Source organism: Galeopterus variegatus, unplaced genomic scaffold (assembly GCF_000696425.1).
Source record: "Galeopterus variegatus unplaced genomic scaffold, G_variegatus-3.0.2 Scaffold224, whole genome shotgun sequence".
Classification (NCBI taxonomy): Eukaryota; Metazoa; Chordata; class Mammalia; order Dermoptera; family Cynocephalidae; genus Galeopterus; species Galeopterus variegatus.
The window spans coordinates 140,424-204,868 of NW_007726335.1; the positions used below are offsets into that span (position 1 = coordinate 140,424).

Below are 64,445 nucleotides of genomic sequence, written 5' to 3' on the forward strand. Positions count from 1 at the left end.
TTGATGTGTAAATGGTGTGTTCTCTGGTCCTTCCCCAAGAACATAAATATCTGGATGATCTTCCAGCATACACAGTATATCCACTCCAGCATGCCCCCTTCCCAGAGCCTTTTATTTCCTTCCTCCACTCTCTGCCACAGCAACTCTGATGTTTCAGCCTCACTTAGTGTGAGCCTTCTCTCTTTTTCTGCTCTAGAATCCATCCTTAGTAGCAAGCTGGCACCATCCCCAGTCCTTGGCAGGGGGTTAAATCTTGCATCTCAGGGATGTGGTCCCAAGTCAAGAAACTCTTCCCTAGCCAATCAGCCTCACTGCTCCAGCCACTCCGGTGAATTTTTTTTTTCTGTCACTGATGCTCAGTACTCTCATGCTGTCCCCACCATGAGGTCTCTGCATATGCTGTTCCCTCTGCCTAGAATGCTCTTCCATCCGCACTTAACTCTTCAATTAACTCTTTCTCCAACCTCAGATCTAAGGCCACATGTCACTTCTGCGCAGACACATCGCATTTCCCTGAGCAACCCTCTAAGTCTGTGCCCTTCCTTTGCAGCACTTGTTGCAATTTTTCATCGTTTGAGGGGTTATCCAATCAATGTCTCTCTCTCCTGCCAGACTGTAAGCTCCATGAAGGCAGGACTGTTCACCATTGTATCCTGTGTGCCTAGCAAAGTGTCTGGTACATGATTTGTACTCAAAAAAGATTTGTTAAAGGAATAAATGAATCAATCAATCGATCAACCAACCAACCAACAACTGAATGAATGTTCTGGCCAAGAAGAAGCACAGCCAGAGCCAGACAGCAAGGCAGAAACTGTAGGGAGGAGGCTTCATGCAGCCTGGGTTTCTGAGCTGTCTGGGAGAAAGTGGCCTTTTGGGGCTTGTCTGCACAGAGGCTGGGAGGAGAGGCATTCATGCAGGGCCACCTGAAACCTAACAGTAGGAGACAGGGAGGTGACCAGCATGGTGAGTCAGAACTGGGCAGGTGTATGTGGGACCATGAAGAGAGCTGGGGGCTAAGCCCAGCACCAGGATTCAGCCCCTCCATTCCCAGGACCCCCAGGGAGATGCCAGACTACTGAGACCCCTCCTGCCCAGAAAAAGGTAGGCAGCTCCTCTCAGCCTCTCTCTTCTATATTATTTGTTTTTAATGTTTTTATTAAGAAGTATAACACATACTGATTATATATATACATACATTCATATAAACATACATGAAAAGTAAATTTGTTGATTAGAGTGTGGTGCTGATAACACCAAGGCCAAGGGTTCAGATCCCCCATACCTGCCAACCACCAAAAAAAAAAAAAAAAGGAAATTTGCTCACAAACAGCTGTGTAACCCCACCCAGGCCCACCCAGGTTAAGAAAGAGAACACTGTCAGCACCCCAGAAGCCTTTCTCATGCCCACCGCTCTATTCCCACACTAGAAACTTCCTCAGAGTTGACTATTATTTGACTTCTAATGTTACAGTTCAGTTTTGCCCGGTTTTGAACTTTATCTAATTAGAATCGTACAGTATTTTTTCTTGTGTGTCTGGTTTCTGTCACTCATCCAGTGTACCTGTAGCTTACAAATTTTCATTGCTGTATAGTACTCCATTGTCAACATACACCATAATTGATTTATATATTTTACCGTTGACAGACATTGGGTTGTTTTAGTTTTCGATATTACAAATAAACTTACCATGAACATTCTCGACCATGTTGCTTGGTGTTCATATGTTTACATTTCTGTTGGGTATATGTCTGGATTATAGCATATACGTATCTCCATCTTTAATACTTCATGTGAAAATATTTTCCAAAGTGCTTGTACCAATGCAACCACGAGCAGTGTATGGGAAATTCCGTTGCCCCAAATCCTTACCCACACTAATTATTTCCCGTCTTTTTAGTTTTAGCCATGCTGGTGGAAGTGTAGAGCCAGCTGCCTCATTGTGGTTTTATTTCGCATTTCCTTGATAACTAATGAGAGTGAACAATTTTTCATACTTATTGGCCTTTTGGTTATTATGCTTTGTAAAGTGCCTGTTCAAATCTTGTTCACATTTTCCTGTTGGACTGTCTATCATTTTCTTATTGGCTGATAGGAGTTTTTTTAAAAAACAGTTTTATTCAGATATAATTGATATACAAAAAACGTGCACACGTGTAACATATACAATTTAATGAGTTTGGACATACGCATATGCCGGTGATATCATTACCACAATCAAGATTATAAACTGTCTGTCACGGGCCGGCCCGGTGGCGCACTGCTACAGTGCGCCACTTGGGAGCATGGCGGCGCTCCCACCGAGGGTTCGGATCCCACATACAGACCGGTTCCCGCTCACTGGCTGAGCGAGGTGTGGGCGCAGCACCGAGGGTTGCGATCCCGTTGCCAGTCCCGGTCCGGTACGGGCGCGACACTGAGGGTTGCGGTCCGTTGCCGGACACGAAAAAAGACAAAAAGGAAAAAAAAATTAAAAATAAATAAACTGTCTGTCACCTCCAATGGTTTTCTTGGTGTCCCTTCCTCTCAGCCTGTATCCCACCTTCCCATTCTGATCTCAAAGGGCCCAACATCTCTGATCTCTAGAGCTCCTGCATACATCTCATGTTCAAATAATAACAGTCCAACAGTCACACGTGGCTAACAGGAGGTCTGGCCACTGCCAGGGCCCACCCCAAAGTCCTCTGGGGGTTTCTGAAGAAACTCTCCCATTTCCAGCCTGTCCAGCTCACGTGAATCAAGCCCTGCCTCCCAAGGAATCAAGAAGGTCCCCAGGGGTGCACCTCTGCTCACAGTGAGGATAACGGTAGACATGCCTGTGCAGAGCAGCCGAGCTCCAACCCTGAAGTCCTCCATTCCAGTGAACCCCAACCTCCACCTTCAGAGAGACAGAACACAACTGGTAGTTTTACATCAGTGCTCATGACGCTCACACTCTGCCTTCACAGTTTTGTTGGGTCCACTCCGAGCTGAGGCCTCCATCAGCTTGTTCCTCCATCTGCCTATCTTTCCCCCATCCATAATGAGCATAATGCAAGCTCACATTAACTGAGCACTTACTAAGTGCCAGTCTCTATTCTCACCATTTACATGTATTCATTTAAACATCGAACTCTCCCAACAACGTATATGGCAGTTACCATTACTATATGGATGTACAGAGAGGTTAGGTAACTTGCCCCGGGTCACACAGCTTCCAAGTAGTGGAGCTGGGACCAGTGACCAGGTTCCCCTCTGTCTGCACCCTGAACCGCAGCAGGGGCCCCTCTTGTCAGCTCAGGGCTTGCTGCTCTGCTTCTCTCAGAACATTGCTCTGCTTCCTTTTCTCTAAGACAGGCTTTTAACCCCTCCCTTTCTGCCCCAGCTGCTGATATTCAAGTACAGCAGTGGTACTACCTCTCATGGCCACCAGTTTTGTTTTCTTCCCTATTTGGGAGCACTCATTTTCCATTTTACCATTAATGATATAGTGCTTCTTTCCAGAGAGAATGTGGGAGGCAACATGCTTCAAAGATGTAACCAACACAGAGAACTGTCATGCCACAGAAAACACAGAGAACTAACATGCCACAGAAAACAGAGATTGTAAAAGGCTGATCTGAGTGGCAACAGATGCTGTGATTAAGCCTCAAGGCAGCCAGAGCGGAAGAAGAAATCTGACCCCTTAGTATCTGCAGGAAGCAGGCTGTTTGCTCTGTGGGGACAAAGTTTTCCCCTTATAATACATTCCAATACAAATGGCTCACATGGCCTTGATATAAGGAACTCTGAGTGATGCAATCAATTGGCTATGTCCTAAAAAAGCATTTTTGCACCAAAAGAAGAACATATTTCATGTGACTGTTGACCAATGCTGAGGACACAGCACCAACAACACTCAGGGACACCGAGTTCTCCAGAAGAGAGCCCAGCGTGGTCCAAGGACAGACTTTCCCAGGGCAAGATCGTCCAGTCAGAGCCAGAACGCAGAGTACCCAGAGACTGGCTACACAGCTCAGCCCTTCAAAGCCGTGCCCTAAACACCCTCCACCAGCTTTTGGGCCATTTTGCTGGCCAAGGAACCAGTTGTTCCTTGAGGGCAGGGCCAAGTCTCCACCTCTGTGACTCAGGCCTGTCTCAACCCCTCAACCGCTGAGATGATTGGAAAGGATGGGCAGATGGATGGTTGAGGCCTGTGGCAGATGCTTCTTTTGTCTGCTAGTATCTGTGCTGCTGTCCTGTAGGAGTAATGGAGCCCTAACTTGCTGCTGGGCACATGGCTGCCCATGGTGTTTCCCAGCACCTCTCCTAGTTGGGGGAGGTGTGTGACTGAGTCCTGTTGAATAAGATGTGAGCGGGAGGGATGAGGTTGGGGCCACACACTCTCCTTGCCTTGTCCCCTCTTTCTGGCTAGAACACAGAGGTGTGGTGGCCAGCCAGCTTGGGTCAAATTTGCCCACCATCCTCTGTATCCTCTGGAGCAACAAGATAGGAAAAGCCTGAAACCCTTACCTTGTGGAGCTGCTTGCTGTTCCCGTCCTGGAAGGCTCCTGCCAGCACGGTTATGTGAGAGAAAGCTAAGGCTCCATCTTGTATAAGCCACTGTTATTTTGAGTCTCTAATGCAAGAGGCTGGTCTGCAGACTGGCTAACATCCTGGTGAGCCCCAGGAACTACCAACGCAAGGCCATTGCCTCTCCTCCCAAAAGCCCCCTGCCCAGCACGCGGGCGTTGTGTGCAACTGCACAGTCTTCCCCTGGGGTTATTTCACCTCCCACAGTTCCAATAAGGGGAACAGCACCCCTGCAAAGGACTTAACACTATCCCTATTTTACAGATCAGGAAACTGAGGCTCAGAGACATGACTAAACCTGCCTAAGGACTCAGAGGCAGTAATCGGTGAAGGCTGCTCTGCAGTCTCTGCCCCCGGAGAGAAGCAAGTGTTGCTGCTGACCTGCTCAACCCAGCACAGACCAGCTGTTCGCAACCTTGACAAACCTGCCTGGAGTCTAAGCTCAGACCCCTAAGGTCTGCGTGACAGGCTGTGACAAGAACTCAGAGGGAAGCTCTTCTGCATTATAAGGGAGAACACCGGGAATGGGGAGGGGAAGAGGCTGGGAGGGAGGGGGAAGAGGACACGGGGGACACTGGCAAGTCCAGTGAGAATGAGGCAGGGTGCATTTCAGTAAGGTCTCCCCAAACACCACAAAACACTGCAAGTCGTTGGATTTCTTGTGGGCACAGGTGAAGACTCTGAGCCCTGTGATAGGGTTGACTCAGGGTCAGGGAGGCCACGGCGGCCACGTAGGGAACAGTCTGTGCCCAGCCCTGCCACCGTGATGTCAGTCAGAGGTCTCACAAAGTGCATGCTGAGCTTTGTGACTGTAATGAGGGCTTGTCCCCACCACAAGCCACTGAATGTTGGACTTGGCAGTGATCCCCCATAAGGGCCCTTGCGTGGACAGTTGCACCAAGCTGCTGCTATGTTTCAAACCACCTCCCACTTTGCAGCACACAACAGCAGCCACTTTACTATGTTTTCAGAATCTGTGGGGTTACAGGTTTGGGACAGGGAGCCTGGAGCCTCCACTGGGAGGACTCAGATGGCTGGGACTGGAATCGCCGCTCCAGCTTCTTCACTCACATATCTGGACGGGATGGCAGCTCAGCTGGGACTGTCAACTACAGCATCCATGGGGCCCTCTTCATGTGGCTTAGGCTTCTCAAAGCTTGACAGCTAGTTCAAGAGGGAGTGTCCAGGGAGGGACATCTGAAGAACAGCATTCCAAGAGACCCAGGCCAAAGCTGCCTGGTCTTTTATGACCTAACCTTATAAGTCACATGGCCTTGCTTCCAGTGCACTCTATTGGTGGCAGTGATCACAAGCCCACGCAGTTTCAAGGGGAGGGGACATAGACCTCACTTCCATGAGAGGGGTGTCAAAGAATTGGGGACATTGTTTTAAACTTCTACACCGCATAACACCATAAGTGACAGCCCCTTGAGGTATCTCCTCAGTTGGCTTCCATATGATTTCAGGGTGTCCTGATGTCAAAAAACACTTCCCTTCCCACATCTGATGCCTGAAACTCCCAGGGAGAGCTTTAGTCTTTGATCTTGAGGGGACTTTTATTCTAAAACAGCTCCCCCCAGCCCCCACCCCCACCGCCACCCTTGGGACTGGCATTATCAGCACAACCCCTCTCAGTGTCAATGGACTCACCAGACCATTCCAGAAAGCAGCTGTGGCTAAGCACTGGGACGTTGTGTTTGACTGAAAGTCCATCCTCACTGGATGCCTAGGAAGGGGGAGGGAGGAGAAGGGGAGTCTAAGGACCTGCAGGGCCACTTGGCCAATGTCACCAATTAGCCAGAGGCTTGTCCTTCCCAGCAGCTTCTGCTTCACCCCCTGCTTACACTTTCCCTGCCCCTCCTGCACTGGTTTCTGTAAAACAGGGCTCCATCCAGCCCTGTACCTCTGAGGGTTCTTCCCTACCTCCTAACCCTCAATCTACTGCAGGCCTCCCTAGTAGAGCCAGGGGCCCCAAAGATCTATTTTAGAAGCAGATTAAAAACTGTTTCATCCATTCGTCCCAGCTTTCACTGTGTGCCTACTGCACCAGCAGTGCAAAAAACAAACCGTTTTAGGTAAAGAAAGAGACCCGAGACAGGACATTGGGTGCTTATAAAATCACAGGTGGGACAGTAGGTGGCAGTTGGACAGTGGGACTGTTGAGTTCAAGGACACACCAATACATCACCATGCTGCCATCTGTGGATCTGTAGTCACTGCAGCCAACGCTGCCACCAGCACGGCTACCATTGGCACCCAGGACACTCATGACCAGACACCAGGACACAGAGTCCAGAGGCCATAACCACCTTTCCACAACCTGCTGATCAGCAGAAGCAATACAGGAAGACAGTCTCCACGCACCTCCACCTTCCAAAACCCTGCACAAGCACCTCTGTTTAGTGGAACCTAACACACTCAAGCTGCCAGGGAGTTTGAGAAGTGCAGTGTTTGGTGTCTGGTCTCCGCAGTACAGGGAGGCACGCAGAGGGTGGGGAGGGATGCTGAGAGCCAGCACACCGCACCCGGCACCCATGAACATGTCAGGAGTTTGCCAGCCCGGTCCTCTTCTCTCCGTGCGGGGTGGCAGAACTCTCTATTCTCTGGGAGCCATCAGAAGATTCGGCCTCCTGTCTCTCCAGCATGTGTCCTCTGGTTTACTTCTCCTGTTCTTGCTTTGCCACCTCTAGAGCCAGAGGTCACCCCCATAAACCTCTTGGCTACTCAGTAGGCTGACATCCTTTCTGCTGGACAGTGGAGTGACACAGGTTCCCTTTGCCATCGCATCCCTTAAATCTCCACAAGGACACCTTTGCCCTGTATGCAAATTTCTTCACCCGAAGTGTTTGAGCAATTTCAAAAGGGAATTACCTCTTCTGAGAGGAACCTGTTAAAACTGCAACTGACTTGAATTTTCCCTTGAGTCTCACAAAAGCAGGTACCTAAGGGCAAGGATAGGACTCCCCACACAGCTTCCCACTCCCAGCTGCCCTCCTGCCCCCAGGGTCCCAGCTACCCCCAGCAACTCCACCCCTCAGCAAACTGCCTGCTCCCAACGTCTTCCCTTCTTCATGTTCTCCTTCATGCCACACCTCAGGCCTGAGTCCCACAGCCTAAGCAGCACCCCAGACTTCAGCAGGGTAGAGGGTGGGGGAGGAAGATGCAACCCCTTGCTGCCACCCTCAGGAGCCCAGAGGGAGTGGGCTTAGAGGAAGTGGCCTGTAGTCCCCAGTTACCTGTCCTTCCATTTGGTGCCTCTTCAGGATATTGCCACTAGAGGGCACGACAGCCCCACCAGTTCCTTCTCGGGTGGCTCTAGCCTTGGTGACCATCAGAGCATCTTCCAGGGACGAAAAGTTCAGACTCATGAGACTGAGGAAACAGCATTTCCACATTTGCAAGGCGCGTGGCCTGCTCAGGAGGTCCATTATTCTTTCCAGACCCTTTACTTCTTCCTGGTCCACCAGGACCTGCTGGAATCAGCCCGAGAGAAGTCTCTGGATGGGATTACCTTTGATGCAGAGCTTCTCTGTGAAGAAAGGAGCAGTCTCTCCAACTCCCTTACCTCACTTCAGAGTGCCCTGGGAGCTTAGAGGAGGCTGTTCCAGCTGAGATGCATCCCCCGCCATTCCCACCCCACTGCATAGGTAAGGGGGGCACGGGAGGGGGAGGACACCATAAGGGGGAGTGTCCCGAAACTGGGCCTGGCGCTGAGGAGGAGACAAGGACCAGTGTGGCTGGAGCTCAGGGGGGTGCGGGGAAGCTCTTTGATCTGCTCCCAGGCATGACCTCCCCAGCCTTCCCCATTAAGTAGCTATGGGCAGAGACTGTCTCTCCCTGAGGCTGGGGGAGGGAAACAATGTGTGCCTCTGGGTTTTCACCCACTCTAAGATGGGGGGTTCTGCTGCCTTCTGGCCCACCACCAGGAGAAGTCTAGAGGGCTGCATAGCCTTCAAACACCTCCCCAGCAACCACTCTCCCTTTCTTAGTAACGGCCCTAATTTTACTTCCGATGTGCACGCCTCCCCATGCACGCCATGTGCTCTATTGGGAACTAACTGCTCCAAGGGTTCCAGGCCCATCCCCACACAGTCATGCAGTCAGGATGGGTCTGTCACCCCATCTGTGCCCAGGAGAATTTTGCTGTGGGCTTCTTGGAAAGTTGCTTCTTCGCGCTCCGAGAAGAGCCTCCCAAAGCCCTGTCCCTCCTTCCTGGGACCTGGACCAGGAAGCCATAGCCCTGGGAGCTGCTGTAGTTTAGCCACACGAGGGCACCAGTCTCAGGTGGATGCTGCACCATGTCTGCCTGGAGGAGACCACAGAACCCATAGATGTGAGCCACATCAACGTGGGGTCCACCCTTCCTCTGCACTGGCTAGTAAACCCAGTGTGAGGGCGGTGTTTCCCTGCAAATGAAAGCCTGTTGCTGTCCCTGGGTCACTTTTCAAGATGTGGTCCCCACCACCACCACCACCACCACCCGCCCCCCCACCCACCCCGGGGGCAGCCTACTGGACTAGGCCTGGGGAATGCAGACAAGGAAACAGATCTGGACCTCACCCAGAGACAGGCAGACAAATTATCACCAGGGTGCTAAGTGCTAGAGTATAGCCCTGCCAAGGGTACTGTGCTGTGATGCAGGCAGGTGTGCAGGCCAGGAGAAGGGTGCAGCAAAACCCCAAACGAGCAGTGTTTGAACTGAGCCTGGGTGATGCAGGTAAAAGGAGGGGTTCCAAGCTTCAGGACGAAGGGCGCCTAGGAGGACACATGTGGGGACAAGATGGGAGGTGCAGCTGGAGAGGTGAGGCAAGGCAGGAGTGTAAGCTAGGGTCACAAGACTGGATTTTACCCAGAGGGGAATGACAACCAGGAAGAGGTTTGGGGAAGTAAACATGATCACAGAGCACCACTGTCCAACAGAGTTCCCTGTAGTGAGAGAAATGTTATAGATCTGCCCTGTCCAGTATAGAAGTCACTAGCTGCATGTGGCTCCTGAGCACTTGAAATGTGTCTGGTAAGGCTGAGAAACTGATTTTCTCATTTTATTTAATTTTAATTAATTCAAATTTAAGCAGCCACAGGAAGCTCATAGGTACAATATCAGATGGTGCAGCTCTGGAGGAAAGACGGAAGAAAAAGATTGGAGAAGGACACCAGTCAGAAGGCTGCGGAAATGTCCAGGTAGGGCAGGACAAGGGCCTGAGGTCAAGGAAAGGAAACAGAGAGGAGTGTGGGTGCTGGGGACTGTCAGTAGCTAGACTGCACATAAGAGAGAAGGCGGAGAGTCTAGGAGGACCTCCAGGTGTCTCGCCTAGATGACTGGATACTTCATGTATCACCACTGGGAAAAGCACCGAGGACTAACTGGCTGGGGGAAGGTGATGCGTGCAATTTTGCTTTTTGTTTTTTGGTTTTTCTTTGTTTTTTGGCGGCTGGCCAGTACAATGGGTGCAATTTTGAATGTGTGGAAACAGATGCCTCAGGACATCCTGGTGGAGGAATCTGGTGGGTCATTCTGTGTGTGGCCCTGATACTCAAGAGGGAATTAAAGGTGGAGACAGAGATTTAGTAGTCATCAGAGGTCACAAGATGACACCCCATGGGCCAGCTTCAGGTCACAGATGGAAGTGTGGATTGGCTCACATCATTTTTTTCTAATGGAGACTACATCTTAAAATCGGTACAATTTGTATAAAAATCTGGATTTCCATCTCCTCTTGAGAAATCAGGAGATCTGACAACTTTGGGCCTGAATTTGCTCCTGCGACAGCCATCTGGAGTTGCTTGACAGCCTCCTCAAACAGACACCCAGCCAACAGAGCTCACCTGTGGACCCTCTGCCCCTGACCACCCCACAGTATACTGGGAGTTGTGGTAGATTGTTTCAAAAGAGATGCACAACAACCCACACACACACTCGCAGGCTCCTTTACAAGGTGACTTTGCCACTCCTCTCATCAAAAGGTGCCATCTATGTTCACCCTTGAACCTGGGATGGCCATATACTGCAGTGGAAATGACACCGAGTAACTTCCTGGGACCCAGCACTCTGTGAAGCAAATCGGGCTAGACTGTAGAATGAGAGGCCCAGAGGAGAGAAAGACACCGACCTTTACAGCCCCCAGCTGAGGTGCCAACCGTGGGAGTGCTGGCATCTTGGCTCCTCCAGCCCAGCGCCCCTCTCAGAGCCCTGCCCAGAATCACGCCTGCAGAGTCAGAAGCAAACCAACGGCGGTGATGGTTTCAAGCCATGTGTTTGGTGGTAGTTTGTCATGCAGTGATAGAAAACTGAAACACTAGTTAAAGACATGGGTTGGACAAGATCATCCAGGAGAAAGCTGGAGAGCAAGGACAAGGTGTGGCTGGGCTCGGGGTGAGGCAGGTCCTGCAAGCACAGGACTGGATTCTGCCTCTATCTGCAGTTTTGATATTTGTTCATCATAGGGTTTTTGTTTTTTTGTATTGTTTTGTTTTGTTTTTTTTGGTTTTGGTTTTGTTTTTTTGGCTTTACTTTTGATTTTGAAAAACATTACGTTAGAATATTTTTTATCTTGATCACTGAGTGTTTTGCATTCAAGGCAAGTGCTTCCTTGGCCTAACCCTAGTCCCAGCTCTGCAAGAAGGCCTAGAGAGGAGAAAGTGCAGAGCCCAAGAAGGGAGGAGCTGTCAAAGAAAGAGTGGGCAGTGTTCAATGCCAGTGGCCACTGCCTTTGGAGGCCAAGCCATACCATGACCAACACTCCAGGGGGTGACAAAGTCACAGACTATCTGGATGGCTAAGGAGAGGTCCCTCTGAGTGAACCTTAACTCAACAAGGAAAAGCTTTGTGAGAAATTTTCAAGTTAGATATTTCCAAAAGGGTTACTTGTTTTTAAATGATAAAACAGCTTCATAAAGAATCTGCTAATTTGGGTTGGTCTGTTAGCTAGTTGGTTAGGGCATGGTGTTATAACACCAAGGTCAAGGGTTCAGATCCCCATACTGGCCAGCCAGCAAAAAAAAAAAAAAAAAAAAAAAAGGAATCTGCTAATTTCCATTATGTTAGTCCAGCAACAGAGCCCACATGAAAACTTCCAGCCATGAGAACAGAGGCCATTGTTACGACTCAGAAATTAAAGTTCGGAATGTATAACATGATAAAACATGCTGAGGTAAGCTCCGATTAATTTAGTAAAACATTACCAATTTCTCAGCCAACACAGCCAACTTCCCTACAGAGCCGGTAAGTCAGGCCTTCAATCTCCCTCAGCTTGGCCCCCAGTCCTTGCTCAACCAACAGCCCAGGCCCCTGACCCCAGTCTCTGGGTCAGTTCATTTTAGGCAACAAGGTTGCTGGGCTTCCATAGAGACTGGCCAAACAAAAGAAAAAAAAATAGCTCTGCAAGGAATGGGTTTTCTTTGTGACAACCATGCTAAAGGAAAACCAGCCAAGATCTATTGCGTTCTGGAACCACAGAGTCCACAGTAACTGTGTGTAAAATAGTTGTGGCAAAAATGAAATGCTGGGACCATATTTGCATCCTGTATAAAATTCTTGAACATATTTGGCCATTGCTCCATGTAGAAGTTTGTTTCACATAGCTGTGGTTCCAAAATGTGTTTTTTTAAATCACTCTTAGGAAAAAAAGTTAATTTAAATTTAGTAATGTGGCATTACAATCCTTGGAAATAAAATTAACTTTATGCTGTTGTTCTGACAAGGTAAAGGAAATGCATTATAGGAAGTGGCATGATCTAATTTTTTTCTAAAATTGTTTTCTGTTCCAAAGGGAAGGTTTTAGAACAATGTTTCACAAAGCATGTTTGTTGGACTGGTGGTCCCATGAGAAGCTCCTTTTTTAAAAAGAAGAGAAGGAGGAGGAGGAGGGGAGAAAAGAATTCTTTGGTCAAATCTGCTTGGAAATCCTCTATCCCTCTCTTTTAGATTCATCATCAGATTGGCATAGTAATGCCTCTTCAAAGAACTAAAATAAAGAGGCCTGTTTAGGGCTGGCCGGTTAGCTCAGTTGGTTGAAGTGTGGTGCTGATAACACCAAGATCCAGGGTTCAGTCCCTGTACTGGCCAGCTGCCAAAAAAAAAGAAGCCGCCCATTTATTAGACCATGTAAACCTTTCTTCAAGTAACACCCACTAACGTCCCCTGGAGCTAGAAGACCTTGGAACCCACTTAAAGAAACACCACCTTAGGGCTGGCCCGTGACTCACTTGGGAGAGCGTGGCACTGACAACACCAAGTCAAGGGTTAGGATCCCCTTACTGGTCATCTTTGAAAAAAAAAAAAAGAAACACCACCTTAGCCACTGGGGGAAGGAGATGGGATGTAATTCCCTGATTTCTGCCAAATGGTTTTGAAATATTAATCACTCCTCTCAAATGACAAAGGATGAAATATTGCTTCTACTTCTAATTCACTTCCCCCACAATTCCTGTAACATTTGGTATGTGATAAAGACATTTAAACAAAAAGATATATTCAAAATTGGGAACAGACAGGGAGCAAACTGTTCCATTCCCTAGCCACCTGTGTGTTTTAAGTGGTATTCTGCTCCCGATGATTCCATAACCTCTGGAACACCCTCCCAGGTACTAGAGCATGCTGTTCAAATTTGCAACCAATTACACAGCTATGTCCCCTTCCACCCAGCTTGCACACTGGAAAAAATGTGCCGATCTCTCTTTGCAAATCCATCTAGAGTGGTGTCTAAAGAATCGACAGCATTGAAAACATTCTGCAGTAACTTATTTCCTCACAAAACTTCATTATTGCTAATTCTAAAAGATGAACCTGTAAGTCTACCAACTGTCCTCCTTAAACTTTGCTGTAACATTTCTCTAAATCTTCTGTTCACACCAGCAGCATATCATATGACCAATCCCAATGTGCCTCTGTTAAGTTCTAGCACATTTCTGGGAGTTAACACATTTTTTGCTTGAAAGCTAAGGGGCTCTGATGCATTTACAGTTATTCCCCTCCTCCCCATCCTCTGAACAAGGAAGAAATTTAAGAGATGTGGCCATTCATTCAAAAGTATTTTTCCTAACAGCCTTCTATATGCAGTAAACAAAATAGCAAAAACCCCTGTCCTAATGAAGCTGGCATTGGAGCATATGTTTCAGACAGAGAAGTTTCCAACTAATACAGTGGTTTTTATGATGAAAACCAGTCCAAGGCAGAGGCCAATCCATCTGTAGCTCAGTTGTTTTGCAAGGAATGGGTTCAAAGTCATGAAAATAGGAGGGTTCACATAGACTGTCAACTTCAGATGGGGAGCAGCTCCCATAGGGGTGAAGAGGTTTAGGTTGCCCAGGAGGAGAGACTCTGGTAGAGAAGGTGGAGCTGGTGTTGAAGTCCCCAGGAGCTCCCCCTGTGGAAACAGCAGAGGCCCAGGCTCAGGACGCACCATAGGTGGCCCCCTGAAGCCTGAGTGGCAGATTTGCATGAGGCAAGGTGACTGGGAGGGGGACACATTGGTGACAGTGAAGCAAGATGTTAGAGAAGCTTACATGGTAGAAAAAAGGGAGCAGGCTGGCTAAGTCAAGTTGCCCCCCGCAGCTTTGGAACCCTTCCTTGATCCTTCTCTAAAATGTATCTTGGGTGTCCAGTGAAGTTCAGTGTGTATTGGGCCAGGGGAGGACGGCAGCCAGTATTTAAGAAGCAGCTGCCCCCCTTGCTGGCCATCTGTAGACTCTTGGACGAAAGGATCCCCAGCCAACAGACACCAGCCTGAGAGCTCATGGGACCACCTGCTCATCTCTCCTTTCCCAGGACATGAAGAGAGATGACCCCATGCTGCCATCATTTCTTATTTACTCTCTGGTGTGGACAGAGCATGATCTTCAGTGGCTTCCTGAGAAAATGCAGGAGAGGTCATTTTTCTGGCTCTCCATGGAAGACCCACTTCCTCTTCAGACTCTCACTCATTCTCCCAGGGTGGGAGCCCCAGGGTCCCCACGTCCCAACCTTCCTGCCCTCTGTGTTCTCCTTGCTGCACCCCCTTGCTCAGCCCCAGCTCCCTGGGCCTCTTTGCTATTCCTTAGCCAGCCAGGTGTGCAGGGTCTCAGCACGCATTCCACTGCCCAGAGAGCATTCCCCCAACTCTCCACTGCCTGCTGTCACTCAGGTCTTTGCTTCAATGTCACCTTCTCAGTGACTCCTCCCCTGGTGACCTCACTTAAAACCGCAGCCTTGGGGCCGCCGGCCCGTGGCTCACTCGGGAGAGTGCAGTGCTGATAACGCCAAGGCCGTGGGTTCGGATCCCATATAGGGATGGCCGGTTTGCTCACTGGCTGAGCGTGGTGCTGACAACACCAAGTCAAGGGTTAAGATCCCCTTACCGGTCATCTTTTTAAAAAAAAAAAAAAAAAAAAACCGCAGCCTTCTCGCACACTCTCCAGAACTCTCCCTATTTTTTTTTTCCTTTTTGTCTTTTTTTCGTGTCCGGCAACGGATCGCAACCCTCAGTGTCGCGCCCGTACCGGACCGGGACCGGCAACGGGATCGCAACCCTCGGTGTTGCCCCCGCACCTCGCTCAGCCAGTGAGCGGCCGGTCTGTATGTGGGATCCGAACCCTCGGCGGGAGAGGCGCTGTGCTCCCAAGTGGTGCACTGTAGCAGTGCGCCACCGGGCCGGCCCGGAACCCTCCCTATCTTGCTTTTCTCCACAGGACTTGTTCCCATCTGTTATAGGTTGAATTGTGTCCCCCAAAAAAGATATGTCGAAGTTCTAGCCCCCAGTACTTCAGAATGTGACCTGATTTGGAAATAGGATCATTGCAAATGTAATTAGTTAAATGTAGGTGAGGTCATACTGGACTGGAATGGAGTGGGCCCCTAAATCTAAAACGGTGTTTATAAGAAGAAAGGAATCTGGAGACAAAGACACACGGTAAGGACAAGGTAGAGACTGGAGTCATGCAGCTGCAAGCCAAGGAACACCAGACATTGCCAGCTACCACCAGGATGCAGGAGGAGGCAAGGAAGGATTCTCCTACAGGTTTCAGAGCGAACATGGCCCTGTGACACCTAGATTTCAAACTCCCGGCCTCTAGAACTGTGAGAGAATAAGTTTCTGTTGTTCTAAGCCAGTTTGTGGTATTTGTTACAGTAGCCCTAAAACACTCATACACCATCTTATATACTCTGATTTTTTTCTGTATAGACCCGATCATCTGTCTCGCCTCGTGAGAACGCAAGCAGCACAGGGGCAGGGATGCCCATCTGTTTCGTTCCTTGCTGTTTCCTCAGTGCCTAGAGCAGCGTCTGGCTGGTAAGTGCTTTATAAATAGTGGTGGACTGAATTAATGAGTGAATGAATGAATGAAGCATAACATGCCTCCACGTCCACAGAGGACTCAATGTCCAGTTGCTGATTCCCCACTCCCTCCCCACTCCTGGGCAACTTGGTGAAGGACAGGTGACCCCTCCAGCGACACACTGCCCTCAGTGCTGCTCCAGTCACTTCTGCTCTGCTCAACCCCACCCCCTTGAACTTTGGCATCACCTGGAACCAGCCCACCTGGGCCAGGCGTTTGGGCCGTCTATCTTGGGTGCAGAAATCTCTCAGAGAAGCTAGAGGCAGTTATGATCCAGGAAATAAGAACAAATAGTAGTCAAAGAAAGAACCCAAGACCTGCGCCAGGAAGCGGCATCATTCACCCACAGGTCTGAGGGCAGAAGGCAGATGAGGGAGATCAGGAATAGTGGGGGGCTCAGAGCTGAAGAGGCGTCAAGGCCAGATGGCTCAGGACGGAGGCTGCCAAGACGTCACGTGGTGAGCTCTCATCTTGTTGGGTGAGGGCTGATGAGTGTGGGCGTGTGAGCCAGCCTCAAGGGGCAGGAGCAGGCCAGGGAGACGCCTCTCCATCATACCCTCCCAGCCTCTCTGTGGAGCTCAACCCTTCATTCCTTGAACTTATATTTATTGAGCACTGATAGAGTTTGGATGTGTTGTCCCCACCAAAACTCATGTGGAAATCTGATCCCCAATGTAGCAATGCTGGAAGCTGTTTCAGCCATGGGGGCAGATCCCTCATGAATGGATTAATGCTCTCCCTAGGTAGGGGGATTAATGAGTGAGATCTCACTCTATTAGTTCCGTAAGAGCTGGTTGTTTAAAAGACCCTGGCACCTCCTCTCTCTCTTGCTTCCTGTCGCCATGTGATCTGCTTGTATCCGCTGGCAGCCTGCCACTTTCTGCCATGAGTAGAAGCAGCCTGAGACCCATGCCAGACGCAACTGTCCCAGAATTGTGAGCCAAATAAACCTCTGTTCTTTATAAATTACCCTGCTTCAGGTATTCTGTTATAGCAACACAAAATGAACTAATACAAGCACCTACTATGTGCCAGGCACTATCAGTGAATGAACACAATCATAAGCCCTATTCTCGTGGAGCTTACATAGCATCTGAGAATAGACACTCAGTGTGTAACTAAACACATGAAGGGAGACCCACGGGGCAATCCCAGTGTACTATGGGAATGCCTGACGGGGACCCCAGTTAGCTGGCAGGGGACCGGGAAAGGCTTCTCTGAGGAGGGGACCTCTCAGACCTGAAGAAGCTGGAGCGGTCAGTCAGGCAATGAGCAGAGGGGGTGGGAACAGCATTTTCAAAAGCCCAGAGAGACACAGGAGAAGGAGCAGAGACCCGAGAGGGCCACAGCTCGGGGACCGCAGGAAGATTTCTGGACTCTAACCTACGAGCAGTGAAAAGCCATGATGGGGAAGTGGCTTGATGGGATATTCCTTTTTTTTTTTTTTTTTTAAAGATGACCGGTAAGGGGATCTTAACCCTTGACTTGGTGTTGTCAGCACCACGCTCACCCAGTGAGCAACCGGCCATCCCTATATGGGATCCGAACCCGGGGCCTAGGTGTTTTCAGCACCGCACTCTCCCGAGTGAGCCACGGGCCGGCCCATCTTTTTTAAAGACAACTCAGTTGACAGTGTGGAGAAGGGGTGGGCTGAGAAGTACCAGTGGACGTAAGCACCAGGTGAGAGGTGAGGGTGGTGGCCGGGGAGACGGAGCAAAGCTTTCTTAGAGACAGGGTGGACCACATTTGATGATGGGCTAGCTGTGGAGGGGAAGGCGAGAGGGGAATGGAGGACAGCTGCTGGGGAGGAGTGAGAAAGAACAGCAGGGATGGTCCCCTGGGGAAGAAGCTGTGCTTGGAAACAAATCCGCTGCTCGCTGTGCCCTGGCAGCCTTCCTCCCCGTGTCCCACACGGCTCTCCCTCCCACTCACTAAGCCCTGGTCATACTAGCCTTTTTTCGGTCCCTCAGATGCACCAAACTCATTCCCACTGTGGGACCTGTTCAACCGTCGTCCCTCTGGCAGGAACACTGGGGCCCAGCTCCTCCCTGGCTGGGTTCCCTCACGGGTCCAATTTCAGTTCAAATGTCATCACTTCAGAGAGGTTTTCCCTGACCACCTTCACTGAAGTCACCCCACAAGTGTCCATCCCACTGTCACGATCTGCAATTACCTCATGTATGGTCACAGGTCCATTGAATGCCCCTTCTTGCCAGGACGCACACTGGCTTGGGCAGGAGGGAGTGGGGGACAGGGACCTCCCTGTCTCGTGTGCAATATGTTCTCCAGTGCCTAGAACAGTGGCTACCCAGAGCAGCTGCTCAATACATCTTTGTGGAATTGGTGGATGAACTTATGTGGTGCATTCCAGAGCCAGGTGAGGCGGGGGCTGATGTCAGAGTTATGGGAATAGAGATGGCAATTTCAGCTCCAGGGAAAGGGGAGAGCACCTGGGGAAGACAGAGGCCTGAGCTGGCATGCAAGTGTTGGGAGAGGAAAGAGATGCTGACGCAGGATTTGGGGGGCGGGGACAGGCAAGAGGCCACCAAAACTCCTCAAGGGCAAAGAGCTGGGAGCTGGGCAGCCTGGAAGCAAACCCAGGCAGGTGCCCAGAACCCAGGTGCCCAAATGGTGACATGCACATCATCTCGTGTGAGTTTCACCAAGGGGCAGGGGGTGGCATCATTCTATTTTCCTAATGAGGGAAAGAATTAAGGTTACACAAAAAGTGGCAGACCCAGGGCTGGGTCCCAGACAGTACTGTTCTGGAGCCCATGACCTCAGTCTCTCCTGCCCACATCACCAGAGAGCAGAAGTGGCCAGGAGAGTGGCCGATATAAGAACTGGAAAGCAGCCTTTGGAGCAAGCACCCCAGGAGCTGGTGATTTGGCTGGTCAGCCTGCGATGGAGAGGACTTGGGGACACGGAGGAAGCAAGGGAGTGGGGACGGCCAGCAAGTGCGGGGAGCTCTTGTGAGAAGTCTGGCTGCCAAGAAGTTTGGCTGGAGGAGGCAGTGGGTGCAAAAGAGGGCTATTTTAAGGTGGAAGAAATCCAGGCCAGCAGAGGAGCAAGTAAAGATGGACACTCTGCAGCACAGATGTGGTGTGGGAGGGCATGTGGAGATGGAGGATGCAGCCCTCCTCTGCTGGCTTCTCTTTTCTGTGAGAAGTAGGAGATGAGGGCATCTGAGCAGAGCTCAGGAAGGTGGGAGGGTCAGGGTTTGAGAGAGTGGAGAAAGCTTGCAGTTATGCAGCAGTAGAAGAGAGAGCTGGCTGGAGCCACCACCGGGCAGTGGCAAGGGTCCAGGAGGGCTGGTGACCATGCTTAGTGCCACCTGTCTGCCCAGGGGTGTGATGTTCTTTAGGGGCACTCAGCAGCCCGGGTGCAAGTTCAAAGAACAGAGTTGTGGTCACCCAGGGCTGAGGTTTTACCAGGACAGTTCTCTGGAAGGGTAAAGTTAGGGCATGGGCGAGAGGCAACGGACCATGGAATCTAAACTAGAGGAGGAAAGAAGGGGGCAGGAAGGGTCAAAGAACCATAGTGAAAAATGTATGAATGAGCAGGTTGAAAGAATAGAAGGCATAATCCTAAGGCACAGCATCTTAAGTAGGTATCACTTAAGTGGAGTAGTTCTGAGCAGGGACAAGGTAGCCAGAGGAACCACAGGCATGGGGTGTGTGGCTGAAGCCCCAGTCCTCCTGGCAGGACGCACAGAAGTTGCTGCAGCTTGAAAGGGAAGCCCGGCAGCTGTGGAGCAGGATGAGGTTCCTTTTTCTGGTTTCTTTTATTTTTTATTGTTTTATTTTGCCTCAGTGAATCGTGCATTCACATAGTACAAAGGAGCATACTATAAAAAACAAATCCATTCTTCTCCCTGCAATGGGCTCACAGGCACAGAGGGAACCATAAAGCCACTTTCTTTTTCCAAGGCTGAGGGGTGGTGGTGGGGGTAGCTTAGGTGGGCTGAAGCCTTCCCCACTTCTTCCCTCCAAGCTCCCAGGCTGTAGGCTCCTTCCCAGCACACCAGAACTGCGGGGGGCATGGATGTTCCTGGCCAACCCCTCAGTTTCTGAAATCCTGTCTATCCCGACTCCCAAGATAGCTCACTCCCAGCTTCCCTCCTACCTCTCTGGGTGCTCCTCCTCTGTCTCCCTGCCAGTTCCTCTCCTGCCCCACCTTCATTTAAGTGGTGATCTACCAGGGCTGCAGCTTCTGTCTCCTGCCTTCTCCCCTCCACCTGATCCATTCCCACAGCTTCATCTTTTCATCTCTAGTGACATCATGGCCCAGAACTTTCTCTGTGCTGAGCCTCAGCCCTATATATTAATTGTCCACCTGACAGCTCCCTTTGGACATCCCTGACATGCCTCAAACTGAACGCACCAGCAGCCCCCTCTGCCTATGGTCCCCATCTGCAGCAGCCATGGATTGGTTTATGGCCACCTGGCATTGGCTCACCCCAGGACTAAACAGACCTCAATTTGGTGAACAGACATCTCTCTGCTTTGGGCCCTGTGGTTTGGGGTGTCCCCCCCTTTACCCCAAACCCAAGTAACAGCATGTGATTGAGGGCTAGAATATTCCATGCTTTCAGCATAGTACCACTTCAGGGTTAGCACAAAGTCAGAGGCCCAATCGCAGCAAATCTGGGGTTTGGCCTGAGTGCCCCAAGAGATGACCCCCTCTTTCTTGATAGGTTCGAACCTGAAAGGCAACTGAGACAACATCCTGTCTCATGTGGTGACCAAGAACTAAAAACATCAACACTTACTGTGCATTTACTCTGTACCGGCTGCCATGCTAAGCCCATATATGAGTTTCATTTCATCCTAACAAAAAACGACACAAGCCAGATCCTATTTTTTTTGTTCTGGTGGATGGCCAGTATAGTTAACTTCAGTTTTACAAGCCCAGCTCTTTCCTAGACTGTGAGCTCTTCGAGGGCAGGGGCCTCATCTCATTTATCTCCTCCTCCCCAGTTCCCAGAGCCTGCCTGGCACAGAGCAGTCACTCGATAAGTACTCATGGAAAAGATGAATAAATGAAGTGTTCCCAGGAACAAAACAGGGTAGGTGGTTCTGCACCTCCTCTCTTCTCTTCTCTCTTCTGGGGATGGTTGGGCTCAGGGAAAATAATAACATCACTTGACAATCAGAGTGCAGAAAGCCTTTTATCAATGGACAAGCATATTGCATATTCGATCCTCACAACAACATCATCTTCTTCATTTTATGGATGAAGAGACTGAGGATCAAGAAGGCTTACAATCTGGAATTTGGTGCACACACAAAATCCACTCTTATCTGAAAGCGCAGGGCTCGGGAGGACTCTAATCAGACTCCAACAGTGTCTGGTCGAATGAATCAGTGCTGTTCATTCACACTGGCCACAAGGGGCAGTCAAGTGCTGACATGAGAGTCACTTTCCACCCTTCCTCACATGCACCCTCAGAAAGATTTGGATGTGAGGGTGGGAGGGGGAATGGCCACCACTAGGGAGAAACCAGGGGGGAGGGGCCATGGCTGGGGTTGCTATTTCAGTATCTTCTAGAAACAGGTAAAACTGGAGTGGAGTGGGGAAACAAACCACTAATTCTAAGAGTCAAGGGCTAGAAACAAACTGTATACCCAAAACTCACATTACCAGCATATTTAATAACAAGTCATAGAAAGTGACAAGGCATTGCTGGATTGCTGGGGCATTCTAGGTTTCCAAATATGTGTCACCAACCCACAGCCCTCCACAGGGACAGGTCACTGGCCTGTCAGACCATTGTGCCCTGCACCAAATGGGACAGGGGCTGTGCTCATGTTCTCAGAGGCCCAGCAGGCAAAGGGCACAGCCAGCGTCTGCTGCACTGGGCATCCAGGGTGTGCGGCCACTTCAGTGCCCAGGACACACAGTGGTCGCCAAATGGGCTTATCCCCTCCTGGAGTGCAGACCTCCCAAGCCCACATCCTGGAGTACTTCAGGAGGTTGAGTGGAGCAGTTCAGAGGCAGCAACTGGGTGCAAGGATCCCAGGTGGAGGTCTCACCACAGTCCAGGTGTCTCCCAGTCTGTCATCTGCACCGTGAATGGGTCAAAGGTGGCAGGGGTTCCCAGTATGGCGGCTGGAAAGAGAGCTCTCTGGGAGGCAGATCATTCCATGCTCAGGAATCTGTAAGAGATAGCCAGCTCATCTTTGTTGGAAAGAAAGCTGCATTGTGTGGAGGCCGAAGAATAGATTGGATAAACCCCTGACAGCCTTTTCATCTCAGGGTAAAGCTTAGGGGCTGCAGAAAGGTTAAGGCAAGATCTCAACCCTTCAGTGGGCCCAGCCCCATGAACAGCACAGGTCAACAGGACTTGCTGGGAGTCCAGATGCCTGGCTTCTCTCTATGGCACCAGACCTGCACCCATCGCCCACTGCTCACTTCCAGCTGGAGCCTATGAGAGGGGGTGACAGCAGCACACACTTCCCAATTTTCCAAATTCTTTTCCTCCCCATTCAGCCTGACAGCCTTGACCAGGGTCAGAGTTCCATAGCAAATGTCTCAGTATCTTCCACCAGGAACATCGAGGTCCCCAGCACACCCCACACCCAGCTCTCCAAGCACTGAGCAGAAGGGACAGCAAAGGCAGAAAGTTGCATGAAGAAAGCCTTCCCCTACTTCTCTATTCCCCCCACCCAGCCCAACCGGTCCTGGCTGTGAGCAGACATGGTAACACTGGAGACACAGCCCTTCACTCCATAGAGTCACTCTACACCCTAATACAACCTGGACTTGAACCCAGGTGAAAGGCCAAACCAAAGGTCATCACCCTTCAGCTCCAGTCTCTCTGCTCTGACCACTTAGATGTTTTCCCATAGATGTTTATTCCAGCTGACCCTCCAAGCCCATCTCCACCCTTCAGGTTCAGACCAGGAGGGCTGAGACCAGCTGGCTGGGGAGCTTCTTCCTGGTATCTGGAAGACTGTTTCCAGCAATAGGAAGGAATCTAATAAGGCCGCTAGGAAAGTAAGGACAGGAGGGAGACAGTGACACAGGGGGTTGGGATTTGAGTCCCTGACCCAAACTGTGAACTGCATGCCAAATGTGGGGAGAGAGGCCAAATTTTGCATCAGCACCTCAACGAGTGGCAGGAAAGCAGGGGAGGGCACGGGGCAGACCAAGTGGGAGAATGGGCCCTGGCTTGGAGTCAGCAGCCCCAGGGCCCAGCTCCAGCTCTGTCATCCACCTGAGCATGTCACTTCTCTCTGAGCTTCCCCATTTGTAGAATGACCCTCTATCGCAGTTGGGGAAGGAAAGGAGAGCACAGGTTCAAGAGGGCTGGGAGAACCTAGATACAATAAACAGAGGGAGTTCCCCACCCCTTCCCCCAGGACACAACAAGGTAGGTGGGGAATATCCCCTGTGCCCAACCAGCCGCCCTTATGCCAGGAACACTAACACACACAGACACCCTCACTGCCCTGGACAGCTCTCTCTCCAAGGGGGTGGGGCGGTGTCCCTGAGGTGAGAAGTCACAGCTCAGCAAGGCCAGTGTAGCATGGCTGCCCAGGCTTAGTGCCAAATCCTGGGCTGCTCGGCAGGGATCACACATCGTCAGCTTCACAGCTGCTTAGCTGCACCTGCCCACACCCTCCCCTGCCCCTTCTCAGCCCCGACTCCCCCCATGCACCCAGCTGGACTACTTCTCAGAGAAAAACTGAGACCCTGCCCACGACCTGCCCAAGCAGGGGTGGAGCACCAGCAAGCAGGGAGGAGCAAGAGAGGTCAGAGGCACCTCCAAGACACCCCCACCCACAGAAATCCCCCATGAGCTCCTGGGTATAAAGCTGAAGAGAGGGAAGGAACAGTGAAGTCTTCTCCCCACCCAGCTCCTGTGGCTCTGCCCCAGGTGGCCTCGGCCTGGAATTACCTTGTCCTTGGGGCCACCCAGGCCCTTCTCTCCAGATGGTTCCTGTCCTTGGAAAGACAGAGGCAGGAGACTCAGAGCCCCCACAGCTGGGACTCCTCAGCTACACTTCCTGGAGCAACATGCTCCTGAGGCCCCTCAGCTGCTGGAAACCTTGCCATCACACCCTCCCTCCCAGCACACACACACACAAAGCCCCTTGCTCTGAGCTACATCAGCGCCTCCCCTCACCCGCCAACCTGCACAGGGGCATGGAGGGGGCTTTGGCACATCTCCCCATTCCCCAGGGTCCTCAGGGCCCTGGCTCTACCCTCAGACACATCCTCCCACTCCCTGACTGAGGGGGGGGGGGTACAGCGAGGAATCCTACTCGAACCCCCTTCCAGGGAAAAGTCTTCAGGAAGCAGTGAAGGGGAGGAAGCTGAGCCAGAAGCTGGGTTGTCTGCGTTTTTGTGGCGTGTCTCTCCGCAGCCTTCCAGCAGAATGGGCAGTGCTGGGGCGCCGCTGAGGTGGGCCTTAGTACCCGGTGGGGCTGGGGCAGAGGCAGAACGTGGGGAGAGGTGTGGGTGCCCGGGAAGGGCCCCAAAGCATTGCGGCCCTCCAGATGCCCTCCTCTTTGATCGGCCAGCTTCCCCTCTCCCAAAGTTACACTGACCTTCTCTTCCTAGAAAAAGGACGTAAGGTGGGAACACTTAAGATGGGAGAGGGCCACTCCTACAGGAGAGGCAATCGGGGAGTGAGGGAGGGACAGCCTCCTCCCTCTGATCCCGGCACACCTGGGACTTGGGGCTGCAGCCGCACCCCCTGTGGACTTACAGAGCCGGGAACCAGAGTCGCTGGTTCTCCAGTCGCCCTGGCTGTGCCCAGAGAGGCGCCCTCAGTAAGGTCACCACCGTCCGCCCCGCACCCCCAGACCCGCTGCGCTCCCGGCCCTCACCTGTGCGCGGCGTACCCGCCTCGGGGGAAGACACCGGGACTGCAGCGGCCGTCGGACGCGCGCTTGGGCGGCGGGAGTCCGAAGTCACCTGGAGGCCGCGACCCCCAAGCGCAACCAGGCACCTAGGAGTCGTCGTCGCCTCCGCTGGCGCCGCCGGGCTCGGCATCGCGGGACGCGCGCCACTCGCGGGCCAGCAGCGCTGTCAGACCCTGGGCGCGGAGGAGGAGGCCGCCGCCCAGGAACAGGACCCCGCAGAGTACCAGCAGCGACAACACGCCCAGCACCGCTGCCTGCACCGCGCGCTGACCCTCAAGGGGCTCCGCAGGCGCCCCTGACTGGTTGCAGCAGGAGCTCAGCCAGGCGGCCCAAGCCGCGGCACCCGCCTGCGAGCCGTTCATGCTCCGGCGCCGGCTACCCAGATGCGCCCAGGACGGCCAGATGTGCGGTAGCTGCGGCTGGAGGGCGGGAAGGCGACTGCGCCGCGGGGGATGGATCCAGGGGGCGGATCCCAGGCGCCCTACGCCCCCACGCCTTGCACAGGGCGCTCAGACCCTTCTTAAAACAAATGGCTCCCCAAGTGTGGACTACGGCCCCTTCTGGACAGGCCCGGTTAAATTCTTCTCGTTCCCAAGGCCCACACATCCACCCATGCGAACCCCGACCCATGTGAATCCGGCCAGCCGAGCACAGGCGCCCAGTCCGGAAGACTCTCGCTGTCCCTTGGCAAAGAAGGCCAAGAAGTAGCACCTAGTTAGCCCTGAAAAGATCCTCAGACTCCCTCTCAAGTGCTGGCTGGGATGCCCCCCTCTGAGCAGGACACAGAACAAACAAGGGCGATACCCATTCTTGGGCTTTTTGCCCCTGGACTACACTGCTAGATGGCCTTAAGTGGCTGCTAGGAAAGGAGGCAAATGGCAACCTTAGGATCTGAGTGATTCATACCCTTCCTCTTCATTCACTTTGGGAGCCTCCTGGGCTGATAAGCAAGCCAGTGCCTCCTTCAGACTCCACAGCAGGGAGAGGTGGAGGGTAGAGCAGGCACTGGGATTTCAAGGCCTAATCCTTTTCTCAGGTCCCATAGGCCAAGGAGAATCATATCTACAGACCAATGGGAGAGCATAGATTTGAGCCACCAGGCTCCTGTCCTAACCATGATTAAATCAGTCCCTTTCCTCAGGGAAATCACAATGCTAAAAGGGATGGAGATGTTACTATCCTCTTCACCAAGGGCAGCCCACTGCCAGCTGGGTGTCCCACAGCCAAGCCAGGGTGGGAGAATGGAGCAGTCTGGCTACAGATAAGTAGAAAGTCTGGGAAGGCTAAGATGGAAGCCAAACCCTCCTGCCAAGTCTCCTGAAAAATCCTGTGGCAAGCCTTGAGTCCTCTATTTAAAAATAAAATCACTGCTAGCCAAAACCTGTACCAGTCAACCCCTCTGAAGGGATCAGATTAGCTGATGGCTGGCTGGGAGGAAAAGAGGAAGTCTCCTCAGACTGCAGCAGGCCAGGTGGGGTCACATGTTATCAAGGACTTGCTGAGAATGGGCCTTGCCCATCTACAAACCCTTCTGAGTCCTCCAACTCTCAGAGATCAAGAGGAGAACATAATAAAACCTCAGTCATGAAATATCGTTTGGCCAAGGGGGCTTGGAATGGGGGAAAAAGTACAAACACTTCCTGGCCATCTTGGCTACTCACCTTGCGCCAGGACCATGGGCAACCTCCCACCCCCACCCCCATTTCTCCCTTGATACCCCTCCCGACATACAATTCATTTAATCTGGTTAGAACTGCCCCAGAGTGGCCGGCCCGGTGGCGCACTGGATAGTGCGCCCGCTTGGGAAGCGCGGCAGCGCTCCCGTCCGAGGGTTCGGATCCCACGTACAGACCGGCTCCCGCTCACTGGCTGAGCGAGGCGCGGGAGCAACGCCGAGGCTTGCGATCCCGTCGCCGGTCCCCGGTCCGGTACGGGGGCAACACTGAGGGTTGCGATCTGTTGCCGGACACGGAAAAAAGACAAAAAAAAAAAAAAAGAACTGCCCCAGAGGAAGCCAAAAAGCACTATAAAATATGGAACAAATCAATAAAAACATAGCACAGTCTGAGCGAGGCGCGGGAGCAACGCCGAGGCTTGCGATCCCGTCGCCGGTCCCCGGTCCGGTACGGGGGCAACACTGAGGGTTGCGATCTGTTGCCGGACACGGAAAAAAGACAAAAAAAAAAAAAAAAAAAAAAAAAAAAAAAAAGAACTGCCCCAGAGGTAGCCAAAAAGCACTATAAAATATGGAACAAATCAATAAAAACATAGCACAGTGAAGATTTGAGTATGCATGTATGGAAGTGAGTATGAGTTACCAAAGCAATGTCCTAACAACCAGCAAGGACAAGCCCAACCTGGAAAAAGTGTCACCAGATATCACAGTCTCAAGCTGGCCAATCTCTCTGCAGAGACACTCCATATCAAGTGACCTTTCTGGTACACATGGGGACCTGTGTGCGCTACATGAAGACAGAGAAGATATCCTTTGGGGCCACTATGAAGCAAGACCAGATAACATAAAGGCTAGGGATGCCACAGCTTCCTTGGGAAGGGAGGAGAAATAGCTCAATCAAATCAAAAAACAGACCCTTACCCCATGCCCTCATTCATGGGGCTGGCCATGGTCACACCTGGATGGTTAACATCTGCTGTGTGAATATCCAACAGTGCAAAACCTGTCAGTTTTAATCTATCTTTAATCCCACCCACCCACTCTCCCATTTTGGAATAATGCTCTCAACACACACCTGTGTCCTCACAGGCATGCCAGAAAGTGTTAACATTTCAGGGCAGAACACAGCCAAGGGAGAGACAGCTCAGCCCAAACTCACATTCTCAACTTTATTCACCATCCCAGTGGTGGCTCTTCTGTACAATGGAGAAGAAGGACCCCAGCAGGGGTGTGGAGACAGTATATGCAGGACTTGACTGTCAGCAAGGGTTAAGGGGATGATCAGAGATTGGCAACCACAAAACAAGGAAGCCAGGGGCTGCCCCTTCTAAAGACTTGCCAAGGACCCAGGGCAGGTCCCAGATCCCCAACTGTATAATAGTACAATCCCCAGAAGCCAAGGTCTGGGAGCCATCAAGGAGCTCCCAAGTTTCCAGCAAGGCCTAGAGGGCAAGAGTGTCTTTGATAAGCCTGCGCATGGTGGTGGTGACAGAGGTACCCAGGGCATCAGTGATCTGGAATGAGATCTTGTAGAGGTAAGGCTGCACGTCCCGCAAGCCTGTGTCAAACACATTGTCCACCTCTGACTGTGTGGGCATCTTGGGCAGATACTCATGTCGGTTCATCACCTCCACGATGTTGATGATCTTCTCACAGAGTTTCTCACCCACCTTCTCCCGGCAGATCTGCCGCTCCTGCTCCGTGGCCAGGGCTACCACATGCACCTTAACCGTCCACACTTCCCATGGGATGCACTCATCTGAGAAAGGCCAGCGAGACTTTTTCTTCTGGTAGAACTCCAAGGACATCTGCCCCAGCCCATCGCCACCAGAGTTACGCAATGCATCCTGGGGAGGAAGGGGTAACAGGTGAGCAAGCCAAGGCCTCTGAAGAGTTCCCACCCCTGAGGACTCGTTTCCTATGCACCAGGGTATTATGTTCTCCTAGCTCTAATTAGTCCTTCAGGGATGGCAGGGAGAGAACCAGAAAGGGTAAAGAATTTGTGCGAAGTCACCAACTGCCAGCCTGAAACTAAGCAGTTAGGGAAAACCAACAGAATCTGTCTCCAAGGTCAAGTCCTTCAACTTTGATAAGAATGGATGTTACAAGGAATAACTCCTGGCCGGTGGGCACTTACTCTGTGCCAGGAACTTTACACACACAATCCCAATGGCTCCTCTCTACAACCCCATGAGGTAGGTACATTACCTCCATTTCTCTGAGGCAAAATGAGGCTGAGAGGAAAGGTAATCTGCCAAAGTCACATGCCTGTGAACGGCTGCACCAGGGTTTGAATCCAGACTGCCTGATTTCAACATCCTTACTTTTCACCTTTGTGTTAAGGGCCTTCTCCTTCCACAACCCCACACCTTTGGCCGCATCCTCCAAAATGTTCTCCAAGATCCTTTCTCACCAACATCTCCTTCTTCCAGGTAAACCCCTATTTGCCTCCTCCACTGCCAATTAAACACAGCTCCTCTACTTCATTTTATGACATCCCAAATTCATAGTCTCTTTTTAAAAAGGAAGAGGTGACTGTAAAGCCTAGTGATCCTTATTAATAAAGAAGGAAACCAAGGTACAGAATGGGGCAAAGGAAGTTGAAGGACAGATCAGTCCTGGCTGCTTCTCCCTCTTCTCTGAGAAACAAATGGGGCCATCTAGTCCAATAATTCGGCCTATCCCACCCCATGGGTGTGGGTGGCCCCATACTCCTCCTGCTAGGACAGCAAGGATCCTGAAGCACCTTTCCATCTGAGTTAGTGGCAATCCAGAGGGTAAGGGTGCCTCCCTCAAACCTGGAACCATCGGGGAATAGTATCATGGACAAACCACGGTCATGTGACCTTGAATGACAGCGATAATTGCTAACAATTCTGTGACGTTTACTGTGCCAGGCCCTGTTCCAAACACTAGACACATCTGACTTTTAATCCTTGCAGTACATACACCCTATGAGGTAGTTATGATTATCACTCCAATTTCACATACAGGGAAACTGAAGCCCAGCACAGTAGAGTCACTTGCCCAACATCACATGCTTGTTGGGTGGCAGAGCCTGGATCCAGAGTCCATGGAAGCATTCTGCTCTACATGCCTTTCATGGATATCTAGAAGACAGAGGGCTGCCTACCACTGCCTCTCTTGAAGGGTGACTGGGAAACCTCTTATGAACTTGCCCCTTCTGGGCTTGGAGGGATGGTGGGGAGTGGCTTTCTGAATGCTCTGGCCTGGGAGAGGGTCCTACCTGACACTACGCATCCCTCTGCAATGAGCACATAATGCCCAGTACAGTGGAGGAGCTCTGCAAACATTTGTGGAACAGAAGTCAGACACACGGCCCTCCTGTTCTGACCCCAGAGCTGACGCCTTAAAAGAAATAAATTCCCTTTGTTACTTTAAACTTTAAAAATACCCACGCATTTAATAGTGAAACACTATGATTCTGAATGAAGACCAAATTAAAAACTATACCACCCGGGGCCGGCCCGTGGCTCACTCGGTAGAGTGCGGTGCTGATAACACCAAGGCCACGGGTTCGGATCCCATATAGGGATGGCCGGTTTGCTCACTGGGTGAGCGTGGTGCTGACAACACCAAGCCAAGGGTTGAGATCCCCTTACCGGTCATCTTTTAAAAAAAAAAAAAAAAAAAAAAAAAAAACTATACCACCCTTCCAACCTCCTGAGGTGACCAACATGAGCAGTCTGGTGTATTCCTTCCATCCCTTTCTCCATGCCCGCACAGGAATACACAAACGCACGCCACCCTGTCCAAAGGGACACTCCACCTTGGATGGCAGCCGCCCGAGCCCACAATCCTCCCTCTGAGGGCGTTTCGTATGGGAAAGCAAACTGATAAAAGGGAAAGTGAAAGCAGAAGCAGAGAGAAGGAGAGCTGTGGAGCCAGAGGAAAGGTCAAGACCACAAGAGCAATGATCTCTCAAGGAGACCTGTCCACCACTGCTGTGAGAGCTCCCTGCCTTCCCCAGCCCCCACTGCCACACAGACACACAGCTTGTTCCTTAGAACCTGAAAAAACCCAATTCACACACGCAGGGAGGGTAAGCTGGTCCAAGAGCAAGCTGGGGTGGAGGGATATCCAAGGTCCACCTGCCATCCGCTGTGCCACACCCCTACCTTGAATTCCCCGACAACCTTGCGCAAGGCACGGTCCAGCTCCTCAGAGGAGACGCGCACGTAGGTGAAATCGATGAAGTCACAGTCAACATCCTGGGTGCCCACGGTGCCGATGGAGTAGGTGCCCTCCTTCTTGTAGTGGAATTTGCCTGTGCTGCGGTGCAGGAGCACCGTGTGCAGCACGGCCAGCATGGCCTCCTCCACCTGTCGCCCCTCCACCGACACTTCCAGCACCTCCGAGCGACAGTTCATCCTGTAGCCAGTGGCCCACACCAGGGTGGGGAGTAAATATAAAAACGTGGAGCTTCACACCACCCTGTAAGAGGAGCCCAGGACAGAATGCTCACACCTCCTGAATGATCTGCATGATACCTGTTCACTTCCTTCTAGGTTCAGCTCAGTCCCTGCTTCCACTGGCCCTTCTCTGCGTTTTGGCAGCACATAGCATCAAAGAATCATAAACTCAGACCAGAAAGGGGGAGAACTTCAAAGATACCAGTGCAAACAACCAGCCAAGGCTCGGATTCCATTCATGGCACTCAGTGCAGTATACAGCAAATGCTCACTGGACAGCACCTGTCAGGCACTGGCCTTTCAAAGACTAGCATAGCCCTGCACTTAGGAAGCTGAGGGATGAAAGGGAGACAGGCAGGAAACATTACCACAATGGTGAGAGTACAATGTGGGAGTGAGAAGTAAAAAAAGAATGCAGTCTGATTTCTTGGAACCTTGGATGACCAGATTAAGGCATCTGGACTCTGTCCTGAGGGCAGTGAAGAGTCACTGCATCACTGTGCCAAGATCAAGTCTGTGCATCAGATAGTTAACACTGGCTGAAGGGCAATGAATGTCTCTTAACTATTTGGGGGTCACAACTGCTTTGAGAAGTCAATGAAAACTATGAAGGCTGGGCTTTAAAACCTGACTGACACACGCACATACACGTCAAATCTCATGTGTTTCCAGGGCCATCCAGACTCCAGGGAAAAAACTTGCAGATTTAAGGCAAAAAGGCTGGGCAGGAAGGCCAGTTAGAGGCCACTACAGTAGTGGCAGTTACCAAGTAGAGCAATCAGGTGTGGGGGAGTAAAGGGAAGAGTACGGGGTTTTCATGTCTAACACTCCTGGGTTTGAATCCCAGCTCTCCTCCATCTTGCTCTATGACCCCAAGCAAATCACTCAACTTCTCTGAACCTCAGTTTTTCTTATCTGTAAATTGGGATTGTATCGAGGATTAATTAAGGTAACACATGTAAAACACAGTACAATAGTGGTTAAGAACAATGACCTTGAAGAGGCTGCTGGCAGCAAGAGCAGCTCCAAGAAAAAGAAAAAGCTCCAAAAAGCATCCCAGGAAGCTTAGAATGGACATTGCCTGGAGGGAGGGCATACTCCATGGTGACATTTCCCAACCTATATCCTACACCCCAATAAAAACAAATTCACGGGGGCTGGCCTGTGGCTCACTCAGGAGAGTGCAGTGCTGATAACACTAAGGCCATGGGTTCGGATCCCATATAGGGATGGCCAGTTAGCTCAATGGGTGAGTGTGGTGCTGACAACACCAAGTCAAGGGTTAAGATCCCCTTACCGGTCATCTTTTTAAAATAATAATAATAATAATAATAATAACAAATTCACAAAAGTTGACTGGAATATAGGGATGGCCAGGGGCTGGCCTGTGGCTCACTCAGGAGAGTGCAGTGCTGATAACACTAAGGCCATGGGTTCGGATCCCATATAGGGATGGCCAGTTAGCTCAATGGGTGAGTGTGGTGCTGACAACACCAAGTCAAGGGTTAAGATCCCCTTACCGGTCATCTTTTTAAAATAATAATAATAATAATAATAATAACAAATTCACAAAAGTTGACTGGAAAAAACAAAACAAACAAAAAAAAAAAAACAATGACTTGAAAGCCAGACAGTCTGGACTGGAATCCCAGCTCTGCCACTTGCTCCCTGTGTGATCTTGGGCAACGTGCTTAGCACCTATGTGCCTCAGTTTCCCCATATACATATAAAGGAGATAGTAATAGCTACCTTGAAAAGGATGTCTGGAGGACTGAATGAGTTAGCATCTATAAAACACTTAAAACAGAACCTGGCAAGTAGTAAACATTCACTAAGTATTAGCTGCTATAACTCATTACTATATTGTTATTGCCAGGAGATGAGGCAAGTGTTCCTCCCAAAGCAGTGGTGGGAGTGGGAAGGAGAGAACAGACTTGAGAACCCAGCCTTAGTAAGTAACCAAATATGAGCTCAGAGGGAAAGGGAACAGTCACATTTCTTAGCTGAGAGTGTTCAGCTTGCAAACTCCCCTGACAGGGAACTCACTATCTCTCACAACAGATCATTCCATCTTTAAAAAGTTCTATTTAGTTATTCTTTCTACTGACAGAATCTATCTCTTAGTGTTCCAAATCACTGGTTTTAGTTTTGATAGCCAAAGCCACACAGAAAGTCTCACTTCTTTTCCACAGTGAGCTTTTCAGATACTTAGAGGCAGCTCTTCAATCACCCCATTACCCCCTCTATAGGTTATAGGTCCCCGATCCCCATAAACATGCCTGTTGGACATCACATCTTACTTCCCCAGGGTCCTAGCAGCTCTCCAGTAAGTGTTACTTCAGTTTGTCTCTGCCCGTCTTAAACAGTGCTGCTCAGCATTTGGACACAAGGCAGCAGCCTGTGGAGTGCTCAGAGAGCGAGCTGACTCTGCCTCTCAGCTGGCAAACGGCTTGGGTCTACCTGTACTATCAGGTACTATCAGGTTTTATTCTTGTCTCTCCCACTAGGCAGACAGTTCTTTGAAGGCAAGAACTATATCACTATTCATCACTATAAATTCAGTTCCTAATACTTAGTACAAGTTAACTGCTGAATTCACTCTGACTCAGTAATTCCAGGTCCTTCCAGGGGTTGCTGTATTAGTTTCTCCTACACTCTTGGATAAAGGATGAGGACTCTCGCGCTCATTTCTGCCGTCTAGTTTAACTCCATCCAGCAGTTTCCCATCGACAGACTCTCACCTCTGGTCTAGCCCCCTTTCTTCCACACTTCCCTCTCCTTTGTCCCCCACAACCTCTCATACAGGCCGTACAATATCCTCACTTTTGGCCCAGGGCCCGGCTCTTCCCTCATTTTTGGTGCTCTTCTAGTATCCACTGCTACAGGAAGTCAACCTAGAGCTGCCCAACTCCAGCCTCCTTGCCATAGCGCCATATTTAATCTGTGATAAGCTTGTTGTCCCCCCACATTCCTACGGGGAGTTCCCCAGAGCAGGGAGTTCCAGAGCAAGGCCAGGGAGGTCTCGTCCCTCAAGTCTCAAGGGACAGAGGCTGACAGACTCTCAGTGTCAGGCTAGAGCCCAGGGCACCCCCATTCCCACCTTACGAGTACAGGCTAGAGCGCGGGTTACTGAAGCTCGGATCTCCACCTCCTTCTCACGTCCAGATACGACCTCCGCAGCTTCGCTCCAACCTCCGCGCGGGCGCTGAGCCGCAATAGACGGACTAAAAGCAAAAGCAGAGAGCTATTCGGCTCCGCATCGAGACACCCGGGCTGGACGCAGCAAGGACTTCCCGCCCGGGTCCCGTTTCTCCCACCGCCACTACCCGCGAACCTCCACAGTCCAGGGAACGAGGGAGGAGCTCACTCTTCGGATGTCTCGGGCGGCGCCCCGCGCCGAGCCCAGCCGGCCTCCGGAGTTCGAGGCGCGCCCTCACTCCCGCCGGCCCGGGGAGCGCCCGCGCTTGCACAAGAGAAGGGGACCGACGTTTAGAGCGGCCCCCCACCTCCCCGAATCCCCGTCCGGGACCCGCCGACCGCGGGGCTGCCCTCACGGCGCGCACAAGACCACCGCGGCAGAGGGCGGCGCCGGGACCGGGCCGGAAGAGCATACCGCCGGCCTGGCGTGCCGGGAGGGGCCTACCTTTCCCTACGGCCTCTGCAGGAGGGGCGCGCCCAGCTCGGCTTAGCTAGGGCATGAGTGCAGCTGCCCAGATCATCTGCACTTTCACACGAGCGCACAGATATATCTTATATTGATCTATAATTAGGATATTACTACTTCCTTGAGTATCTCTCGGATCTTAAAATTTGATTGTGAGCTGTGTCCCCCTCATTTGGACGAGTCCATTCACTCCCACCACCGAGAATGTTGTTGTGTTTCGGCTGGGACAACTCACTTCCGCCATAGAGACGGGAGGGAAGGAGCGGCCGGATGGGCTCTGCGCTGCCTCCTTAGGCTGAGAGGAGTCATCGGCGGCGAGCCCGCCCCCGGGACGGAGACGTGGTCCCAGACTCCGGGCTGAGAGGCCTGGAAGCAGCACCGATCCCGAAAGATGAGGAGCATACCATTTGGAGATGGGTCCCAGAGGACACCGAGTGGATGGCAAAACTTGAGCTTGTCCAATGTACATAATAGACGGGATCCCTGACTCTCAACCCACACAAAGACGCTGGAGAAAGGGGCTTAATCTTTCTGAGTGTTATCTTCCTGCAAGCAGCACTTCTTGGTTCTCTACCGTGACCGACCTGGTGACAGTTCTTGTAAGTTCTGTAATTCTGCCATTGCTTGAAATCACTCATCCTTTCTGATTTCCTCCTCCATAAGCAGGGAGCTGTTATGAGGATCTCAGGAGATAACTCATATGAAAAACTTTTGTGACCTGTAAAGTGTTATATGGATGTGAGTGCATTTTTAGTGTTGTGTAACTTGCTGGGAGCGTGTTTGGTTCCATCCTATGTAGATTGTAAACCCAGGGCAAACAGAGGTTTGTCAGTAGCTCTGTTAATGCCCGCAGAGCCTAGCACGCCCCACCTCCAACAGGAGGCACTCCCGAGTTGTTTACTTAGATTAAGTAGCTTAAGATGCTCATTTTCCTAACACACACTTTATCTCCTAAAACAATAATGGATAACATCTATTGAGTGGAATGGAAAGGGCATGATTCTAACTTCCGTATGCACATATATATGTATATATGAGGGTACTTCAAAAAGTTTGTGGAAAAAATGAATTAAAAGATAATATGAATCCTTCCATTATCTTTTTATCTTTTTGAAGACCGTGTGTGTGTGTGTGTGTGTGTGTGTATGTGTGTGTGTGTGTGTGTGTGTGTGTGTGTGTGTAAATTTAAATCTGATACCAATCAATCCTACGAGGTAGATAAGAAATTGACCCTGGGAGAGGTTAAGTAACTTGCCCACGGTCACTCAGTAAGTGGCAGAGCCTGGGGTTCAAATCCAGGGCTCTTCGCTATTACAGAAGCTCTCTTTCTGGCTTCTCCAGCTGGACCATCCCCATGCACTACCATCTCTAATACACCCCCACCAGCTGTGGGCTGGTAAATGTTTAACACTTGCTCTCCGGTAGGGAAATGTCTTGATTTATAGAATTTGCCAATTTTCTACCATAGCCAATTTCAAGCTACAGGACATTACTGAATGTAGAGTCTGAAATGAATGAATGATTACATCTTGATCATTAGTTCTTGAGTGCCAGTACCAGCTGGCTCCAGCACATCACTGTCACCTACCCCACCCTTTAGGCTTCCCACCCAGTTCTTCAAAACACAGCTGCACAACCCCTCCTCTGGCTGGCCTTCTCCCCCTCGTTTGTTCCCTATCCCTTTTCCTTCCTCCCCATTTCCACCCTTGTTGAGCCCTTGCCTCTGTCCCAGGTGTGGGTGCCTCTCCCTGAGCATCCTGGGAGTACCTCCAGGGCTCGGAGAAAGAGAAAGCTGTCTGCGCTATAGACCAGCAACCTCTTCTGGAGCCTGTACAAGATCAGGAGGTGATCAAAAAAAAAAGGAGAAAATATTGAGAGGGCAGGGTCTGTGAGGAGCTGAAGGAGGGGACCCCAGGGAAGTTGGAATCAGCCTAACTCCTAGAGCCTGCCAGTGAATAAGGGGAATGACTGACCTCTCTCTAGCCCCTACCACACTCCATCTCAGGGCCCTTGCTGCCACCATCTTGACACCATCATCATCATTACTATTTCCAATCATTGAGCCTCACTAGGCACCATGCCAGCAACGGGCATTATTGTACTGACTTTTCAAGCTACCTTTCAAGGTAGATACAATTCCCACCCCCACCCCCACACCACAGTCACCCACCCAATTTACAGATAATGAAACTGAGGCTCAGTGATATGTAGTGGTTTGCTGTAATGGTTAATGTTATGTATCAACTTGACTAGGACACAGGATGCCCAGACATCTGGTCAAACATTATTCTGGGTGTATCTGTGATGATGTTTCTGATGAGATTAACATTTTAATTGGCAGACTGAGTGAAACAGATTGCCCTCCCCAGTGGGGGTGTGGGGGGCTCCATCCAGTCAGCTGAAGGCCTGATAGAACAAAAAGGCCGACCCTCCCTTGAGTAAGGGGAATTCCTCCTGACTGACAGCCTGAGAGCTGAGACATCAGTTATTTCCTGCCTGCAGACTCCAACTGAAATATCTGCTCTTCCTGGGTCTCGAGCCTGCTGGTATTCAGACTGGAGCTACACCATCGGCTTTTCCGGGTCTCCAGCTTGCTGGCTTCAGATCTCAGGACTTGTCAGCCTACATAATCCTGTGAGCCAATTCCTTATAATCTATCTGCCCCGCCGCACCATGTGTGCGCATATGCGCACACTCATGCTATTGGTTCTGTTTTTCTGGAGAACTCTGGCTAAGGCCAAGGCCACACAACTCCTCTTTCCTCTAGTCTTTTTATCCACTCTTTCCCTACTCCAAACTCATCCTCTCCATGGAGCCTGTCCTGACTGAGGGTGAGACTGAGTCCTCTCACCTCTCTTACCTCACATGCTGGCCAGTCCTTGCCTCCTCATACCTCCCTGAATTCTCACAGGGCAGTTCTCATTGCAACTCAGACCTGGGCACCCCCTGCCATCTCAGTAGTCCTGTCAGGGAGGGTGGTGGGTCTGTGGCCAAAAAACTGAGACTGTATGGGATGAATTTTCCATCCTGTGCCCCCAGCCCTGATGATCAAGATGTAGTTGTTCATTCATTCATTCATTCATTCATTCATGCCACACATACGTAACTGTCCACGTGCCAGGCCCATTTAATACCCTATAACACCAAAGGGGACAAGTCACAATTCTAGCCTTCTGGGAGCTTGGAGTCTTCTAGAGGAGATGGACCAGGAGGTACCCCTGGGCAAGAAAACCAAGCAAGTGGTATGAAAGAAATGGTAGCAGGTTCTGGGGGCCAGTGAAGTCACAGATGGAGGCTACTGCTGTCATCCCACAGAGATGCTGGCAGCCTGGAACAGAAAGTGACATGTTCAGAGTGAAGAGGAGTCCCAACCCCTGCTTTCAGCAGGTTGGGAAGTAACTGGGCACCAGAGGAAAACTGAGATGGCAGCAGAGAGCACAGGACAGCAACCTGAGGAGATGGGCAGGAAAGGAGGTTGTGATTCCAGGAAAAAGTAGGTTTATGAGGAATTATTCTGGGAAGCTTCCTGGAAAGGGGAAAGAAAAAAGCTGGGGGAAGAGGTCTCAATGAGGACCTAGGGTGGAAACTGAGGGTTCTCAGGTGAGAGAAGCGAGGACAGAGAGAGCAGACTTCTCAGCCAGAGCCCCAAGCTACAGCCAGCCAGACAGACGGGCAGCCGACTGAGGCTGTGAGCCGTGCCTGCAGCAGAGGCCTGTGGAGGGACCTTGAAGGCCAACCCAAGACCTTGGGAGTAGGCAGCTGGCTTTGCTGAGGAGTGTGGCCTCGGATGGCCCCACCTCATCCTGCTGTGTACCCAGGGGAGAGCAGAGCCCTGAAGCTGGCCCTGCAGCCTCCCCAGCCGCTCCAGAGCTGACCCCAGTGGCGTCACAGGGAGTGACTCAAGCCCCAGCAACAACAATGAGCACGGCTGACGTCAGGCTGGGGGCTCCTGGAGGCGGCCAGCCTGGCTGGATAGCCAGCACTCTGCCTGCTGACCCTCCAGCCTGGCCAGGCCGCGGGGCAAGGGAGCCAGCTGTCCTCTCCTCCACCTCCCACCATTTCTGGGATATCACTCCCAGCCCCCGCCCTCTGTAGTAGAGGAAATGGCTGGGCGGACGGGACAGTGGCAGAGAGCGTGAGAAAGAGGTGCCTCCCAGCCCCAACCTGCCAACCTCTTCAAGCAACCTGGAGACCTGGACCAGGCTGGGCATGGCACGTCTGCTGTCTGTTCTCCTGACAATCTTGGGATCTGTCCTTCCATGTTGGGGAAGGGTTGTGTGTCTTTTTGTCCAGGAAAGGTTCTGTGTTTGTCTGGCCAAGTTGGGGTGGGGATGGGGCTTTATTTCTGTGCATGTGTCCCTGGAGGTGAAGGATTGCCTCTCCTTCCTGCAAGGTCTGCGTATCTATTCCTTTAGGAGGCATGTGTATATCTGTCATTGTTTGGAGGAGAGGATTCTGTGTGACTGTCCTTGCAAAATGGGAGGGCTGTTTATCCACCCACCCTTGGTAAGGGAGTCTCTGTCTGCTTCTGTTGGGCTGTTTTTCTGTTCCTGGTTTCTTACCAAGCAGGGGGCATCACTGTATCTATCCTCATGGTACCCCAGCTACCTGGGACCCTGGGATGGGGTCCAGGTTTCCTGCTGGGCCACCCCAAGGCTAGGCTCCCCGAGTGGGTGCCCCTTCCTTCTGATGTGCCTGGACTAGGAGGGCAGCGAGAGTCAGCACCCGCCCGCCTGGTTTGCAACTCGGCACAGCTCCCTGCTAACGCAGCATGTACCAGGACACTCCCCTCCCCCACCCAGCTGCCACCCCCAGCCCCCGCAGCTGTGAGTGCCAGGCCTGATTTATGGACCTGAGTTGGGGCTGGACAGTGCCAGTGCCTGGGTCAGACCTTGAGGAGACCTCAAGTGCCCCCCCTACCCCCCCACCCCCGCGTGGCAGGGTCAGGGCCCAGCAGGAGGCGAGTAGAGCCAGAGTGGTATGGAGGACAAGCAGAGCCAGACCCAGGTGGCAGGCGGGAGGCAGAAGCCAAGGCCCCAGCCTCCAGGGCCCATGGCCCCCAGGCCGGCTCTGAGTCCAGTGGGGACCCTGGAACATGCCCCTTGCCCTCAGAAGGTCTCTGGCTTGTGTAGGAAAAGGGAACATGGGGCAGTGAAGAGGGCTTTTCCTCAGCCTTGCACTGACTCTCTCCTGTACCCATCCTAGAATACCGGAGGTTCAAAGTCCCACCAGCCAGCCTAGGCTTCAACAAAACAGCCCCCCACCCTGGGGCCAAGAAGAGCCAGGGCAGAAGCCTGAGAGCCTGCAACTGAAGCAGGGTGGAGGCAGAGGTTGGGGAGAGACCACAGCCTGGGGCTGAGTACCATCTGCCCTGGAGAGGACAGGGCAGCTGCCCGCCAAGCAGTGGGGCTGCAAGGCCAGGCCCAGCCTGGGTCGGAAGCCGGTAGTCAGAGGCTTGTCCCTTCAGTGTCATCCTCTGAGGAGGCCCAGCGGCCCTGGGGTCTCTGCTGCAGTCAGGTACTTGCAGGAGAGGGGCTGGGGGCTCATTCAGATTTCTAAGGTAAAACTCTGGGAATCCCAGACCCAGTTCTCACATGAGGGGGACCCGACACTGCCCTCGGCCAGGACTCTGACTTGCCTAACACAACTGCCTCATGGCTGTGAAGGACATCGCTGCTGACTACCTGGTTACCACACAGCGGCCTCCTACCTCTCACAGACTCTCTCTCCGGCTGCCCTCTGTGGCCACTGAGCCAGCTGCCACATGGCCAAGCATGCTGGATGCTCAGGGTAGACCATGCAGACAGTACTGCGCAGCTATAGCCTGGCTGCCCATGACCTTCAGAGGCTTCTCACCTCCTGAGGCTGACCCTTGCCACCTCCCTCCATAAGCAAGGCCTAATGGCCAGAGCTCAGGAGTGAAACAGCTTCTCCACCCCAGGCCCCAGCAAAGGGCCATCAGGCACAGACCACTCTCCCCCTCAATCCCTAGACCTCAGAGCCACCCCTACTGAGTCACAGTGGCACCTCAGGTCTGGGGAGGGGGCAAGGGCCTCTGGGCACAGGGCCCAGCGTGGGTGGGGTGGGGGAGACAGGGAGGCAGGCTTCCTGGGTCTCCGCGTGAGGACAAACAGCAGGCTTTGAGGCCTTGGAAAATCCTGCCCGGGATTCCAGGCCCTGCCGGCGTCACTGCCTTTTGACTATTGTCCTCATCGGAAACAGGCCCAGCCCCCGGCCAGCCAGGACAGAGCGTCCATTGTGAGGCCCCCACCAGGCTCAATGCCCCCTTGTTTGCCCTCCTGGCCCCTAGCAAGACTCGGAGGCCAGTTCTTCCAGTTGCTTAGTGGAAAGAAAGGGCCTGCCTCCAGGCTCCAGCCCTTGGGCGGGGCAGGGTGGGGCGGGGCGGGGCTGGAGGAATTAGCCCCCCACCCTATACCCCAATTGCCAGAGTCCTGGAAAGGCACCACCATCAATGGAGCTGCTCTTATTCTCGAGGCCCTGGGCAGGGAGACTTGGTGGTTAAGTAGCCGGACACACCCAGCGTAGCTACTTATAAACCAAGTGACCTTGGGAAAGTCTTTTCCTTTCTCTGAAATGAATTCTCCTCTTTTGTGTAAACAATAACTAATATTTATTGGGCGCTTGCTATGTGCAAACACTTTTCGAAACACTTTAGGTATATTCACTCATGTAATCCTTATAGCATCTTTATAAAATAGGTACAATTATTTTCATTTATAGATGAAGACACTGAGGCCCAGAAAGGTTAAGTAACTTGCCCCAAATTCCACAGCTAGTAAGAGCTGGACCCAAGATTTCAGCCCAGGCAATGAGGCTCCAGAGTCATAGGTGCCCACCTGTGAGGTGGGGTCACCGTGCCTTCCTCCCTGGGTGGTAACGAGGGCCGGGGATAACAGACATCCTGTGAAAAGGCTCTAGCCTGCGGTGGACCATAATACGTGGTAGCTGTTATCATTGCCATGGGGCTTACAGATCTTGAAGAACCAAGACTGTCCCTTGCCCCCACCCCATTCCCAAGCATCTAAGTAGTCTTTTTGCCTTCCCGCATGGGTCTGCCCTGTCCCCACATCTGTCTGTGCTAAAGGCAGGGACCTAGAGTGAGAGGGACTCAGGTCAGCCACAGCTGGCGGGAGATTTCCCAGCAAGCGCTGCTCCTAACCAGAGCACTGCCACCAGACTCACCTCCCCACTGAACAGACGGGGAAACCGAGGCTCCTTGAGGAAGAGGAGCTTCCCACAGAGCAAGCAGCATGGAGTTGGAGGCAGGGCTGAGAACGGAAACCATCTCCTGACTGCCCTATGTTGGCAGGTTTTGGTGCTGCTGGCAAAAGGCCCACTCAGGGGCTCCAGTAGGGGTGCCAGCGATACACGCTTGGAAGTCCACAGTGCTGCTGGGGGCAGCTGTCACTGTGTCAGGGCCATGATCTCCCAACCCCAGCCACAGGGGGACCCTTTGGAAGGCCTGAGGCTGGACTGTGTTCCCAGAACCCAAGTGAGGCATGTGGTTGGGGGCTCCTTAGGGGAGCAGGCTGTGGCTGGAGCACTGGGGAGGCCCTGGCTTCTCCCCTACTCCAGAGCAGAACCCTATTTTGTCCCACCCGCTTCCAGCAGGAGTTGCCCCTCATCCAGCCAGCTCCCAGGAGCCACAAAGGTGGAGACTTAGGTGCCCCAGACCAAGGATTGTCAAGAACAGGTGTGAAGGCACCGCCTTCTGGGCTCCCACCAGACCCGAGAAAAATCTGGTTAGGCTGGACGGCGCAGAACCTGCAGAGCCAGCCACCTCGGCCTCAGATTGGGGTCCACCTAGGTTCTTGTTCTCAAAAGGGTGGCCCCAAAACCACCTGCATCACAAACACCTGGTGCTTGCTGAAAGTTCAAATTCATGGGCCCTACCCCTCACCAAATCTGAGTCTCTGGGCATGGAGCCCAGGAATCTGCATTCTAAGCTAGCCGACTATAAACAACTGACGAGCCTGGGGGCTGGTGATCCTGCGTGGGGGCTCTTGGGCACAGGTGGGGACCTCAGAACAATCTTCTTGCCAAGACAAGGGCTACCAGCTCCCTGGATCCTGTTGCTGGGGTGGCAGCGGGGTGGGGAGGAATGTTGAGAATGGTGATGGAAAAAACCTTGAACTGAGTAACAACAGCTACCACCACTTTGGGCTTGCTTGCACCCAGCCCCATGTAAGCCCCTCTAATCCTAACAGCCCTGGGAGGTCGAGTCTATTCCTTTTCCTGTTTTACAGATATAGAAACCAGGAACCAGAGACCAGTTTGCCCAGGTTAGGAACTGGAAGAGACAACCCTGAGACCTGCAGCCAGATCTATTGCTAGGGACAGTGCTCTGATCCCTGCGTCAGTGGGCCGGGCAAGTTTAGTGGAGGCTTCGTACATGTAGAAGTACTTTGTAGAACCACCCTAGGAAGCAGGTGTCATTATTGTCCACCTTTTACAGACTAAGGCCTATTAGCTCAGTTATTAACATGCAAGATTTATCCAGAACCACCCCATCTCTTATGTAATTATGAGTATGTGTGTGTGGTGGGGAGTGGGGTCAGAGATAGAGTCCCAGTTTCAGCTACATGTCTATTTTTTATTCAATATATTAAATATATTAATCAGAAAAGTCACATACTATAAATCCAGGAAAATACACAAATATAAATGTCAGAATCTGTCATTTGTCTTCTTCCTAGAGAGACAGTTATGTACATGTGGAAGAAGGGTGGGAAGAGAGCGCAAGTAAAGGAGGCTGGAAAAGCTTGCCCTGGCCCGTGGGGGCCCCATCCCTCCCTCCCAACCCCCACTCCCACATCAACCTCTTCCTTCCTGTATTTACAGTGGCATTCGGCTTATTTACAGCACGGCAGTGTGTGTTAAAAATGGTTTATCTTACAAAAAACATGAAGGCTAGGGCTGGGCTGGGGGGGAAGGTAGGACAAATAGTGGGGTCACCCCCATGAATGCACCCCCTCCCCCAGGGCTTCAGCCCCCTGCCAGCCTCCTAGAGCAGGTGAGCAGGTAGGTCAGACCTGCAGCTCAAGTCCAGGCTGGGAGGTGCTCCTGGGGTCCATGGGCTAAAGGCACGTGGGGTGGCATAAGAGAGTGCATACACATGTGTATACATGTGTGCACATGTGTTCCCAGGCTGGGGTCAGAAGGGCAGCGTGTCCATAAAGATCTTGTCGATGATGGGTGGAGGGGGCACCAAGTCCTCCAGCTTGAGGTAGAAGATGCGCTGCAGGCCCTGCGTGCACAGGGTCCGCAGCTCAGGCAGTTTGCCCAGCAGACGTGACAGGCAGCTGGCTGGCTGGGGCTCACCCGCCACAGCCGACATGTGCTCCTTCAGGCAACTGGCAATGCGGTTCTGGAGCTCCTCCACCCGCCGGGGCTCCTGTAGCCCATGCCGGTCTGCAAGGAGGGTGCAGGATTAGCCACACATCTGAGGACCAGACCTCCCCAAGACCTGGCCTCCCCCAGGCCTCTCAAACTGCTGCCACACTCGTCTGGCACTTCCCGAAAGCATGTTCCCATAAGAGCCCAGCCATGTCCCAGCCTCATGGCAAGTCTAAGGAGGCAGTACCACTCCCTGTCCTCATATTCCAGAGAGGCTAAATGACTTTCCCAAGGTCATAAAAAAGAAAAGAAACCCTAACCCAGGTTTTCTGGACAGGCCAGTTGTTTTTTCCAGACTGTTCTGAGCAGCGCTGGAGTTAAGCAGCAATGTTTTAGGGGCTGCCTCCAGGAGAGCTGGCCTCAGAACCCACCACTCCCTCTTCAGCCTGCGTACCTCTGATTTTGTTCTACACAGTTGGATCCTCTGTGAAATTTAAGTGGAAAAAGGGGTGGGGATGGATTCTGGGGCTTTAAAAAATAAAAAAAGAGACCTGAAAACCTCAACATTTAACACACTGCATAACTACATTTACATAAAGTCCAAAACAGGCATAGCTAATCTTCACTACTAAAAGGCAGAGTAGGGGCTGGCCGGGTAGCTCAGCTGGTTAGGGCATGGTGTTATAACACCAAGGTCATGGGTTTGGATCCCCGTACTGGCCAGCCACCAAAAAAAAACGTCAGAATAGTGGTTACCTTTGGGGTAGGCAGTGACAGGAAGGGGGCACAAGGAGGGGTTTTGGGGTGCTGGTGTTCTGTTTCTTGACCAAGGTGGTGGTTATACAAGTACAGTTTATAAAAATTAATCATTTGTGTACTTTTCTGTATGCAGCATAATTGGCAAGAATATTTTATTTTATTATTTTTTGGCAGCTGACCAGTACAGGGATCCGAACCTTTGACCTTGGTGTTATCAACACCATGCTGTAACCAACTGAGCTAACCGGCCAACCCCCTGCAGGAAGATTTTAAAAACAAACCAAAATTCCAGGCTGCGTGCATGACTCCTGCAGTCTGTACCTTGGGCAGTCTGGGAGCATTCAAAGGCTGGTTTGGGCTTTGGAGTCAGATGCAGCAGAGCCCCTCTCCAACTCCCATTGTCCCTATTTTTAAGGCAGGTAGAAGCATGGGGCAGTGTAGGGGTCCAGGAAGTGCTAGATGCCAATCCACCCAACTCCCTGAGACAGCGCCCTACTGAGGGCCAATCAGCTCCCTGACATCCACCCCCTTGGGCCCAGCTCGGTGCTGGCCCCTTACCGGTGATAAGGACGAGAGCAGAGAGGCAGGCGAAGGCAGGGATGTCAACAACCAAGCTGTGCAGGGACCTGGAGAAGGCCAGGATGCTGTCAATCCAGTCGCCGAAGCCACGGGCACACTGTAGCCGGTGCAGCACCAGGCCTGAGCAGAAGATGAGCTTTCCCTCGCCCGGCTTAGACCTAGCAGGTGGGGGGCATGGACAGCGGTCAGGATGGCCAAGGACAGGGGCAGCAGGAAAAAGGCTGGGCAGACAACAAGCAACTCACCGATAGGCCAGGCGGAGGATGAAGAGCTCCAGGAAGGCAGACTCCAGCAGCAGGTCCTGGTCACCTGGTGACAGCTCAGCAAAGCCAGGGATCTTCTCGGCCCACTTGCGGATAACCTCCAGGGAACCCGACAGCAGGTCGTAGAACTGCTGCACATCCCCAGCATCTTCCTTCCCGAAGCAGGGCAGTACCAGCTCCTGGAACTGGAGGGCAGTCCGGTGGGGTCAGCGCCCCAGGCAGGGCCCCACACAAGCAACCATGTAGGGTGTCAGACACTTGGACACCAGATCCAGGAATGAGAGTGGACCTGAGATTCAGCCCACGCTCTTGCTTGCCAAGTCTCGCATATTAACCCAGGGCTGCAGCTGCTGGAAGGAACACATTTTTTTAACTGGCCACCTGCCCAAGGGGGTGCATTTTCCCATCTGGTCAGCCCAGAGGAGGCTCCTCTTTTTTCCATTTGTCAAACTGGAGGAGGTGCTCTTTCTAAAGTGAACAAAGGCGTTGCATGTACCCACAGTGGTCTTCCCTGGAGCAGGAGCAGGGGGCGGAGGGGAGGGCCCTCACCTTGGAGTAGTCCAATTTGGCAGTGCTGGGCCCTGAGTCCAGGTGTGCCCGTACGAGGGAGGTGAGGAGATTGGCAGGGGAGGTATCTGGGGGTTGCTTCGGTTTTGAAGGTAGCCGGCCCCGCCGCCCCTTCAGGCTGTCTGTCCGGACAACTGCAAAGAAATGGGCAAGGTGAGGAAGGAAGGGACTCTCAGCCCAAGCTGTGCACACCACTGCTGAGAAGCACCCCCCACAAGTCCCAAAAACCCAGAGCCCCAGAAACCCAAGGTACCCTATAGGGACCTCCCCATACCACCACGCTCACAGTGCAGGAAGGTGAAAGCCGCCTCCTACTGTCAGGCCCAGGGGTCCAGAGGTGGGGGTGGAAATGAGGTCCAGACATGTCCTCCCCTGTGGCCCTTCAGGGAAGATGCCCGGGGGGCTCTGTCCTGCCACACCCCGCTCAGGCCCACTTGGCTCCACTGGGCTCATCCCAGCCACCCACCTTCCTTCACCATGCCCACAGCCAGGCACTTCTGGAAACGGCAGAACTGGCAGCGGTTTCGACGCCTCTTGTCCACAGGGCAGTCCTTGTTAGCCAGGCAGATGTACTTGGCATTTTTCTGCACTGTGCGCTGGTGGGGGGGCAACACGGAACAGGCTGTCAGAGTGTGGGGTGGGGAGGGGGGAAGCCCAGGGGAGGGGACCGTCCAGATCCTGCTGCCATCACAGACAAAAGCACTCTCTGTTCACAGCTATTTTTCTAACATTTGGGTGGCGGGGAGGGAGAGATGGAGGGGTGGGGAAAAGAGAAAAGTCTTGGAGACACTGGGGGAGTTTTCTCCCTCAGGAAGAAGACCCCAGGACACAAGATTACGGGCTCAGGGCTCCTAGCAGTCCAGACACCTTTACTTTTTAATGTGCCTGTGCCCACCTGCCCCTTCCCTAGGGCAGTCAGGAGAGGGCAAGGGGTTGGGGGTGGGGACAGGAAGCTGAGCAGGCACCCAGTGCTGGGACAAACACACAGCCTGTTCCCAAGTCCACCCCCAGCCCTCAAGAACCAAACCCTCTGCCCAGAACCTTTCATCTCATGCCAGGAACATGAGTGCCTGGGCACCCCTTCCCACCAGGACCTTGAGCCCAGGCAGAGGCGAACCAGAAGCTGGCCATCAGAACTTCCCCTCCTGGGCACCCCTGCAGCCCACAGCCTCTGCCCATATCTCACCCCTGCCACCAACTCTCTGCAGTCCCATAGGTCTCTGTGTACCCCAGCAAATGAAAGTTTCCTGCCCCTGCATCTATGGGTTCCTAGGAAGGTGGCCCACCTGGCAAGCCTGCCCCTTTCCTGCAGGACAGAACTAGCTGGGAAGAGAACCCAAGAGAGGCTACTACAGACCCCAATGGGATTAGAGACCATCCTCTCCCCACTTCCATCAAAAGCCCCACCCAGTGTGGCATAGTACCTTGAAGAAGCCCTTGCAGCCTTCACAGGTGCGAACACCATAATGCTGGCATGAAGCATTGTCCCCACACACAGCACAGCGGCCCTCACTTCCACTGGGAGCCCCGCTCCGGGCCTTGGTTGAGGTCATGGGTGCATCCAGCATCCCTGAGCTGTCAAGGTGTGGGGAAGTGGGTGCCAAGCCTGGGAAAGCTGCTGGTATGGAATAGGTTTCCCCTTCTCCCAGCTGGTGGGTGGTCGGCGAAGGGAACAGCTTCAGGGAGCTCTGGGCCAGGCTGGGGCTGGGCCCAGAGGGGGGACTGAAGGAAAAGAAGGCTGGTGGCTGTGGGGGCCCAGAAGCCTTGGGCAACTGCTCTGTCCATGCCCGCAGGCCTTCGTAAGTCTGGCCAGGTGAGAAGTGGCCAAAGGAGCCATCCCAGGGGGAAAGCTGGGATGGCTGGAAGCTGGGGGTGGATGGCGACGGGACTGAGCAAGGGCTGCCATAGTAGTCAGAGCCGCTGGAGGATAGGGTCTCATCCAGTGGGCCGCTCAGGGGGCCGGGGTAGCAGCCATACACCTGGAAGTCTTCGAACTTGAAGGAAGCAGATGCAGGGGAGGTGGCGGAGGACGAGGATGTGGAGGAGGCTGAGGAGGAAGCCGAGGAGCACGGCTGAGCTGTTACTGGCAGCTGGTAGAGGAAGGTGTCAAACTCTCCTGTGTAGCCATCCATAAAAGTGCTGAAGCTGGGCAGGGCAGTGGAGGCAGCAGGGGCCACCTCGGGGCTGGCCAGGTCCATGGTGGGCTTACTGAGCTCAGGAGTCAGGGGGTCACTTGCCAGGTGGTCACGGGCTCCTGGGCTTGGTGCTGGTGTTCCATACTGGGCTTGGATACAGGGCATCTCTGGAGAGGGAAACGAAGGAGAGGAGCAGTAAATGAAAGAAGTCTGAAGCCTGATCTCAAAGTATAGGCCCCAGAACAGCCAGGTGGCAGGAATCCCAGCCTAGAGACGGGACACTGACACATCAGGGCCAGGGCCCACCACAGAACCCAGGAACCCCTGGCCGGAGCACCATCTCAACCTATGAGCCACAAAGCCCCTGGGCAGTGAGTGGGCTCAGTCAGAAGGCCAGCCACACCCCAGTCAGCCTGGGAACCCTAGGGAAGGCATCCAGCCAGCATTTCTCTGCTGAAACAGGGGGAAGCTGTGTTCCTCCAGCCCCCTGCCCCTCCCCCACCGGGAAAGGCATGGGAGGGGGCTGGGAGAAGGGTGGGTGGGATAGGCAGCCTAGCAGAGCCTCAGCCCAGCTCCCAGGAGTAGATATGTTGTTTCTCCAACCAGGAGCTTCCTGGGAATATTCCCAGGCACACCCCAGCTTCTGCAAAACCCCTTCTTCTCCTCCCCACAGTGTCTGGGAAGAACGACATCCTGGAAATGGAAGAGGAGCTGGGAGTGAGGGCCCAGCTGTCTAAGAGGGCAACCTAAGCAGCAATGCAGCCTCCCCAGCCTGTCCCCCATCCCCGCCCCCACCCTACATACTGAGCAAAGGCAGAAGATCCCACACGCACACCAGTCCTGCTATCTGGGCCCACTCTGCACTGCTTGGGACACTCCCAGAAGCAAAGAGGAAGGGATCACAGGCCTACTTACACTGTCCCCAGGTCCCCAGGGGATCAGGTAACCTGGCTCCAGACCTCTAAAGGCCATATGCTGGAAGGAGGCGGGGGTGCGGGAGGGTGTTGGCAGAGAGGGTGTTGGCAGGAAGGAAGAGAAAACAGCCCCCTGGACTTCCAGGAGAATGGACAGTCCCTAAGAGGAATTTTCTGCTATCCCCAGTTTTTTTCTATGAGAACGAAGTCCTGCAGAGGTCTTAAGGTGGCTATGCAGGAAGGAAGAGTCTGTTGAGGGTGGATGGAAGACGTCCTGCCCCTGCCTGGGTCCTTCTACTAAAGGAGAGTCTGTGCCCTGAAGAATCCAGGGGCTCAGGCAAAGGAGGTTACACACTCCCAATCCTGAGGAGCCTGAAGGAACAGAGATAGCTTCTTTCAGGGGAAATCCTTAAATTCACAGACGGGTCAAAAAATAAAATAATGCAGAGGAGACTCTGGGACACACTCTCTCCCCATCTCCATGCCTGGGGTCTGCATAACTCTGGCCTCACCAGTCAGGGAAAGAAACTGGATAAGAAACCAAGCTGGAACAGAGAGTACCATAATCAAGGGGTACGGCAATGGGGGCAAGGCTGTCACCACCTCCTGGCCAAGAGCCCAGGAAGTTCTCTGGTCCTAGCCCCTTCTCTCACCTCTGTGGACACTGGTCAGGGCAGCTCCACCCCTAGGCTGACAGTCACTCAACCAACCCTGACGACAGAGCCCCTCGAAGCCCAGGCCCCACCCACCCAGTGGCATCCGTCCATGGGCATACAGCACCTGCAAGATAAGGGTGACCACGTCTGCCTGTGCCAGAACAGCCTGGGCAGGGATGGGTTGGGGGTGGAGGAGGAAAGGTGGCAGCCTAGAACTAGGTGTTCGTTCCAGCCTTATTCAAATCCTGTTTCTCCACTTGGACGTCCCACATCCGGATCAACCCCCATGAACCTATCCCCTCCCTGCATGCAGGCACCTAACAACACAAAATGTGGACATACATTTATTTAGTCTCATGGTGGGGGGGAGCAGTCTCACAAGGAGGAGGAAGAGGCGGGGTTGAAAAGGGAGTGGGGAGAATCCGGCTTCAGGCAGGTCCTGGCAACAATGTGGTTTGCACCTGTTCTGCTGAACAAGACTCAGACTGCACCCTACCTGTAAGACCCAACAGGGACTACTGGGGGAGGGGGCACAGAGGTGATCAGCATGTAGAGCTGGAATGGTGGTAAGGAGAAGGGCACTATCCTCCAGGTAGCACCACCGCAAGACTCCAACATGAGCAGCTTCCATCCAGGATCCCCAAGATCGAGGGTTTCCACATCTCTCTTTCTCTCGTGCGCTCTCTCTTACACATACACACTCTCCAAACCACAGCTAAAACAATCCTCCCTGTGCTTCCAGAGACCCTGCCCTTGACCCCAAGAAGTCTCCTTTATTCCAACACACAGCTGACACCTTCCATAATTTAGCCACCAGCCTAGCCATTTCCTTCGGCAATCTAGAGGTTTAATATACTTCAGGCAGAAAGTTCTGGGTGGGAAATCTCTGCAAACTAAGCTACAGCCTCTAAAGTGTGAGGAAAGCAACCGGGGCGAAGGGAAGGGGGGCTAACAGACTGGGAAGAAGGAGACCCTTTTGGAAATCCAATCCTGGTTGGAGTCGGACGGATCCCAGCAGTGCCAAAGCTCTATGTACCTTTTCCTCTACTGTACTGAGACCTCCCTCCCTTATCGGCACCCAGGTCCAGAGCACCGTGTGCCCACTTGGGCACCCTGGAGACAGCTGGACAAGCCCCTACTCCCGGCGCCAACCCCAGCCCCCTGCGGCTTCCACCTTGCAAGACACTCCAGCCCCACTCCACAGATTCCAGTCCGATCTGGGTCCTCATCCCGCTGCAACCGCTACCCCTCAACGAAAGAACTGCACTCTACACGCGCCCTCCTCCTGCATGCCGAGCCTGCAACATCCCTTCTGCCCTCTGTACACCCAACTCCTTCATACACCACCTCTAAAAACAGATGCACGCTCCCCGCGGGGGTACCTACCCGGCCGGCTCCTGCTCCCCCTGCCCGGGACCGACGCCCCGAGTCGCAGCCTGGTCCCGCGTGCGCTCCCGCGGTCCTTCCTCCTCACTTCCCCAAGTTTCGCAGCCTCCGCCAGTGGGGCTCCCCGGGCGAGCCAGACCATCCTCTTAAGCGCTCCGTGACGCACGGGGAGGGGCGGGGGCACTGACGCACGCGGCCCGGCAAGCTTTGGCCATACAAGGGCGCGGGGGGCGGCGCGGTTCCGGCGAGAGCCGGCCAGGGGGAGGCGCGGGGACGGGGAGCCCGAGGGGGCGGGGCGAGGAGGGGGCGGGGCGAGGAGAGGGGGCCTGGAATGTCTGCGCGCGTGACGCACGAGGGGTTCCATTGACGCAGGGAGCGCGGATTGTTTGATCTATAAATAGCCGCCTCACGCCCGCCGCGCCACCTAAAAATAGCAGCTCCTGGACCCACTAGGCTCCCCCTCGCCGGACCCAGGACCCGGCCGGGAGCCCCCAGGTCCGAAATAACCGGCCGGCAGGGCAGAAGCCCGAGAAGAGGGCGCTCCAGAGCCGCTGTCGCGGGGCTTCCCCGGACGAGGATCTCCTCACCCTCCGGCTGCTCCCCGGAGCCAACCGCGCCCGGTCCCTCCCGCTCCCTGCGCACCCGGCCCCTCCTTTGCACCCTTCTGGGAGGCCCGGTGTGTCGCCCTCTGCCGCTGCTGGGAGACCAGGGCAGGCCGAGTGCGGGGCGGCCAATCCAGGGACATAGCCTGGGGACCCTGCGCCCCACCACAGCCCAAGGCGCAGCTTGTGCACTTGACGCGTCTGCCCCAGCCGGGTCTCAGGCTGAGAGGTTACCCCAGAGACATCAGTTAGAGTCCCCGCGTAGTCCCTCCAGGCAATCGTCCCAGCAAAGTACTTTCGAGGGCCGTCCCAGCAAAGTACCTTCGAGGGCAGGGGTTTTCCAGGCCCAAGCTCCACCAGTGAGCTCTGCACCACACGCTGAAGTTGGTTCTTACCAGTACCCTCCCCAGCCCCTTAACAGGGCGAGTGCACCCTGGTTGGGAAATTACCGAATTTCAGAACCGGGTGGAGTCTGAGAAACCTTTTCAAACTTGTGCCAACTCTTCCCCATTTTATAAATAAACAGGCTCAGAAAAATAATGGCACTTGCTCAAATCAAGGTCACACAGTGAGGTGGTGGCACACCGGGGTGGAACCTAGGGCCTCGGACTGCATCTCTAGGGAATCTTTTCACACCCTCCTACTAATACCCCCTCCCCCTGGCCATGACGAAGGAGCACAGCCCTCCCACCCCACCTCCAGCAGCCGTGGGGAGAGCAGCTCTGACCAGTTGTCACCTGCCCCGTGGGGCGGGGAAGGGCCTGCCAGGGCTGTATCAGAGCACAGACCAGGTTGCAACCACCTGCAGCCTTCCCTGGTCTGGCTGTCACCCCTTCACAGCCATCCCGCCCCAACCCTGGGGAGCCCTCACCAGCAAGGAAAGAGGAAGGAAGAAGGGCTAATACGGACAAGGAGAAGAGAGCTCTCCACCCCACGGGGACCCCTACCCATTCCCCTACTTCCCTGTAAGTCAACATCCATAAGTTTCTGCTTCCACTGAGCTTGCACCCACCAAGCCCGCTCCCACCTCATCTGGTCACCCTATGGCACTTCCCTTTGCCCTTGAGGTACTGCCTGCTCCTCACTTCTGCTCACATCTCCCAACACAGCCTCCCACACCTTTTCCCACTTCTGCCCACTCAAAGGCCCCACAAGCACCTCAAAGTTCATCTGTTCCAGACAGAGCTTGACATGTCTGCACTCCTTGCTTGCCACCTCATCTTGCACCTGATGCCCCCTTTGCAACCTGTCATTTTTTCCTGAAATTCTTTTTTGGAACATCTCTTAGATCCCCCTTATTCCTACTGCCAGCCACAGCCCACACCTCACTGGTGTGGCAGACCAATTGGGTACACCCAATGACCTACCCTTCTCCTTGCCCACGCCCATTAAGAAAACCACCCCTTACCAATCTAGCTCCTCTTTCTAAATCCTCATTGTCCACCATGGCTGGAGCAGTCTTCATGTAATACCAATCTCATTCAGTGATCTGGACAGACTCTGCCAGAGCTCCCCCATCCCCAGCACACAATGTCAATATGAATGAGTCTGCAGAGAGCTCTGAGCTTTCCCTAGCTACCTTCCAAAGACCTTCAAGGCCACCTGGGTAAAGGTGAAGCATAGGCAGGATCCTGGTGCCAAGTAGACCCATCCAGAATCCCCACCCCACTTCAGCCAAAGTTTTGTTTTCCTTTCAGGCTTTTGCATAAGATTTAGCTTGGACTTTATGGAATCCTTTTGTGGAAAATGATTCCACAGCTAAAAAAAGGTTTGAAACCACTAAAATAATTCAAAACCTCCCATTTTTCAGATTAGGACCTGAGGGTTCCAAGAGGAGCTACAACTTGCTCAGGAGCACACAGCAAGTCTGTGCTGGGTGAAATTGGCCCCCCATGTGTCACAGGCTGGCTTCCCTACCTAGCCCCCCATCTACCCTGGGATGCCTCCCTCCACCTCAGCAGGGCCTTCCTCAGAAAATAAGACCAATTTTTTTTTTTTTTTTTTTTTTTTTCAAAGATGACCGGTAAGGGGTTCTTAACCCTTGACTTGGTGTTGTCAGCACCACGCTCAGCCAGTGAGCGAACCGGCCATCCCTATGTGGGATCCGAACCCGGGGCCTTGGTGTTATCAGCACCGCACTCTCCCGAGTGAGCCACGGGCCGGCCCAAAATAAGACCAATTTTAATATGTCAGCCAAAGATTATTAGCCAAGTCAATGTTCTTCCCTCCAACCTGCAAAAACAGGAGTACTTGTGGCTGACCAGACTGTGCTCAAGCCCAGCCTTACTTCAACTCAGAGAGTTGAGCCAGCCTTGAGCCCTAGCATTCTCCTCCCCTCCCCACAACTTTGCATTCGTAAAAAGTGGCATAGACCATCCTGTGGGGTAGGTCCACCCATGAGTCCTAGGGAACTCAAATACGGTAGGGAGCTGTCCAGGTCCCTGGTCTGAACCTCAGCATCTCAGCATCTCATCTCTAGATTTGTGCCTGCAGCCCAGGGCCCACCTCGCCAAGCTTCTACAGGTTGTGGAGGCTACAGTCTTGCTTCCCTGAAGCCAGAAAGAAGGTGAGAAACTACAGCTGCCACCTGGCCATGCTTGTGAAGGCAGGGATGCTAGGGGGTTCAAACACACCACACTCTGAAAATAAGTAAATAAGGAGAAAAAGGCAGAATCCCTCTGTGGAAATACAGCCAGGGCCACCCAGGCAGGCACCCATATGGAGCACCTAGCCTAAGACAGAGGAGAGAGAGGCAGAGAGGCTTGGGGATCCCAGGCCTCATGGGCCCTCCAGGGAGGATGGCCTGGGGCTCTGCAGGGGTGGAGTTCAGCTAAGGTAGAACTCTGGGGAAAGGCATAACTGATGCAGAGTTTTGGAGGCCTAGAGCAAAAGCTGGTCCCAGACTGGACACAAACCTCCAATGGACCCCCAAGTCCAGCCTTCAAGAATCAGGTCAGAGTGAATAGCTCATGGGGGTTGTGGGGGTTGACCAGAACAGGCAATGATGGGAGAGATATCCAAAACTAAAGGTCCTTATATGGGGGACCCTTCCCACCACCCACTTTTGCACATACTGTTTCACCCACTGGGCACATCGTTCCTCTTCTTCCCTTCTACTCTAATTCTGCTGATCCTCCAAGACTCCGGCTCATATGCCATCCCCCGGGACCAGTCCAACTCCTAATAATAAGCACCTTCTCGCTGGGGGTGGGGAAGAAGGTGGGGAAGGGAGAGGGAGTACCAATCAAGGGTCAGACCTTGGGCAGGGTACTTCACATGGATTCTTCCATTTAACATTCTCCCCTCCCTTCCAAGTTTGGAATTACAACCTTCATCTTGTAAGTGAGGAAACAGAGGCTCAGGGGCAGGACTCAAATTCAGGTCTCCTAACTCCCCATTTTGTGCTGGGCCCACTGCCCTTGACACTGAACTCCACAGGCTGTGGCTTCTGGCCCCATAGGCCTTGATTCTTATAAGTGCACCACAGAACGAGGTACACACATATGGCCTCTAAATTGAAAATAGAGGTGCCTACCAGGGGGTCTTTGGTGGCACTGGAAGCATTGTAGTTCCCAGTCTGGACAATGGTCACCCAAGTGTGTTCATTCTGGAAAAATCATCAAACTATACTCTTAAGATTGTACCCCTATGTTGTGTGCACTTTTCTGTATGTATGTTATACTTTCCCAAAAAAGTTTATTTAGAAAATAGCCATACCTAAATGGGAGAGACATCTATTCAAATGGATAAAGATGCAACTGAAATTTACTGAGTACAAATTCACTCAAGTGTGCGTTCCTGAAATCACAGTGGCTGTTTCTCATTATGTATTTGTTCTGTCAACAGATAGAGAACAACTACAGTTAGGAGGGGCTGCAACATCTGATATTAGAAAGGGGTCCTCATGCTGACAACACAGGTTTTCTGAACCATTCCCCAAGCCTTACCCTCTCAGTCAAGTCTTACGGGGCCCGGGAACGTATCAGGCACTCAGACCCATCCCTCCCCAGTGTGTAAACATGAGGGCAAGGGCACAGTCTCCCCACCTTGGCAGAAGGACCCTTTGTGCATCCTCAACAGTATGTAGCCCAGGGCAGGCCCCAAATGGGCAGCCAGTGTCCACCATCACTCCCCAGCCAAGAGGATGGGTGTGGAGCTCGTGAATAGGGGATGGAGGAAGTAGAACTGAACAGCCCTTGCCCACACTGTCTCCCCCCACCCCGCACCACCTTGGGCTGGGCCCCGTCCCATCCCAGCTGAGCAGAGCAGGAACTTGCCCTACTTTCACTGAGACCATCCCCACCCAAGGGCCTCCACACCCTTCCCACGGGGTGGGCAGAGGGAGTGAGCTTTGCCTCCTCCCACTAAGAAGTGGCCCCGGGAGCTTCCCCTCCCCAGTCCCATGCCTATCACCAGCCCTGACACGGCCACTTCCTCTTCTTGCCCTGGCAGTGGGCAGGGGGATTTGTGCTGTGGGCAGGGAAGCACTGCCTACTGCCCCAGGGGCTTCCTATGGGCAGCTCTGGGAACTGGGGTGAAGAGTCAGGCCCAGGCCTCTGATCTCATGGCCCTTGCCCAGGCCTTGCCATGATCACGCATATCTTCACCTCCCCAGAAACAGGTTCCCAAGGACACAGGCAGGTCAGCCAGTGTCCTCCACCCCTCCCCCCAACTTTCAGCAGGGCAAAAGATGTAAGAGCTATCAGAGACATCTTTGACCAGCAGCCAGCAAGCCTGGTGTGTGACCTGGGGCCGGTGCCTTGCCCTTTCCAAGACTGTTTCCTCATCTACCCAATGCAGACAACATTACAGTCCCAGTGTTGGGAGAACTGAGTTTGCTAACGGAAGGGAGAGGTTCAGCATCAAAATGGAGCACTGTCTGGGGCCTGGCTCTAGGGACCTGCAGTAGAAGCCTGGGACTGGCGAGCGGCAGGCAGGGATGAGAAACACCAGGGTCCTCAGGTGGACCAGGGAGCCAGCTGTCCTCCTCCAAGAACTAGAGATAAACAGTGACCCCATCCCCACTTCTCCCCCTCCAGGGCTGAGTGAGAGGAAATAAGAGTGCGCCCAGAGATGTGGTTCCACCTAGCACCAGGAAATTTCCAGACTCTGTATGCAGCAAGTGCTCAATCAACACTCTGGTGAAAGCTGTTTAATTAAGGAGTTTAGGCTATGGCCACAGACGCTATCTTCAGTCCAGAGATGTCTCTCCCTCCACCTCCCTCTGAGACCAGAAGAAATGAACATACAGCTAAAGGAATAATATCAGACTTCAGGAAGAACAGCCAACAGAGCTGGAAGACACAGACAAGATCATGGAGTTCCTGTGGGAAAGGTCGGCCTTCGCCTCGTTTGCAACCTCCTCAAATCTCCCTCCATGCTGCTCAGTCTGCTCAGCTCCTGGCCAGCTCCTCTGCTCCTGCCTCGGAGGGTCCCCTACCACCTTGCAGAATGCAGACACCCTCCACATTCCCCTGCCTCTGCCCAAAGTCTCCACCCAAACTTCGCAGGCAAAATTTCAAATTCCAAAATAAAAACCCTCTGATAACAAGCCCCAGCCGGAAAGACTGATGCACTTTCCTATTGTTAAAGTATTTTTAGTTGCAGGCTCTGGATTCATTTAGAGACTCACGTTCAGAAAGGGGAAAAAATTTTTTTGAGAACTGAGAAGGAGAGCACAAGAGTCTCCCACGTCAGGAGCCGCCACTTATTCCATGTCGGGCCAAAGCCCCTGGCCCTGGTCCCAGGAGCGTGTTTGCGGCAAGCCGGCTGGCGGACTTGCCAGACCTCACTCCAGCCCTGCTTCTCAGGCCCCCAAAGCAGCTGGGAGGCCCGGCAAGGAGAGCAGGCAGGGGCTGCAGGCTCAGCAGGAAGCCAAGCCCTTGGCCCCAGCCACCTAGTCCTGACCAGTGGGGGCTCAGGGACTCCTTTCAGAGACCAATCCTGAGGTTCCCTGATGGACACCAACCTCACTCCAGCGTCCCTCCCCTGCTCATGCAGACCTGTGCTTCGTCCAGGCCCTGTGGTTGGGAGAAAGGGATCAAGACTCTGTAGGAGATCTCTGAGGAAAGAGACAGACAGCATCACCTATTTCCACATCCCCATTTCTCAATCACAAAGTGGTCCCAAGTCCAACTTCCAACTCCCAACTGGGGTCACGCTGCACTCATTCGCTGGGACAGTCAGCCACTCTTGCTTCCTACTCTCCCCCTACTCTCCCCCTCCTCTCAGGGCCAAAGGTTTGGCATGATGGTCACAATGGAAAAAATCCAAACAGCCCCGCTCCCATTTCTTAGTGTCCCCATTCCCAAGACTCACCAGCTTCTTCCTCACAATCTGCTTTAACCCTCAGAGATCCCAACAGGAAGGGGGAATCCCAGGGTTGGTTGGGGGCTCTTGCTGGCAGCCTCAGGGAGCTCTGTAGGGAGAGATGTGACTGCTCAGTCCCCCTGTCCTCCCCAGCTGAGGCTGTGCACCAGCCGAGCAGGCTCTGGATGTGGGGCTGTCTCCAAGCCAGCGTGTCCTCCTCGGTTTATATAGCAGAAACCAGAGCTGGCCCTTGGGGCTGGGGGGAGCTGCCTCAGGGCACTCTTGGCTGGTGCCTGACTTTGGCCCAGGTCAGCAAGAGACCAAAATAGTCAGCTGATGGGAGCCCCAGTGTGAGCGTGACCCTGGGCCCATGCCCAGGCCTGGCAGACAGGTGCCCACGTCACAAGACCAGCAGCTCCAACACTCATGGGGCCCCAGTTGGCAGCCCCTCAGGGTGGCCTTGGCAGTGTACCCAGCATGGGAATTCCACCCGATCACCATCATCACCCAGACAACGGGATAAACAAAAGGAATTCTGCCCACCAGAGCTGCTGGGTGCCCAGAGGGAAGGCTGGGTGCTCGGGAAGCCGGGTCTGGGCTGGGCCAGAAGTGGGGGACACGTAGAGGGAAAGACATCTTGCCCCTGCTGTCATCTTCACTCACGTGCTTCCCAAGTCCAGATCTCCAGCTGACCAGAGACACCTGCCTCTCCCACTTACAGTAATCCCTCTCCCTGTCCCCAGTCCGAGGTTGGTGGCACAGAGCCTGCTACCAGCAGGAGGCCAGGTGCACACCCAGCTCAGCCCCTGGAACGGGAGGCCCTGTTTCCCAGGGCTTCCCTCCTTCCATCTAGGCTCAGACTGGACACCCTGTCTTCCCATCTCAGCCATCTCTCTGGGACCCTGCACCCTTAATACCAACTCCACATGAGGCAACAGTGTTTGGGGGACTGGGCGAGATACTGAGCCAGTTCCTGCTTCTTCCCAGATCTCTCAAGGCCTGAGGGGACTGATGCTCAGAGATGGTCCTCCGTCCAGGGAAGGAGGAAGGGAATCACAGGGCCACTGTCCAGGGTGCCAGGTTGAACTCCAGCTCCCTCAAGCACAGTAACCAGGACTATGGTGCCCTTAGCCCCATCCCCCCATCTCAGTATCTCAGGTCCCCAGGGAACAGCCTGGTGGAAATCCCATTCCCACCCCATACCCCTCACCCATGGATCAGCTTGTGCCTTCTCTGGAAGCACCTTCAGACAAGATAGGTTTGTCCTCCACCATCAGTCTACACCTCTGGGCTCACTTGGACGCTAGGCTTGGCTCTATAATTCCTCAATGCAGGGGCTTGAAAAGTCACTTTGCTCCTCTTTAACTCAGTTTCCTCATCTATGAGAAGAGAGGAAGCACTAGATGGCCCAGGATCCCTCTGGCCACAGCCACAAGTTGGAATTTTCCCTCTCAATGATGTTGGCTGACTAGTGGAGGGTCTGTCCCTGCCTCAGCATTCACAAAGGTCACCTCCTCATACCACAGACTCCCCAGGACCTACAGGCCTGCCATGGTGAGGAGGGGGCAGAGGGAGAGGGTAGTCCAGACTTTTTTCTCTTCTTGCACTCCCCTGGTGCGATGTCTACACTCTGGAGTCAGGCCAGCTCCCCCCGCCATGTATGCCCCACTGTACTCCCAGCCCAGCCCAGGGCTACCCAACCTCACCTCATGCACTTCCTGGAACCAGGCACGTGCTGCCTTTGAAACAGCTGTCATCCCCCACCAACCACCCCACCCCACCAGCCCATATCACCCGGTCTTAGAGCCCTCCAGCCTATCCTGTTAAGAAAATGAGGCTTTCCCCATCCCCACCCCATTACCCCCACCTCCATAGAAATCAGATCTCCCCACACTGAGCAGCACCTCGCCTCCGCCTCTGGAGGGCTTCCCTCTCTATCCCCCAAACCACATCCTCTTCGGCAGCTTTATACCCACCTCTGCCCCCCAACCCCACCTGCTTGGGGGCCCCAGGGTGTACAAAGGACAACAGCAGAGCACTTACCACTCTGGATGGACCGACAGGCCTCAGTCAACACTCATACCATCCCCTCGGCCTTCAGGGCCTGGCAAAAGGCACCAGGACACCAGGGAGGGGCAGGAGCTGGCCTCTGCCCATGGTGGAGGCCTATGGAGGGAGAGTCAGTGTGAGTGAAGAGAAACTAGCCAGCAGGGTCATTCCCTGGAGACAGCACAGCCAGGAAACGCAGGAGTGGTAGCAGGGGCAAGACTCGGGGCTCAAGATGGAGACAAGGACCTCCTGGGCTGGGCGGCACAGCATGGGGGCCCATGCCCCAGGCAATCAAAGCTGGGGGGTGTAGGGTGCGGCCAGGAGCTGCAGATAGCATCTGGGGCATCTTAGAGCCATCAAGATACTTGTACATGCCAGGACCTGGCCCTTTGGCCTCACACCCCACTCCTGGCTCTCAATCCTTGGTGTACACAAAACGTATTCATTCTATTGTGAAGACACAGCAGAATACCCCTCTCTTCTTAAGGGGCTCCAGATCAGCCCTTGAAGCCTCTGAGGCCCCCATAGGGCACAGGCTTCTTGCCCCTGTCTCAGGCAGCCTAGCCTTCTAACCTTCTAGCCCAGAGCAAGGGGGACTCTCAGGAATTTTCTGGTTTGGGACTCCAGTCCCCAAACAGGAAGGCCTAACTTAGGTAGAGTGGTTAAGAGCACAGATGCCGGATCCCAGACTGTCTGGATTCAAATCCTGGTTCCACTGCTTACTAACTTGGGCAAATTACATAATCTCTTTGTGCCTCATGTTCCTCACCTGTAAAAATGACAATCTGTAATCGACATCTCTAAAATTAACAATCATAGAGTTATCATCAGGCTTAAAATGAATTAATACGTGTAAAGGACTAGAACAGTGCTGGATACAAGTACGTGCTATATATTATTATCAGAAGAAATTAAATGAGGACACATAAAAGGTAACTCCAGACCCTGGTTCCTATTCCAAGCCACTTCTGGGCATCTGGCTGCTCCTTCCAGAGTGGAAGCCAACTGTGTACACAGCCCTCTCCCCCCAGCCTATTCAGCTCTCCCCACTGACCCCACTGGTGCCAAAGGACCCTTCAGCCAGGGAGCCCCACCCACACATCTCCCCTTCCCTTTTCCCACCCTCGTTCAGCACTCTTCTCTCTTGAAAGGGCCCTGGAGTGAGGGCAGGACCAGCCAAGCTTGGCCTCCACTGGCTACTGGACTGCCCTTCAGACAAGACCAGGTCTGGGAAAAGGGAAGTAGATGTTTCCATGATGGGAGGTAGAAGAAGCAAGGAGGACGAGGGCCCCAGAGGGTGGGTGATGAGCTTCCTCGCCCTCCAAACCTCTGCCCCAGGGTCCACAGGCTAAGGGGAGTTTGTCTGGCCCAGAGAACCCAGTCTCCCCTTACAGAGGTACCAGCATCCCTCACACACCTGTGGGTATAAAGGGGAGCAGGAAGGGAAGGCCACAGGAGGAGGGAAGGTAGGGTAGACTAGAACACGTGGAGCACTTCCAACCCCAAACAGAAAGCAAATGAGGCTTCAAGCCTGTCTCAGCCCATGGACTACACCTGCTTCCCCAAATGACAGTGTCATCCTCCTATATCTCAGAAATAGGTCTGAAGGTCCACCCAACCTTCCCTTTTCTCCCTGCCAACCTACAGCTGAGGAGGAAGGGTAGGGAGGGTCAGATACCACCCACCATAGTTAGGCCCAACCTGAGTGCCCAGGTTGTCCCCACCTGTGTCTGAGAACAGGAGCCAGACCAGTTGGTGCCCAGAAAGTGATTCATAACATCTCAGAATAGGTATCTGATCCCATCTCCTGTCCCATATCAAAATTTCCTTCTCAGTAGTCATACCACAAGCATTTACTGAGGACCTACTGTGAGCTGGGCAGCATGCCACGAACAGTGGGAGATCCAAAAATAAGCAAACCAAGATCCTGGGGCCCTGGGAGGTTACGATGGGGGAATGAACCACAGTCAATTACAATCAGCCTGTGCAGGGGCAAACCAAGGGATAAGTGGGCTTAGAGGAGGAAAACGTGGTGATCTCCTGAAATGGGGAGGGGCATCAGGCCAGACCTCAGTACCCAGCTCCTGCTCCTCCTCCCCACCTCCCCTCCCCTCCCTGTGCTCCAGTCCCCTCACTGTGCTGCAGTCACATGGGCCTTCTTTCCCCACTCAGGGCCTTTGCACTGGCTGCTCCCGCTGCCCAGAAAGTCACTGCCCCAGGTCTGCATGGCTGCTCCTCCTCATCAGTCAGGTTTCCACTCCCATTTCACCTCCTCAAAGAGCCTCTAGCCCACCCCACTACATTAACCCATAATCATTCTCTCCATAGGGCTGATGTTCATTTGTTCACTTATCACCTCTCTACCCAACTAGACTATAAGGACATTGTCTGTCTCGATCACTGCAGAGTCTTCAATCTCTAAACCCTGCTCACGACTAGCAGTTGCTCAGTTCGTGTTTGTGGAATGAGGGGAGGGGAGGACACACACATGCCTGCAATGGAGCTGGGCTGGGAGGAGGGTCAGCTAGGCGGGGAGAACATTTCAGCTAAGGAGCTGTTCCATCCATTTTGGGGCGGATCCAACAGAGAGTTCTTCCTTATGTTGAATCACAACCCTGACTCCAGAAGATCCCAGCCCTGGATCCCAGCTCTGTCCCCTGCATGGGCTCACTAGAAACCTCCTTCTAGTCTTTCCTGCCAAGTATTTGAGTCTTTTCTTAACTAAACTCCCCCTTGTAACAGGACACGGCTGACAGACCCTCTGTAATCCTGGTGGCCTCCTGGACACAAGCTCTGCATTGGCCAACATCCCCACCCAGAAATGGGCCTATTACTATTATTAATAATAACAACAGCAGCTAATCTTTGTTGAACATGTGCTAGATACATTACCAACCACTTTACACACATTTTCTCATTTCAGCCTCACAACGCTATGAGGAAGGGATTATTATGCACATTTTACCAATGAAGAAACAGGCCCAGAAATATTAAGCAACTTGCCCAAGGTCGCACAGCTAGGAACTTTAAAAAGCTGGGATTAGAACCCAGGGAGCCCAACCAGGTAGCCCAGGACCAAGCATCCTCCCCCTACCTCCACCGCCTTGGCCCTGCATAGTGTGCACAGCAGTCTGACAGCCACCACCCCAAGGACGAGGGGAAGCCTAGGTTGCTGGGCCTTTGAGCCAGGCACAGGTCTGAACTCCTCCCGAGCTGATTTTCTTAACTCCAGCACAGGCCTCAACATTCATCATCTGCCACATTCATATTGTTAGTCTTGGCCCATCCTTCTGCCCCATTGCCATCATTCAGAATCTCGATTTTCTCATACTATACGCTTGTCATTTCTCTCAGATCTGGGTCACTACAGAGTCTGCTGCCTTCCTTTTTAAGTCTTCATCCAAGTCACTGATCTAAACGTTCACCTCGAGTAGGTCTAGTATCAAGCCTTGCAGCCCTAGAGCCCCAGGCCAGGTGGACAGCAGCCGGCTAACCCATCAGCACCTTTTGGGTATACCTGTTGTGAACCTACCTACCTCTGCCTAGTCTGCGTTTTCCCAGCATATCCATAATACTAGCCCCAAACCCAAATTAATAATTCACTGTCAACCTTCTCTGCAGCATTTCTCTCGTCCACCAAATCACCCATCAAAAGTGGAGGTGTAAAAAGGGAATGTGCCGAAGTCAAGGCACTGTGCCTTGCCCTCAACACTGTGGAAATACTGCTCTCCCCCAAGTATTAGGCCACTGTCAGGAGAGAAAATGCTGCGACAGAAAACACGCCTGGGAGACACGGGACCCGAGGCCAAATCACTCCGTGTGACCCTCCCCAGGCTGGGTTTCTCGACTCAGTCCCAAAAAGGGGGTGCACCGCGCAATGCCGGTCCCTCTCGGCTGGCGCTCCTGGAACCCAGCCCGAAGTTCCCCAGCTTCTGGAACCCGTTCCCCGAAGCCGGCAGGGAAATGGAAGGAATTTCTCTGGCCTGGCCACTTCCAGCGCCCCTCGCGGGCCAAACCCCACCGCTGGCGGGCTGGGGAGAGAAAGCGTTGGCCGTCGCACTGGGGGCCTGACTCGAAGCCAGCAGGTTCCGCTGGGAATCTCCCTTGTTTCCAAGTAGGACTCCCAGCGTGGCCCCGAGCCCTTCCCAGGGCTTCCGCAAAGGCCCCAAGAGTCCCTGGTCTCTTCTAAGGACCACCTTACCCCTTCCCCACGCAGCCCCTCACCTGGCCCGGCGGGCTCGGCGCGCCTCTCCCCCCCCGCTTTCCGGGGTCGCTCACCAGCCGGCGGGGAGCTGCTTTGCACCGCCAGGGCGCCCATGCCGGAGGCCGGGGTCGCGGGCGCCGCTCGGGGCCCCAGCCAGT

At 53.1% G+C, this 64,445-nt stretch overlaps 2 protein-coding genes and 1 long non-coding RNA gene across 4 annotated transcripts; all 3 read right to left on the reverse strand.

The window, feature by feature from the left end:
* Positions 1 to 21,013: 21,013 nt before the first annotated feature.
* LOC103585222 lies at positions 21,014 to 25,081 on the reverse strand. Its single transcript, XR_550045.1, has 2 exons — positions 24,700 to 25,081; positions 21,014 to 22,020 (listed from the first exon to the last, which is right to left on the reverse strand). It is a non-coding gene; the product is annotated as an uncharacterized LOC103585222 (long non-coding RNA).
* Positions 25,082 to 27,554: 2,473 nt separating this feature from the next.
* ATG101 (autophagy related 101) lies at positions 27,555 to 34,257 on the reverse strand. Of its 2 annotated transcripts, none has more exons than XM_008566131.1 (4): positions 34,178 to 34,257; positions 33,944 to 34,067; positions 30,550 to 30,802; positions 27,555 to 28,257 (listed from the first exon to the last, which is right to left on the reverse strand). In XM_008566131.1, the coding sequence occupies exons 3-4, from the start codon at positions 30,799 to 30,801 to the stop codon at positions 27,853 to 27,855; spliced, it is 657 nt and encodes a 218-aa protein (XP_008564353.1). In that variant the 5' UTR covers position 30,802; positions 33,944 to 34,067; positions 34,178 to 34,257; the 3' UTR covers positions 27,555 to 27,852. The 2 variants fall into 2 exon arrangements, with proteins under 2 accessions (XP_008564353.1, XP_008564352.1); XM_008566130.1 differs by having other exon boundaries at positions 30,550 to 30,865.
* An 8,843-nt stretch (positions 34,258 to 43,100) lies between these two features.
* Positions 43,101 to 60,146, reverse strand: NR4A1 (nuclear receptor subfamily 4, group A, member 1). Its single transcript, XM_008566132.1, has 8 exons — positions 60,078 to 60,146; positions 58,044 to 58,143; positions 47,457 to 48,334; positions 46,499 to 46,628; positions 46,015 to 46,166; positions 45,448 to 45,650; positions 45,182 to 45,360; positions 43,101 to 43,939 (listed from the first exon to the last, which is right to left on the reverse strand). The coding sequence occupies exons 3-8, from the start codon at positions 48,330 to 48,332 to the stop codon at positions 43,683 to 43,685; spliced, it is 1,797 nt and encodes a 598-aa protein (XP_008564354.1). The 5' UTR covers positions 48,333 to 48,334; positions 58,044 to 58,143; positions 60,078 to 60,146; the 3' UTR covers positions 43,101 to 43,682.
* Between the last annotated feature and the right edge of the window lie 4,299 nt (positions 60,147 to 64,445).

Coding starts and splice junctions, on each gene's coding strand:
- ATG101 (XM_008566131.1), bottom strand. CDS start 30,801: ATGAACTGTCGCTCGGAGGTGCTGGAAGTGTCGGTGGAGGGGCGACAG. Junction 28,258..30,549: donor AGGTTGTCGGGGAATTCAAG/GTAGGGGTGTGG, acceptor CTTCCTCCCCAG/GATGCATTGCGTAACTCTGG.
- NR4A1 (XM_008566132.1), bottom strand. CDS start 48,332: ATGCCCTGTATCCAAGCCCAGTATGGAACACCAGCACCAAGCCCAGGA. Junction 46,629..47,456: donor GCTGCAAGGGCTTCTTCAAG/GTACTATGCCAC, acceptor CCCCCCCACCAG/CGCACAGTGCAGAAAAATGC. Junction 43,940..45,181: donor TGCTCTCGTCCTTATCACCG/GTAAGGGGCCAG, acceptor CCCTCCTTGCAG/ACCGGCATGGGCTACAGGAG.